The following is a 72,089-nucleotide window of genomic DNA, read 5'->3' as shown; positions in this document are numbered from 1 at the left end:
GCTTGGGCTCTGGAACCAGTCTCCTGGAGAGGGGCTGGACTCTGTCTCAGTCTGGAGTTGCCCCTGGTGAGAGGCGGCGGGCTGGGGTGGGTATCCTAATATCCCCTCGGCTTGCTGCCGGTACATTGGGGTTTTTCCCGGTGGACGAGAGGGTTTGTTCCCTGCGCCTTAGGGTCGGGGAACGGGTCCTGACTGTCATCTGCGCTTATGCGCCGAGTGGCAGTTCAGAGTACCCAGCCTTCTTAGAGTCCCTGGGGGGGGGGGGGGGGGGGGGGGGTGTTGGAGGGTGCTCCACCTGGAGACTCTGTTGTCCTGCTGGGAGACTTCAATGCTCACGTGGGTAACGACAGCGAGACCTGGAGGGGCGTGATTGGGAGGAACGGCCTCCCTGATCTGAACCCGAGCGGTGGTCTGTTATTGGACTTCTGTGCTAATCACAGTTTGGCCATAACGAACACCCTGTTCGAACATAAGAGTGTCCATAAGTGCACGTGGCACCAGGACGCTCTAGGCCGTAGGTCGATGATCGATTTTGTAATCGTATCAGCAGATCTGCGACCATATGTTCTGGACACTCGGGTAAAGAGAGGGGCTGACCTGTCAACTGATCACCACCTGGTGGTGAGTTGGATCAGGTGGCGGGGGAAGACGCTGGACAGACCTGGTGCACCTAAACGCGTAGTGAGGGTGTGCTGGGAACGTCTAGCAGAGGCCCCAGTCCGCGAGATCTTCAACGCACACCTCTGGCAGAGCTTCAACAGCATTCCGAGGGAGACTGGGGACATTGAGTCCGAATGGACCATGTTCAGCGTCTCCATTGCCGAAGCTGCTGCATTGAGCTGCGGCCGCAAGGTGGTTGGTGCCTGCCGTGGTGGTAATCCCCGAACCAAATGGTGGACACCAGAGGTGAAGGAAGCCACTAGGCTGAAGAAGGAGTCCTATCGGGCTTGGTTAGCCTGTGGGACTCCGGAGGCAGCCGACAGGTATCGACAGGCCAAGCGGAATGCGGCTCGGGCAGTGGCTGAAGCAAAAACTCGGGTGTGGGAGGAGTTCGGAGAGGCCATGGAAAAAGACTTTCGGACTGCCTCGAAGAGATTCTGGCAAACCGTCAGACGTCTCAGGAGGGGAAAGCGGTGCTCTACCTGCACTGTGTATAGTGCTGGCGGAGTGCTGCTGACGTCGACTGAGAAAATTGTCAGGCGGTGGAAGGAATACTTCGAGGACCTCCTTAATCCCACTGACACGTCTTCCGAGGAGGAAGCAGAGTCTGGGGATGAGGGGAATGACCCGCCAATTTCCGGGGGCGAGGTCACTGAGGCAGTTAAACAACTCCTTGGTGGCAGAGCCCCTGGTGTTGATGAGGTCCGCCCCGAGTTCCTGAAGGCTCTGGACGTTGTAGGGCTGTCCTGGTTGACACGCCTCTGCAATGTTGCGTGGAGATCAGGGGCAGTACCTGTGGACTGGCAGACCGGGGTGGTAGTCCCCATCTTTAAGAAAGGGGACCGGAGGGTGTGTTCCAACTACAGGGGGATCACACTCCTCAGCCTCCCTGGGAAAGTCTATGCCAGGGTGCTGGAAAGGAGAGTTCGTCCGTTAGTCGAACCTCGGATACAGGAGGAACAATGCGGTTTTCGTCCTGGTCGCGGAACACTGGACCAGCTCTTTATCCTCTCCAGGATACTTGAGGGTGCATGGGAGTTTGCCCAACCAGTCTACATGTGTTTTGTGGACTTGGAGAAGGCATTCGACCGTGTCCCTCGGGGTGTCCTGTGGGAGGTGTTGCGGGAATATGGGGTGTCTGGCCCATTGCTATGGGCCATTCGATCCCTATACAACTGTTGCAAGAGCTTGGTTCGCATTGCCGGCAATAAGTCGGACTCGTTCCCGGTGGGTGATGGGCTCCGCCAGGGCTGCCCTTTGTCTCCGGTTCTGTTCATAATTTTTATGGACAGGATTTCTAGGCGCAGCCAAGTGGCGGAGGGCTTTCGCTTTGGTGGCCTCAGAATCTCATCTCTGATTTTTGCAGATGATGTGGTTCTGTTGGCTTCATCGGGTGAGGGCCTCCAGCTCGCACTGGAACGGTTCGCAGCCGAGTGTGAAGCAGCGGGAATGAGGATCAGCACCTCCAAATCTGAGGCCATGGTTCTCAGCCGGAAAAGGGTGGAGTGCCCACTCCGGGTCGGGGATGAGTTCCTGCCCCAAGTGGAGGAGTTCAAGTATCTCGGGGTCCTGTTCGCGAGTGATGGGAGAAGGGAGCCGGAGATCGACAGACGGATTGGGGCTGCAGCTGCAGTAATGCGGACGCTGCACCGGTCCGTCGTGGTGAAGAGGGAGCTGAGTGTAAAAGCGAAGCTCTCAATTTACCGGTCGATCTACGTCCCTACCCTCACCTATGGCCACGAGCTGTGGGTAGTGACCGAAAGAACGAGATCGCGGATACAAGCGGCAGAAATGAGCTTCCTCCGAAGGGTGGCTGGCCTCTCCCTTAGAGATAGGGTGAGAAGTTCGGCCATCCGGGAGGGGCTCAGAGTAGAGCAGCTGCTGCTCCACATCGAAAGGAGCCAGCTGAGGTGGTTCGGGCATCTGACAAGGATGCCCCCTGGGCGCCTCCTGGGTGAGGTGTTCCAGGCATGTCCCACCGGGAGGAGGCCCCGGGGCAGACCCAGGACACGCTGGAGAGATTATATCTCTCGGCTGGCCTGGGAACGCCTTGGTATTCCCCCGGATAAGCTGGAGGAGGTGGCTGGGGAGAGGGAGGTCTGGGCCTCTTTGCTTAGGCTGCTGCCCCCGCGACCCGGCGGATGAAGATGGATGGATGGATGGATGGAAAAATAGGTGCTGTAAGGAAGAGGACTCCCTTACTGCATTTATTTATATTATATGTATAGCACTTTGGAGCACACCTTTCACTTTATTAAAAGCACCTTATCAAGCACTTTATGAGCATTGCACTTTAAGCATGGATTTGCACACAAGAAGTTTAAATATTTGTTGACTGTTTGTTGGGAATTTTAAAATCAGTTGGTGGCCTTGTTTCAGATCCTGCACAGCTGCTCCTCGTCAAGGAATGTGGTGGTTGTCTGTCAGGAGAGAAGAATGGTGATTGAGATTGTGATTAAGGTTTACCAGTAAGGAAAACTAATGCAAATGTGTGTGTGAAATCTAGGGATAAAAGTGGTGCAAATAAGTGCTTGTAAGTTAATGATTACTCACCTTTCTTGCCTGGTGTTTGGGCAAATGTTTCCCTGGGGGTCCAGACACCATTTAAAGGTTCCGGGAGAGTCCATTGGTAAAGAGAGTGTGGTGAATCTTGTTGTGCTTGGGTTTCTGGGTTTTTATAATATTGGGTTTGGTGTAACATTAAAGTGTGAAATATTTATTAATATGTAAATGTGAAATGTATTTATGTATTTATTTATTCTTATTGATATATTGTATACTGTGGTGGAAGGTTGGGATTTAAGAATTTACCTGAGAGTGGAATGATGGTTAAGTCTGTGACAGCTGAACATATTTAAGGCTGCCAGTTGTCATTAGAGGATGGATTTTTGTGCTGTGAAGAAGCTCGACAAGTTAATTGTTGTAAGGAGAGCTGTATAGCAAATAAATACGTTGTTCCACTACACTTGCCTTGGTCCATCTCACTGTGTTTCCAGCCGCTAAGGGCTGCCCTGTTACAGGTGCAAAAGTTGTATAAGTATGAATTTATTTTGGATTTTCTCTCAGAAGTGTAAACTGTCAAGTTTTACCAGAAAATAAGACTCAGATGCACGACTCTCAAGCAGTTTAACATAAAACTGACCTTGTGTTGAAGTCAATGAGATCCAAACAAATCCACAAAGAATCTAGTTATTCATCTAGAATCAAGTAAATCCAAAATATGAACTTGGGAACATGAGAATGAAGAGAATCCAAATTCAGGCAGGTAAAAGTCAAGAAGGGATAACGGGGAGCAGTGGCGTGTCCAGCGGGGTGGCCTGGGGGGGCACAGGCCACCCCCACAACCAGACTGGCCACCCCAGGTGCCACCCCAAAGGCAAAACAATAAAATTCAATGAAATGTCAAATGTTCGATTATGTTTTCACAGTGAAGCTCAGATATCCGAGTGCAAGTGAATGCAGCATCGGCTTCTGTGCTGTGTGCATCATGTTAGCAAAGGTAGGAGAGCCAAGCATGAAAGATGGCACCGCAGAAAACAGTTTTTCGGAGAAAGATTAACAGGTTAAGATAGCTGGACAGGCCATCGGTCATACCGGGCAAATGCCCGGTGTGCTGATGACTTATTTTATTTATTTTGTTTTGTAACGGCATGAACAATGAGAGGTGGTAGATTCGCAGAGGTGTGGACTCGAGTCACATGACTTGGACTCGAGTCAGACTCGAGTCATTAATTTTATGACTTTAGACTTGACTTGAAAAAATGTTCTAAGACTTGTGACTTGACTTGGACTTTTACACCAATGACTTGGGACTTGAATTGGACTTGAACCGGTTTACTTGAAAAGACTTGATATTTTACCCCAAATATAAAATTTAACATGCATATTATATAGAGATTGAAAATGTGACGTCATTCACGGGTAGAACCGCAAAGGATTCTGGGAACTCGTGGCAAGTGGTCAAGCGGTACTAGCGCACGCAGGCTTTCAATTAAAATCAGTTATACAGCGATAAAAAGAAACACAAAAATGTCAAGAAGCTGTTGTATTATTAACTGCAATAGCCGGTCGCATGACAGCCACGGGAAGCCGACGGGTAAAGAGATCGGTTGTTATCGGATTACGTCGTTGAAGAGAAATTGTTCGAGCCATGTTTCCGAAGTAACAAAGAGGCGACGGATGGCCTGGATTGCAGCCATTCAAAGACCAATTATAACGTCCCAGAACACTCCAGCTCACAGGTTAGTCTGCTCCAAGCATTTACACGAAGGTCAGTGTTTTTTAGTAGTAGTTAATACGTCATTTTCATAACATAATTGGTGATATAGGTTACAAGCAAGTCTGGCGCTGAACAGAAATTGTCGCGCTATGCTCCTTTATTTATTGTGCATAAATAGTGAATTGTCCTGACACAATATTGCGTTTCGCTTCTGTTATTATGGTACATTGACAAAAACATATACTTTTATTCACAGGATAAAACAGTTGTTTTGTATCACTAATTGCCCAGTACGATTACAGCATACAATATTGTTGTCACTGCTACATTTCTGTGATGCTACCAGAAATTATTTCCACTGCTAATTAATTACCATTGAGCTCAAAGGTCCTATTAATAAACGGTTAACGAATGTGTATTTATGACGACGATTTGTGAGACTGGTAAACTTATGATACTTACGATGGTCTTTACTTTCTACACGGTGCATTTCAAGGTCCTGCACCCATCCGGCGGTAAACTGTACCTGGGCTTGTTGCAGTGACCTGAAGTTACTAAACTTCATGAGTGTATGCACTCACTCCAAGAAGCGTATAATTATAAATATGCATATAAATATGCTACGATGAGATAGCTGACTTCATCTAACTAGCAAATGTTGTCCAGGCTACGTTGGTGATACAGTTTTTTTAATGTGAATGATATTTTTGTCATGCGATTTTAAAGCCGGTCCTACAACCGCATCCAAGAATAACATGCAGCTTATCTCAGAACTGTCGGTGAAAATTATTCTTGGAGCTAGGTTTAATTGAGCTGCATTTTAAAGAGGTGCAATTTCACAATTTGTGTATATTTTCTAAGTTCACTATTTTGTCATGTGTTGAGAAAAACACAGATTTAAAAATTACATGGTCTAATATTTACATTTAGCATATAACTGCAACATTATTTTTTCATTTTTTTTTTTTAAAGACTCGAAAGGACTTGAAATTCAAAGTTTCAGACTTGTGACTTGACTCGGACTTTTACACCAGTGACTTGAGACTCGACTCTGACTTGCCTGACATTACTTGAGACTTGACTTGAGACTTGAGGATAAAGACTTGAGACTTACTTGAGACTTGCAAAACAATGACTTGGTCCCACCTCTGTAGATTCGCCAGATGCAGGTCGATCTGTAGAAATAACTCCGTTGTTTGGTGGTGGCTATGGCGGGGCTTCCGCAGAGGCCAGCAGGTGGATGAGGGAAGGGGAGGCAGGAGGAGAGCCCCGAGGCAGCCACCAGTCCGAGTGTCAGGTGAACTGAACTTCAGGTAAGAAGTTATGACCTGCAGTCTATCTGGGTCAGATATAAACCAAGTTTAGGTGGAGTTTGTTTTCGTTGTGCTGACTTTTTACCGTCAGTTACAATACCTCATACTGCGTGAGCTAGCATGACGGAGTTTCTATACAGCTGGGTGGGTGCTATGATGTTACTGATAGTGAACTTTATTTTATTCATAAGGTTAGTAGAGTTGCCAACGGCTCCTTAAAAAATGGAATGGTCCCTCATTCAGAGAAAATATTACACGTTTCGTATTGAGCTGAGAAGAGACGCAGTTTGTCCCGAACTTTAGCTAGAATGGAAAAAGACACAAAGCTGGAGTTATTCTGTTGTTACGCTGCACAGCTGCCTCTTCTTCTCTCATTCTCTCCCCCTGCCTCTCCTGTTGCTACTTCAATCATGAAACTGATCAATGATCAGCTGATCGGCTCTCTTGTTTATTTATCGCCCACTTTGCGCCAGAAAGAGGAAACCAGTGAATGTCGCGCTAAACAACAGCAGCACGTTTAAGCTTGATCAGCTGTTGTTAGAATTTATTTAATATTAATGTCTAGTATCAGCTGATGTTTGCTGGAGCCACAGCTGTAAAACTGCTGGTCATGATGGTTTGTATATGTGGTGAGAGGGAAACATGAAGATGAAACCAGGAGATGTCCTTACTGAATCATCAGAGCTGAACAGGTGATGGAGAAACAGGTTTACCTTTTAGGTGACATGAATGAGTTGAAGTTATCAACTGTTTCTGAGAGATAAATAACACCAGGATCCTTTTTTATGTAGCTGACAGCTGGTAACTGTGCAGGGGCGGGTCTAGGAAAGTTTTGCCAGGGGGCCAGGTAGGGCATTAACAGGGAGAGGGGGGGCACAAAGAAATACTTTTCTTTCTTATTCTCATTTAAAATACCTAGCTTTTATTAAATAATTATCTAAATCTTACAACCAAAGTTTTTATCTGACGTAAAATGTATAGAAATCATACATATACCAACAAGACTGTACATCACTGTCACAACAGCGTTTGTTTTCATTCAAAGTCTTTATGGCTTTAATACCTGGTGGGTCGGTCTGTAGTGAAAATGCCTGATTTTCTGTCCCAGTCCAGCCCTGCAGGTTAATACTGGCAGTGTCACCATGCCAGCTGACTGTATTTCATCATCAGCCAGTGTTGTTCTTTATCAATATTACCAAAGTTTACATAAGGCAGCATAGAAAGTATTTACTTGCTTTCAGGTTTTATTCAAATGTTAGTCTTTTCAGTTGTTTCCCCACTTTTTTCCTGTTTCAAAATCAAACACCAGTTTGTGAGAAGATTATCTTCTTTTTTAACAGGCAGATAAAGTTTTGCATTGGCTAATTTGTCAATTGTATGTTAAAAATGTTCGTATTTTAATATTCAAAAATGTTTTTGCCCAAAACATATGTGCACTACATGTCAGTAAAAATACTGTGCAAATATTGCCGTCCTTGAATGCTGAGTAAGCACTGACAAAGCACTGATTGTATCTCTTGTACTTTATCAACGCAGTATCTAAAAACTTTGCACCGTAGTGGTTAAAATCTCATTATAATAAGAGTTAAAAGTGCATTCGGTTATTAGGTTTACAGGGTTATTGAATTATGGTTAACGGTTGGTAGATTTGTTTTTAACATTATCTGCCAATTACATCTGCCACCCAAATATCCAAATACAACAGGAAGTAACTAAAGAAAGAAACATCCAACACGGATGCGGGACTAGACCAAAATAAAAGTATAAAAGAAAACAATTCTAACAGAAGGCAACAAAAAAACTCAGCCAACAATAATCTTTTGTAAATAGTCAATCTATATCATACATATGTTTAAATCTATGTTACACATAGGTATATCTATAAGCTCTTACCCAATCTTTTCTTATAAAACACTATTATGTACAATTAAAAACTATTTCATCAAATACATTTACTGTTGCAGAATTATCAGTTGTTTTTTGATATTTTCTTCACAAATTTAAGGATTGTAGCTGACAGATCCTCTTTTTATAGTTTAACATGTTGCCTCTAGTGCTTTAACATATGTTCACTTAGAACCAAGTTTGATTTAATTGACTTCAGCTTGAACATCATGCAAGACTTGTGGGAAGATTTCAGTGGATCCTGAAGAGGACAGCCCTTTCATCCTTGAACTTCGATGAGCAGCGCTGGAAAGTGTAAGGGCAGAATGTTAAAAGCTTAAAAGGTTTGTTACAACACACCAGAGCTCTCATCTGTTACTTTGCAGTGGGAGTCAGGCTTCTATCTATGGGGAGGCTTGTAAAAAAGAACACAGAATTTAATTATTAAAAACAAGGCTGAGATTGTAGAGTGGGGACATGGTGGAGTTCAGAAACCAGAGGGCTGTCATGTGTGCCTCAATTCACCTTTGCAGACTCAGCAGAATCTTTCCAATGGTGGGAAATGAGACTGGAAGCCAATAGAGAATGAAAGTGTTGACATTTTGCTCTCTATTACACTTTAATGTTTTCTCTTTCTCTTTGATAGCAGAGTAAAGGCAAGGATCAGACAGTTTGCAGAAAGAAGCTATAAAAGCATTGAGCTATGGCTTTACTGTGGAGGTTTAACTTGAGGGTGTTAGGAATCTCTGAGGACTCACCTCAGCCTACTTATTGCTGTAAGTTTCTGTAATGCTGTTTTATTTTCTCAGTGGGTAGCCACAGCAGTAATGCTGCATGCATAATATACAGGATAATATACACTGATCAGCCACAAGATTAAAACCAGTGGCAAGTGAAGTGAACAATTACAGTGTTTCAGTAAGGGTTGTAATTATAATCGTTGGGTCTTAGTATTCATAACTAAATCAAAAATAAAATACATAAATATATAGGAGAACAAAATGAAATAAATATCAAGTTTTATCTTTTAAACAACAGCATTAGCGTCTGATTCCTCATCTCTTTATCTCTTTACTTTTTTATTTATTTTGATTTCAGTAGTCCATTACTCCTCGAATGCCTCCAATAGTAATGGCAATCCCTGATGGCTGTGGCCAGCAGAATAGTGTGCTTCATTAACATACAACAAAAACTGCAGGAAAGGGAAAAGGAACACTTACATTACTAATATAGAATCCATAAATAAACTGTGTCTGTGACTAGTAATAGATACTATAGAATTGAGAGATATTATAGATAATATATTTAAAGCCAAGAAGTCAGTGACAAGCAAAAAAAACCCCAAAACATATGAAGTACATTCTAGGGTCTGTAATCAAATTAGGCTAGGCTGCTAATATGTATTTACATGCAAATGTGCCAATAATGTCCTTCTCTTGATTATTTTCATGTTAGCTTGAAATAAAATACCTCTGTCTGTTGTTGAAGGGTGCAACTTCTGCATGTTTTTTTCCCTGTCATGCTTTAGAGAGGCAAAGCGTGAAATAGATACAGTGGACTGGCATGTCTAACACACGCTTCTGACATGATATCAGTTTGGCTCAATGTAGCAGTTTGTACATATCAACATATCTACATAACAACTCCAGTCAGGGGACAGAACAAGTCCAAAGATTTATTAATATAGTAATAGTTCTTTTTTAAACAATCCTTTGGCTGTAGGTAGCTCTGGACAAATAACCAATGTCACTGAATAATCAATGGCCTCTATGAGTTTTATGCTGTGTAGGTCTATCATAAATTTAACATTTCATTCTTAGCACCTAAATATAGCAAAGACATCCCTTACTGGAGGGCATTGGATTTCTTTTTGATATGACTCCTCTTTGCAACACTGTGATCATTGATTTGTAGCAAAGAAAAGTGAACAATGACTGGACATGGTTGTCAATACTGAGAGGCGCCTCCTCTTGAGATATGAGTTGAAGTCAAGCACAGGTTCCTGCTGAAAGATAGCTCGTTGAACAGACTGCTTAGATACTGACTTTGCAGCACTGAGACCTGTGATTAAAAGTGAGGACCTATACGATATGCTAAAGCCTTGTGATTAACTGAGGTGTTAAGGAATTTTCATGGAGCTTTTTTTCAGGTGCTTTATCATCTCAACCTTAGAATGCTAATATTTCTTGGAAAAAAGATGGCAGCTGAATGGTAGTCAACCACCGATTTTGATCGACCAATTTGAATTCAATGAAACTGATCAGCACTAGACTGGAGCTCTGAGGTGTTTGTTTTTCAGTGATAAATTTATTTTAGCTAAAACAACAAAAATTAGAGTTTAGCTTGAGCAAAAACCAAGAAACCAAATAAACTACACTCAGACAGACAATGACCTCATTGTTAACCCTGACTACCTTTAGAAAAAGGTGTCCCAAGGGCATACTCGATCATGGTGTTCATAAGAATGAAATGTGGGCCCTAGTGTGGCTTATGAATTTGACTGTCCCTTGTGGTACACACTTTTCAAGGACAAGGATGTCCAGGTGACATTCTTGAATGTCACCTGGACATCAAGGTCAGCACAACTTTCTTTTGTGAGATATTTTTCAACCAAGATTACCACCTGCTCTGGCCCCAGATGTCAGCCTAATGTGTACCTTAATCAAGCCATGTAATAACAACATGTGCCAGAACATAATAGTGCAAAAGTAACATGACAAAACTCTGTTCAGACAGTGAATGGACTGACTCTTATATAGCACCTTTCTACTCTCCCAGATTACTCAAAGTGCTCTATACAACATGCCACATTCAAACACTTTCTCTAAACTGAGTGCTTCCTAACTACATTCATACACATTCACACTCTTGATATGTAGACCGGAGGAGCCAGGGATCGAACCACTCACCTTCCAATCAGTAGGTGACCTGCGCTACCGCCAGAGCTACAGCCACCTAGTGAGAGTAATCACTCACTAGGTTTTGGATAAAGTACACTCACAAACCTGTCAAACCTGCATTTGAAACGTTGGCTACCCTAGCAGTATAGTATGGCAACATGGCATTTGGATCTTCTAACTAAAATATGAAAATAGCAACATAAATAGTGACATCATTGCCAGAGCTGTTTTTCCAGTCTAGTCTTTGCTGTTGCAGGTTATTTTGTATTCTTCACTGTATGCATGCTATTCGAATGTATAATTTCTTTTTCTGACATTATATTGAATATCTATCACAAATGTAGTTTTGCACAGGGCACCATGATAGTGCAGAGAGGATGGTTTAAATGTTGTCAAACAGTTTCTCCACTTGTCTTTGTCTCAGTGGCTTTTTAGTATTCTACTGGCAAAGATGTGATGCTAACAGAAGACATCTGCCCACCCTCCTGCCCCAGAAGGTCTAGAAAACAAAATGCGCCTCTGCCACATCTTCCATTCTTATATATATAATCAGTGTTGGGAAGGTTACTTTTAAAATGTATTCCATTACAGATTACAGAATACATGCCCCAAAATGTATTCTCGTTACTCAATGACAGTAACGTAATACTTTGTATTACTTAATATATTATCATGCTTTTTACAAATACGTGAATGTACTATTGCTGTGTGATTTATTACTATTACTGAAGGTTTGCGGCTCCGAACCGTAGTAAAGGGACCTCTGGCTAATACGTCGGGTTCGTGTCGGGCTTGTAGCCGAAAAATAGCTGTGCTTTGTTGTGTGGGTCAACTTTTCTTGCGAGAGACAGAGAGAGGCATTGAAAGGCTGCTCCAATGGAACTTATTGTTTTCGGAGGTAAACACGAACACAGTGTACAGTCGAGTCTTAATAGCGTACTTACAACTGGGCTCTTCCGGCACTCTTCTTGGCTGCAGTGGTTATTATTATATTTACATGCTTCCAGCTCCCGTTTTTCCTCGATGACAACTCGTACCTTTCCACTCCCCTTTTTCTCCCTCCTCTTGCTCACAGACACATAACGTGTATGGCAGTCCATTCTCCCTGCAGCACGGACTACACTGCCCATGAGGCTACATTCTTTAGAGCTATGCTTGTAGCATTCTGCCTGTTAGCTTAGCACAAAAACAATAACAACAAAAAGGCGCTCTCTCACCCAGGAAACACACAGTAGCAGAGAGAGAGAAAGAGCATCACCCTGTAACCATGGCAACCGTAACGCTGCCGCCTGGAGCAACAGAACCCAAACAGTCCTGACCCGCCACAATATGAAACAGGAAAGTACTGCAGTGTAATCCGTTTATTTCAACAAAGTAACTGTATTCTAAATACCACCTTTTTAAACGGTAACTGTAACTGAATACAATTACTCATATTTTGTATTTTAAATACGTAACGTAACATGTATTCCGTTACTCCCCAACACTGTATATAATATATATGGATTATGAAAAATCCCATATGACAACCTTAGAAAACATCCTCTATCCGTCCCAAGAACAACTGCATTGTCTCACCTGAATGGCAGGTGTGTTATTTGAAACACTGTCTCTTCTCTGTAATCAGATCCTGGAGAAATGCTTCATGTAGCGTTAATTTCCCCTGATGGCACAGGTCATTTGAGAGCTTCTACCTCCCTGTTTTGTTTAAAGGTTTGTTAGGTAATTGACAAGTATATCAAGATGCTGTCATATCACTATTAAAAGGGTATATCAGTGTTTCCATAAATGCTGGTGGTTAATACCACGGGAGAGAATGTGGAGGCTGAGAAGAGAGGTGTGCCATACTTAATATTTCAAGGCTTTTTCATACTGATCTCTGACATTACAAAATGTCAGTCCTGCACTCGCATTTTAAATGCATGGTGACTGATAGGTTCAAGCTACAAACCTATCCGCTGGAACGTTGAAGACAATATAATTACACAGCGAAGCAAGACACGAGTAGGCAAAGTTCTTCATGTTACTCGTGCACGGGAGAGACCGGACAAACGCCGTTCCTTCGCTTGACCCCAGTTGCTCTCGCCCGCTCTCCCGTACCACTGTTCTTTTATTGAGGTTACATGAATATGCATCGGTTCATTAACATATGACGTCTACATACACACAAAGAGTACCTTGCCTGTGTATGTGGGTGTATGTGTGTGTGTGTGTGTGTGTGTGTGTGTGTGTGTGTGTGTGTGTGTGTGTGTGTGTGTGTGTGTGTGTGTGTGTGAGATCCAGATGTGACCCTGTGAAGACTCCCCAAAGCTGGTGCCAGGAGTCTAGCGGTCCATCTGAACAAAAGGCTCTTATACTTAAACAGATATACGTGTGCTTGCTATACCATAAATCAATAAGAAAAGATACGACCTCTCCTAGGAGGTGTGATCTACGCCGGAACACTCTGTAGAGGGAGTGAACGCACTCCCCCTTCATGCTACACAGAGCTGTTACAGACCTCCTAGGATGAGACATTCTTTCAATCTACAAATGATTATACATCTCTAAGCATATATGGTTAAATATTTCTAAGCATAAATGACAATCAACAATACAAATCTAACATTTCCCCCCTTTTTGACCTTTATGCTTGAAAAGTTCCCAGTTATGAATACTTCATGTCTGACAGTTTCAATGCAAACATTTTTATACTCAGCATATGTCAAATCACCCTAAATTACTGAAAAAATACACAGTTTAACAAATGTATTAGCAGTTATCCCATTACTCATTGATCTCATCCAATGGCAAACTGCATCCTACAAGCAAACAAAGAAATTGTTAATTTAATAGTGAAACTAAGAAAGTAACATTTTCAAAAACAGCTCAGCTTGGTGATGCTTCCTCCGGGTGTGCAAATCACATGTCTCTCTGCAGAGTGGTTTGAGTTCTGCAGGGCGTCATGAATGTCTCTTCCAGTTGTTTCCATCACCGTCCATAGGACCAGAGTCCAAATGTATGTAGAATAAACATTGAGACATGGGTCTCAGCTATTTCCAAAGCTGCAGACCTCATAGGAAACTGCTGTTATCACCACCATAGCTTCTGGTTCCTGTGCTTTTCACAGAATCATGATGTCATCCTTAGACTCCCTCTGCGCTGTCGATGGAGCTTGGCACGCTCCCCTCATCCCTCGAGTTTTCATGTCCCAACGCTGCTGAAGATGATCTCTGATCCTCCTGAAGCCTCTCTCCAGGCCTCAGCTCCCATCTTGTGGACGATCCTCTCAGGCACTCCTTCTCGTCACGCATAGTCCTGATTTTGGGCCTGCTGGACCTGTCTCAACTCACTCAGCTTCTCTGCCTACCTCCTGGTTCAGCTGAGTCAGCCGTCACGCCTCGCACTTGGTTGCCCTAGAGTTGATCAGAGGCTGGAGGTTGAAGTGCGAGCTTACCCTACGGGGGCTCAATCAGCACTCCCCCCTCACCACTGAAACAACCAAGTGTGAGATTTCTCTATTGTGCCGTCTTGAGGGTGCCGGGGTTTCCTGGGACCTCGACCTCTTTGCAGTGGCTCTGATAAGTTTGCAGGCAGTTGAAATGGTCCTTGCTGTGGCTCCAAGGTCTGATCTCATGATGGGCCCCAACCAGCTTGACCTTTGACCTCAACCACTGCCTGGGCTCAGCTATGCCTGGAATGTTTCTTGCTTCTCACTGCTGCACCTGTATTTCAGAAAAACTTCTACTTGGAGAGCATGTCAACAATCATCAAACCACATTCTTTAGTTCAGTGAACTTCACTTATAGGCCATCAAAGCCTCATCTGAACATGGATGCACCACTTGCATAGGTTTAATACCTGTAAATAAACTGTTAATCACACAAATCACTGCAACAATAATAGAAAACATTGTTTAATGTTAATCCTGGACCCCTCCTCTTGACTCACGGACACTCCCATGAGTCAACTCAGCAAACCTGGATCCCTGTCTTAAAGAAAAAGGTCAGCTAGATCATGTCCCAGGCAACATCAGGGCACCTCCGCTGGAGTAGCTCCGTAACCCTGCAATAAAAGATGTTAGTGTGTCTTGCATATTAAGTTTGCTTAACACCTGGCTCTCCCAGGAGCCTGCACACACACCATCATGGCCTGGAAAGCAAAATCTGGAAGTAAAATCAAACTTCATACCTGTAAACAATTGTATGATAAGAACAATAAGCATTCAACATCAGCAAGACAAGTGTCATGTGCAGGTTTTCTCAAATCAGTAAACTACAATTATTTTCATAAGTCGCCTCAGACATGGATCATCCCATGTACTCAGGCAGCATTAATATAATCAGTGACTGCTCTTAAGCAAAGTCACTCCACTCATATATTACTATGAGCTCAATAGCCCATCGTCAACTATTCCATAAACAATCCCTTATATATTTTTCTCATGTCACTTGTCCACTTCAGCTGAATCTTCTACATGCAGTCATAGAAAAACAAACATTAGCAACACACATTGATTATCCTGGTGGGCAGGCGTCGGCCATCCACATTCCAGAGGTGCCATAAAAACACCATAAAGTTAGCCAACCCTAGCTGTAGAAAGAATGTCATTCACATATAAACCCAGAAATCCTGTAGTAGGAAAACATTAACTAATCCTCTTATAAATCACATGATCAAACACATGATTAACCATCTGCTGTAAAAAGAAATGTAAATGTTAGCGCTGCGCAGGTGTGTACACTTTCTCACAGTAATGTCTGTGAGCAACACTAGTTAGTGAATGACACACACATAGTAACTTCACAGACAGAGAAAATGGCATTTAAAAGATTAAATCGTCATGCAACCTCGAATGTTGCTGTCATCTTTCTGCTCCTGTAACAAAAAACACATAAATTCATCCACCCTTTTGTCCTGTCTAGGTGGAGGTTAACCTTGAGTCGTGGTCAAGTCCTGTCAGCTTTTACCAGTCAGTCAGTTTGTTTTTTATTTCCATTCAGTCATGCATTCATTCATTCTTTCTTTGCTGATAGTGGAACCTGTCGTCGCATTTAGTTTCCACTTCCAGCAAAATGACGTTATTTCAAAAAGAAAAAGAACTTTAGATCGGATTACATCGCTGCTGAATCCCTTTTAGGCCGGGACTTTCATTTAATATTGTCCCAAATAAGTAGCTTTCTCCTGAGCCCATTTCAATGTGGAGAAAACTCACTTGTAACAGCTTTCTCGACAGGTCGTATAGCACTTTTAATTTCTGACGTGCAGATCTGCTTAAAGAAAAGAAATAGACAAACAAAATCAGTGCCTGTTCAAAAATGAAAAACGAAAAATAACAGGGATTATCAAACCAAACTCTCAGTGCTCTGTGAAAGTATCAAAATAAAAAGGCCTTGTTAAGTCATGACACAAGCTCCTCATCAACTTCACAACAGGAGAAGAATCATCAGCTAGATTCACTCCAAACCAACCATCAGCTGCACAAAACAACATAACCCTAATGTCTTCTTTAACTTATGAGTTTAATCACCAGGTCTGTGCTCTTCACTCATTTAGGCCACAGATCTATTTTATTTAATTTTCCTTTTTTCCCTTCATCATAAAACATGTGACATGCTGTCATGCACTTCACAAAAGAAGTTTGTTCTGACGTATTCAGAGTTGTGTATCTAAATACAGGATTCACTCGCACATCAAAGCAGGAAACTCAGTGTTTTAGAGTCTCCACTCAACACACAACAACTCCAACACATCCCATTCACTCGTGCTAGAATTCAATCACCTTTCATTAATCTAAGAACGATCAACTAATTTGAATCAGCTATTAACCCACTAGGATGACAGGACAACAGAAATGCATGTTCAAAATGTTATCACTAAAAGAGAATTTCCCTCATACAGTAAATTTAGTAGTAAACTTGTGCTGCATCAATCAAGCAGGAAGCTTCTCCCAGTTTACTATATTAACAACTAAATTTATTATCTGATCACTGGTTGGTCAAACCAGAATCTTTTTTCCCACAAAAGTTTAAATTGTTGTCCTGCAACCTAGAGAGTCAATTTTTTGCATTGGATAAATTCAGTATTTGATAACAAGTGTCTGCTAAATTGACACTATTTTAACACTGATGAAAGATAACAAGCTAATTTTCATTGCATGTGTGTTTGTGTTATTAGGCAGGTTTAATGCATGTCTGTGGAGCTGCATATCCAACAGAGCATGTTCTCTGCCTTTCCTACACATTTCTCTGCTATTATTTGATCACTTCTTAACTAATGTGCTATGAGTCCACTGGTTTTTGCATCACACGAGGTGACTTGGATAAGATGATAAACAGACTCACACGCTTAAGATGTTGTCTAATCTTCATAAGCTCTCTTGTGTTTGGAAGTGTTAGTAGGGTTAATGCATGTTGTGCTTGTGTGTGTGATTTTGTATATGTTTCTATTTTTACAGTGTTTCAGACCCCTTCACAATTTTCCAACTTAAGCAGTCAGTTTTCTTTTCCCCAGGTTTGCTAACCCAAATTTTGATTTCCCACATTAAATAATTCCTATGTGTTCTCACCTAGTCTTCTCACTCTGTTGTCCTCTCACTCTTTTGTCCTCTCCCACTTCAACAGTCCCGGCAGTTCTCCTTCAGCTTTGTCCTGTGTTCCACTGTCTCTTCTTGCCATTTTACTCCACAGGTGGCAAATGTCAAACTCCAACTGTTCAGTTCTCCTCAAACGTTTTCTTCACATGCACAGTGAAGTTTCAGCTTGTTGTAGACACAGTGCCATTCATCCGATCAGTCAGGATGATGGGTTTGCTATTCTTCTCTGATGCTGTTTGTCCACATTGCTGCTGCTTTGCTGGGACTCTTTGCTCAGGACTTGCTGCTGTCTCTTTATCTGCCATGTTATTGCTCTTTGGAGCTGCATTCTTCAGGGAGGAGTGAGCACTTGCTTGTGAGGTTGAGAGACACATACACATTGCGCTGTAAATAAATTAGCCAGAAACTTGGCCTGCATGTTTCCAATGATGTTAAACTATAACTTTCTTCCGACTGCTGCATGTGGAAAATTGCAGTGACAAACTAAGACATTTTCATTATTATCATCGCTGCTTAATCAACACACATCTCTCTCTCTCTCTCTCTCTCTCTCTCGCTCTCTCTCTCTGTGTGTGTTTTTGTGAACAATCCTTTCTTAAAAGCAGAAAATGAAATTGTGGTTGTTTTTGGCTGATCAACACAAAACCTTTTCCCTATGATTATTTTTCATCTACAATATAAATTCTTTCTCATTTTCATCTGCATAAATAAATCACATGGCTGATGATACCATGGTGATCCATAAATATGATCACCAGTTTATTTAATTATTTTTAACCCAACAAAACAAATAAACAAAAACATGATGCTGATGCTACACACACACACGAGTCAAGGTGCAGGAAAACTGCTCACGGAAACGCTGCACACTCTCTGTTTCCCCCTCTTTGAGTAGTTCTCAGACAGCTCTTGATCTGATAATGTGTAGCTTGCTCATCAGCTCAGAAGAAAAAAACCGCAACGCAACATCACACAGTAGTTGCATGCTCTGCCCACAGTGGCAAAGTCTTACACTTTCATATTCAATTCAGCTTCTCCATCATGTACTTTTAGATGTTTCATTCAGGGTTCAGCATATTAGTTGTTTTCACAGGTGTGCTCTATATCTCAACAATAGCTCATAATAAGACGACAGTCTTTCACACAGGTCAAGTGCCTCTATGCACTTCATTAGTTTAAATATTTATCTATATCACTTCACCTCATATGTCATTTTACAAAATTTGAGCAACCACAAGCTTAATGTAGATTACTTTTAACAACTATCCACCTCAATTAAATCTATGGTCTGGCACACAGGCTGCTGTCGATCAGGGAAAGCTAAAGAATAAACATTTTGTGTCAGCAAGGGGGTGGGGGAAAGCCATTCACCAGAGCACATCTTAAGTGCTGCTGATGTGGGCTGGCCTTCTCCACACGCTCTTCAAGGCTGGTGTGTTTTCTGAAAACTTCTCTCTCATCTTTATTTAAATACTTTGTGCTGCCAGGAGCAAAGTCCAGCACAAACGTCTGTCACGTGTTCTGCTCCGCACACACTCACACAACAACAACAACAAAAACGACGATGACAACAATGACAACAACACAAAATAGGCCTATTGTCCAGCACAATCTGGACCCCGCGAAACTTCTCAACACCCCACTGAGCGGTGGAGAACTCACTACAGTACCCCACACAGCGGTCTGTATTTCTCCCCACTAAGACGGCGAACAAAAAAAAGTTCGAACTGCGCAACTCTGCGACTTAATGCTTCTGTACAAAAAACCCCACTGAGCGGCTTTGTACATCGCCCCACTTAGACGGCGAATTTTAGCCCCACTGAGTGGCCACGGACAACGCCCCACTGAGCGGCGAAGACGTACAGTTATAGAGTTGGACTCTAAACTTACTCGGCGTTGCTTAGCGTGTAATACAGCCTCGAATCCTCGATCGTCATTCATCGAGGAGAAAAGATAGACAGTTAATCCACAGGAACTTCCTGGCTGACGTCAGTCTTTCAGCGTGCCCCTTCTCCCCTCGGTGAATGCCGACTCCAGGGATCCGACATCGAAGGACCAATTAATGATAGGTTTGTAGCGTGAACCTATCCGCTGGATGGTTGGGGACAATATAATTACACAGCGAAGCAAGACACGAGTAGGCAAAGTTCTTCATGTTACTCGTGCACGGGAGAGACCGGACAAACGCCGTTCCTTCGCTTGACCCCAGTTGCTCTCGCCCGCTCTCCCGTACCACTGTTCTTTTATTGAGGTTACATGAATATGCATCGGTTCATTAACATATGACGTCTACATACACACAAAGAGTACCTTGCCTGTGTGTGTGTGTGTGTGTGTGTGTGTGTGTGTGTGTGTGTGTGTGTGTGTGTGTGTGTGTGTGTGTGTGTGTGAGATCCAGATGTGACCCTGTGAAGACTCCCCAAAGCTGGTGCCAGGAGTCTAGCGGTCCATCTGAACAAAAGGCTCTTATACTTAAACAGATATACGTGTGCTTGCTATACCATAAATCAATAAGAAAAGATACGACCTCTCCTAGGAGGTGTGATCTACGCCGGAACACTCTGTAGAGGGAGTGAACGCACTCCCCCTTCATGCTACACAGAGCTGTTACAGACCTCCTAGGATGAGACATTCTTTCAATCTACAAATGATTATACACCTCTAAGCATATATGGTTAAATATTTCTAAGCATAAATGACAATCAACAATACAAATCTAACAGTGACACAGGTATTGACTGGAACCAAGAAGCAAACTTTTATTAAATATTATAGGATATATATATATATATATATCAAGTTTTCCTTCAAGAAGTACCATGAAAAATGAATACTATATTGTTAAAACCTAAAGTGGTTAAAAAAACAACAAAAAAACCCCAGTAAAACAGTTTGCTAAACCCGTCTTCTGAAAAGACATTTTACAATCGTAACCTAGCAACTGTTTCTAGGCAATGCACACTCTGGATTTCTTAACACATTAAAGTGGTGTACACTGGGCCTCAGCCCGCATTGTACTCAACATATTTTAATATTTTAAGGCTTTTAAGGTGTATGGAGGCTCTTTTTTCCATTAGCATTTCTAAAATCTTCTACAATTTGAAAATCCAAAGGTACTAGTGTAAAGAAAAGGGGAAAACTGTTTGACTGCTCTAAAACTTCAAAATCCACAATCAATATCATTTTTGTTGATTTACAGATACAGATAAAGATAAGAGAATCCAAGTAAAGGTAGTGGCACAGAACCAAGTCCTTAACGCTTCCGTAGTACTGATTGAGCAACTGCTTTACTGTTTACAACTGAGCATCTTCAATTCAATTCAATTCAATTCAATTTTATTTATATAGCGCCAAATCACAACAAAAGTCGCCTCAAGGCGCTTCATCCACCTTATTATTATTATTGTAGGGTCTTTACCTTAAAATATAAAGCACTTTGAGGCAACTGTTGTTGTAATTTGGTGCTATATAAATAAAACTGAATCGAACTGAATTGAAAAGTTTACCAGGATAACAAACCTTTAATTAGAGTCTAGCATTCAAGGTTAAGTTATAAATGGTAAATAGCGCTTTTCTACTCTCCCGGAGTACTCAAAGCGCTGTACACAACATGCCACATTCACCCAATCACACCCATTCTCACAAGCCCTGACTCTAAACTTTTCTAACAACATTCACACTCCACTGGATGCATCAGAGAGCAACTTGGGGTTAGTATCTTGCCCAAGGACCACCAACCCGCCGATCAGTAGGTAACCTGCTCTACCTCCTGAGCTACAGCCACCACATATGGGGGTATTTTGATGTCTATAACAACATCAACATGACAGTTTAGACTAAAAGCTGATTGCTTACACATGCAATGGGGTTAGGGACCCTGCACCTGTCAGACAGGTCCATATCTTTGATTTTGGCTCATTTCTACAATAGACGTCCATCCTAACACAGCGCTGTTTGCATATGAAACACTTTATCCCTGTTGTATCTCCACCTAGAATCAAAGCAGGGACCTTTTGCTTGCTAGGCAGACACATAAAGCACTACACCATGGTGAATCTGCACTTGGCAGCCAAAACAATAAAACCACATTCCTAATATTGCTGCTCTGATTTGTCAAGGCATAAACACCAGCCTTTCACGTGTTTTGTGTTGTGCTATTTTTAGAATGGATGGAACTGGTATAATTCCATTGGAATTGCAGTAGAGATTTCAAGAGTTATTGCTTTTATTTTTGCTGTATCATGGTGTCCTCTCACGAACAAAAAATGGCTACTTGCATTAAATGAGAAGGCTTCCTTTGTCTTCATTTGTTTTAAACAAAAAAGAAAAGAAGAAAAAATACTTATCTGGGTAATTTTAGTTATAAGAAAGTGTCAGTGTAAGAAATACAGTCTCTCTTTTGAAGTCATCAGGTTGTTCACTGAGCGGTTTTGTAAAATGTCAACTGAGATAATGTTGGTTATATAACGAGATATGACATTAAGATTAACACAGTGCTGTTTGAATATGAAACACTTTATCCCTGTTCAATATAAATGATTGGTTGTGTTGCCTTGAGTTTAATTAACACATGACTGCACCAGTGATCTTCATTATTCAGAGCCATTGTCAGTGTGCCATATCGATCAACCAGAGTCATCTTTCCTTGCTGAGACAGCTACAAAAATACAGACCTTTCCTCAGCATTTTGGTTTGTTCTCAAGAGTTTTTAAATATCACTGAAGCACGGTTTGATAAATCCTAACCTTTAAGTGCAAAGAGAAAAAAGCATTAAGTTATTAGCTGAATTTTATAGATCATTAGCTGTTTTAAAGCTTCATTCAGCTGCTGCATTCTCTGAGTTTTAGGACTAGACCCTCGGTTATCTATTACCACCTAGAAGACTTCACATGTATTTTTTCTTCCAACAATGTATATGCTAATGCTCTAAATATTTATTACAGTACAGTATCTTTGTGTCTCAGTTTTACAGAACTGTGCAAAGTCTTGAGCCACGCTTCATTTCTCTGTATTTTGTTTTAATGTCCCAGAACTTCTAGTACTTGACAGTTTTCCAACCTTTTTAAAGTTCCTTAAATGTTTTAAGTTGGACATTGGTTGCTTTTTCACTTATATCGAGTCCAGTTCTTGCACCTGACCATTTTCAAATGTTTTTTTTTTTAACAATCACGTAATCATATGAATTATTCAAACCCAAAAAAGATACTAAACTTACAGGAGGAACCAGTGTTGTATTTAGCTTAGCAAAGAACCAGTTTTAAATTGTAAGTTTAGGCACTTTATTACCAGCCTGTCATCGAAACACAATTTGTTCCCATTTCTTTGATTCAATCTATAAAAAATGCCTAAGACAGGGGCGTATCTTCCAGGGGGGTTAGGGGGGCTATAACCCCCCCCCCCATGATCACACCCAACCAATATAACCCCCCTCAATAAAATTATGAATTATCTTGTATAAATAGGCTGTTGGATTTCTTTACTCATTTCAGTTATTACTAGCAAAATAGTTGCATGTTTAATCCAATCCCCCCCACCCCAAAAAAAAAAAAAAAAAAAAAAAAAAATCAGCACAATGTTGCCCCGATGGCCTAAGATAACACAGTTTACCAGACATAAAAATTGTACTATTTCACCAAAGGCTTTATTCCTTAAGTGCTACTAGGGGAAGATTTGGCATATCTCAACATTGGTGTGCAGTGTGTCTTTAAAAAAAAATTGATGTTGTTGGAAAAGTAAAAAACAAACTGGTAGGTGTTGCGAAATCAGTTTTACCCCGGTTCTTTTATTCGTCGAGCATCCAGAGATGGCACCGGACTCAGTAGTCATTTTCACAAAACTTTTATTCATCTTTATTCATCTTCATTTAAGCATGCACTTCTAGAAGGGAAGACGAGGCCAGTGTCCCTCAGCAAATCTTCATCCCTTTGTTAGTTACAGCCAGCTTTATAGAAGTGACCCCATCATAAAACCCCCTACGGTGTGCTGCAAACTCTGTCTGTGTCTATGTGCACGAGCACATGAATGCCTACATGTGCGCGTTCCCTCGTGTCTATGTGAGTGCTCGTGTGTGACTGTGTGCGCATACCTGTGTGTATGTGTGTGCACATGAGTGAGTGTGCGTGTGGATGTGTGTGCGTGACAGTTAAAACACTGTGGGTGTAGGTAACTCCCTAGAGGTCATAAAACCCCTCTCCCTTTCAGACCACAGTTATAAATGTTGAGACCCCCACCCTAAAACATCCTCTGGGGAATTTCCACTCAGTGGGGGAGAGGTCTCCTACAATCTACTCCTAAGTTCACGACACAGTGAGGCCTTTATTACTTTAAGGGCAGTATCAATGTCTCTACAATAGTTCTACATTCTATGATAACACATTTCTAAACTCTAAAATAAGCTAAACATTCTACATACACTCAAAAAAGTCAACTAAGGCAGTTGTTTGATTAATTCAATAGACATTTGTCTATTTAACATGAACATATTGAGTTTAGGTTTTTAAATCATTATCAGTTGTTGGTTTAACATAAAATAACAAAAAGTTTAATGAACTAGATTTGCATTCTTCAGTTCAATTAAATGTAATTATTTTAAATCAACAACTCTAAAACCGATGCCTAGTGCGCATGCTCAAACTTCCCAGACGTGAAGAGGCGGGAACGCGGACAAAGTTATATCTGTTCAGTGAACTGCCGTTTCTCTCTGCGGAATCTTCCACAATACAGGTAAGTGATAAATAACTGAAAATATCTTAGTCAAACGAAGTTGTTCCGTCCGTTAATTGTTTAACAATGTTTTTAATTCCAAATGTGTAAGTTGTCATTAGACAGCGGGAGTGGAGCAAATACTGTGAAAATCGGGTATTAGACGGTGCCAATCGGTACTGTCTAATACCTGATTTCTAATCCGCTCCGGCTATATTTATATTATTATTAGCATTTCCACTTAATTGCTTTTTTTTTGTTACCCGTTTTTGCAGTTTTATAGTGTTTTTAGCGGTTATTGATATGTTTAGTTCAATATTTAACACGTTTGTAATTCACTTTCAAAGTAAACGAAGTTAGCTAAAGCTAGGTAAAAGTTCAACGGTTGTCTCATTGAACTTTTACCTAGCTCTGTTAGCATTCACTTTGGTTTTAAATGACGGTTTAGAAGACATGGTCTTTCTTCACTTTTTTTTATTATTTGCATTTCTTCTTTCTTTCTCTCTCCTTTTTTTAAGCATTCGGCCTCTCGCGGTAATGCAAGTTAAACTAGCGCGGGAGTTGCTAAATATTAGCTGTGTCCAAATTCAGGGGCTGCATCCTTCGAATTGACTTGAATACTAGTGCATGGGAAAAAGAGCATGAACACGAGGTCAAAGGAAAAGGCAATGGCGGATAGTTATGAAAATTGCCTGTCGAACCTTTACCGCAACTACCAGCATCTTTATTGCATAGTGTGAAACACTGCTATTACATTTGGCAACAGATTGGATATTTATCTGTGAATTTTATATTGCAAGAGGTATTTATATGTATTTGTATTTTTTTTATACATTTCCAACAAAGTTAAAAAAAAAATCCACTGTGGAATTTTTATAAAATAATTGTATGTTTTCTTTACCATAGTAACACCACAAAGAAAGCTGCCCCCTTTTTCTGATTGTTTGTGCCTCCTCTTTAATACATGGTAAGTTTTTACCATCATACATTTTTTATGATACTTTTATGATTTAGTCAAAGTAAATGTAAATGGCCTGTACACAATGACCGAGACTGTCCGAGCCGGGGCTCGAACCGGCAACCTTCCGGTTACAAGGCGAACTCCCAACTCTTGAGCCACAATCGCCCCACAGCCACAATCGCCCCAGTGAAAAAAAAGGTGACAATAAAACCATCCTTAAAACTGCTTCTCTTTTTTTCTTTCAGTGACTTGTATGTGGCAGTGCAAGCGTTGTTCCATCAGGGAGAGTAGTAGGTACAAATTATTGAAACACTGTAGATTACATCACCATTATGGACCCAGCCAGCGTTATCTTTGTATATATGTAAATTGTCCATGCACATTTAAGACTTGGTGTGGACTAAAAACACATGTTTACAGATGTCATTCTTCTCATTTTAAACAGACAGCTGTTAGTTCAGTCACTTTTAGGTGTGAGTTATGTGACTGCGGTGACCTTACCACAGAGAGAGATTATTTTAGACATATTGGATCACATTTACGAAATAGTGAGACAGTAACTTGTGTATTTTCAGGCTGCTCTTTCAAGACAAATATCTTTGGTACATTTTATTCACACAAAAAGAGGAAGCATCATTCAGATTCACTTAAAGATTTCAAGGTAGGTTTAGTGGTGTGTTTTGACCCAGCACAACATTCTGATGACCCTGAAGGTGTAGGTGCTAGTTGCTCTGATTTTTTAGATCCTGAAGTTGGAACTGAGTTTGTGTCAGGAAGTAATCATTCCACTGAAAATTTGACAGATCTTGTTGAACAGAAAATAGCTGGGATATTGTTAAAATTGGAACATATATTTCAAATTCCAGCTACAGCAGTAGATGGCTTGGTGGAGGAGTTGAGTTTTTTGTTAAGTTCTGCTTGTACTTCAATCACAAAACGAACTGTTGAAGAGGTATTCAAGAGCCATAACCTTCATATTGGTCAGGCTGTTGTTGAGGAGCTTGCCAATACAGTGTGCATTTCTAACCCTGTATCAAAAATTTTAGCTAAGTGTGGTCCTCTTGGAACTTCATTTAAAAGAAAACAATACTATAAGCATAACTTTAGGGTCGTAGAGCCTGTTGAGTACATTTTATCTGTTGATCAACGAAAGTCATTTCAGTACATTCCTTTATTAAAGTTATTGCAAGAATTATTGAGTCATAATCACATACTTGATAGAGTGATTGAGCAACATATAGGACAAGAAAAAAGTGAGGATTTGGCTAATGGTCTGAGTGTTTACAGGTCTTTCCGAGATGGCAAGCACTTTAGAACCAATAGTTTTTTAGCTGTTGACGTGTTGAGAATCTCCATTACACTTTACATTGATGATTTTGAGGTTTGCAATCCTCTTGGAACCTCACGCAAAAAACACAAGCTTTGTGGTATTTATTGGGTCTTGGATAATTTGCCTCCAGGCTCTCATTCAGCACTCTCCTCCATTTACCTAGCTGTTCTTTGTAAAAGTGACGATTTAAAGACATTTGGGTTTGAAAAGGTGTTGGAACCCCTGTTAAAAGATCTTGTGATCTTGGAACAACACGGTGTGTTTATTGCTCAGTTAAATGAGTTCGTTAAAGGCACTGTAAATTGTGTAATAGCTGATAACCTAGCTGCTCACGGGCTTGCAGGTTTTGTTGAAAGTTTTTCTGGGGAACACATATGTAGATTCTGTGTCGCAAAGAAAACTGAAATTCAGTTTTTGACTGCAGACGTTTTTGAGTGTAGAACACGTGAACTCCATTTGGCTCACTTAAAATCTGCATTGGAAACCTCAAGCTTGTGTTGTGGGGTTAAACGTGACTGTGTTTTGACTAAAAGTCTCTCTCATTTTGATGTTATTTCAGGCTTTCCCCCGGATATAGTACATGATTTTTTTGAGGGCATTATACCTGTAGAACTAGCGGAATGCTTGGCTGTTTTGATCTCCAAAAAGTATTTCACCTTAGAAAAACTTAACAGTTCAATCCAAAGTTTTGACTACAAATGGGGTGATAAGACAAATCGTCCTCACGTCATACCACATACCTACTCAAGGAAAAAACATATAGGGGGGAATGCACACGAAAATTGGGCTCTGCTTCGCTTGTTGCCTTTTATTATTGGTCCCCTTGTTCCTGAAGATGAACAGGCCTGGCATGTTCTTTTGGATCTCAAGGATATAGTGGAACTTGTTGTTGCCCCTATCCACTGTGATGAGTCAATATCATATCTTGAGTTCAAAATCAGAGAGCATCGGCAGAGATACAAAGAACTTTTTCCAAACAGCCGTATTCTTCCTAAACACCATTTTGTAGAGCACTATCCTGTCATGATACGTCTCTTTGGACCTCTCGTTCATAAGTGGACAATGAGGTTTGAGGCCAAGCATAGTTTTTTTAAACAGGTTGCTCGCCACACCAACTGTTTTAAAAACATACCTCTCACACTTGCCAGGAAACACCAGCTTGTCATTGCTCACCATTTGCATATGTCTGATGAGAAAAAACAGTTGGTGGTAACTAATGTTTCATCAGTGCCTATTGATGTGCTCCAAAGTGACATTGCAGCTGCTTTTAACCAAAGGCTTCCAGATGAAACTGATGTTCACATTGCGAAGAATGTGTCATACAATGGTATGAACTACAGCAAAGGAATGATTGTTATCCATGGAGAGTCATTTGGTCTGCCTGAGTTTGCTGAAATTTTGCAGCTCTGTGTTTTGGAAGGGAAGTTGCATTTTTTGGTGAGAAAGATATCTGCTTGGTATAGGGAGCACTTTAGAGCTTTTGAACTGAGCACGTCACATGTGAGGGAGGTGGCTGTCATTGCACATGAGGAACTGGTTGATGACTATCCCTTAGCTGCCTACTCTGTTGGAGGACTGCATCTGGTTACTCTAAAGAGATCTGTGAGTTTTCTTGGAAAACAAAATTAATACTTGTAAGTATTTTTTATTATTTTTCTTACCCTATAGCATTTGTGAAATTGTCATGCTTTTGATTTGGTCTGTTAGCTGTTGAAAATAAAACTATTTTAAAATGAATTGTTTATGTATGCATTAGAAAACTAAGATTTTTATTTCAAAACACAACAAATCAAAACTAAAGATTTGTTGAAAATTACATTTTCTGAGTGAAACCTGTTATGATTTGGTTGATTAAAGTGTTACAGAATTTCTAATTCCACCATATTGTTTTCACTGTGAACTGATTTTCATAAACACAAGATGGTCTCCAGCAAATAATTCCTTCCCTACAACTTAGTTTGAGCCACCCAAATTTTACCAAATGGTTTGTGCCCTTACCTCACCTTGTCACCAGACTTAAGACAGGTCCATATAATTATGAAAGTATATAATGTTTACACATAGCATGCATCGTCTCTCATTTGTACTTTACTGCAGGATGATGATATTAAGGATAGCCAGAATATATAATGGATGGACGGATGATGATGATATTCCTGTTGTTTCCAAAAATCTGCTTTTAAAGTACAGTGAATTTTTCAATATATTAAGTAATTACCTGCCAGCGTCTGTCATCCTCTACAGTATTGCAGCAGCATCATCATAACTTCTTTTGCTGTGGTTTTTTTTTTGTTTTTAGTTAGAATTAAAGTATTCATTCTACTGCTTATGTCTCTGGGCTGACGTAGCCTCAGAAAGCTCTTTTTACATTCTAGTCTAAACAGATAAGAGAAATTGTGTTTTAACCTTTAATGTATTTCTTCTTTGTTTTCACAACAAAAAATTGTATTTTTAAAGTTGCACAGAAGTGCACAAGGGTCCCTAATTGTTGCTTGTTGATATGCCAAACGGTGACTTTTTCTAAAAGAATTGCTGATATTTTTCAGATCTTCAAAATGACGTCACCCCTAAGACTGCGGATAATCCTGGGTGAAGATGATGCCAGGAAGTTGATTCTTCCTGCAGGGACACCGGTCTCAATTGAAGATTTGTGCCACACAGTAAAGACAAGTTTTGGATTACAGCAAGATATTCGACTTCAATATCAAGATGAGGACTTTGGAAATGAGTTCATGAATATGTCAGATGTCTCAGAAGTAAAGGACAAAGGCACCCTTAAGGTGATATTTTTGCAAAGCCCACAGGAGGAAGATGCAAGAACTTCTCAAAGCCAAGCAACAGAGTCTGTATCCATCTCCTCTGCTGACACAGATGATACAGAGCCTATTTCATCTTCAGGTTCTTCACCATCCTCAAGGCACTGGGTTTGGCCAAGTGTCTTCACTGTACCTCAATTTAGCTATGAGGCAGAATTTGAACTCGAGAAGGCCAATACTGCCTGCGCCAATGGGGGAACTCTATTGAACCCTTCACCTAAACTGAAATCCCAAATTCTGGAACGACTGGCTGAAGAAATATACAAATTCAAAGCCTACCCAACAGACAATGATCTGACTGACGTTGCAGAAGCTCTTGTGAAAAAGCATCCTTGCCTTAGAGAGCAGGGGTCTTTCAATGGCTGTTATGGGTGGAAGATTAGCCTAAAATATAAAATGGCTAACCTCCGCAACAAACTGAGAGGCCTTGGATGTACAGAGGTGACCATAAACTCCATCAAAAACAAGTCTGGTGACAACCGTCAGGCAGCCTTCAATGTGAAGAAACCCAAAAGAGCTGAAGTTAACTATTGTCCACAGCATCCAAAAGGAGAGACATCAGAAAGTCTGGAACAGGAGAGAGTTGCAATTCTTTCTGAGTTGACTAAAAGAAATAATGACTCTGTTGTGAGTGTGAAAATGGAGAAGACTTTCTCATACAGAAGGCAAGAAGTTCTTCAGGGTCAGCCGATGGTTGCAGACTTCAAAAGCAGATGGCCAGCTCTGTTCACTGCGAGAGAGGCAAGTGTGGTTAAAATGCATTTGGATGTTGCATGTAATTTATGTTTTGTAGTCCAAAACTAAAAGTACTACCTGTTGTTGGTTCCTGTATCACTGAAAATAGTAATGTGAAAAAGTAAGTACCGTTTAATTTAGTAGGTTTTATGTATCAGGACATAAGAATGATCCGGATCCTTCCTCGTCATAAAATGTTGTAAATACAGCCTCAGATGGCATTCTGTTAACACTTAAACCAAAACCTCTACTGTTATACAGGTACTCTGGTCTGCTTTTTCACAGGTCTACATTGAAGAGACATTTGTGCATTTGTTTTTTAAGCCTCTTTTAGAAGACGCAATGTAGCGGCATATCAGAGTAATATTCCCGCAATGGTGTGTCTTCTAAATGTGCCACTATGCCTTGGCAAAACAAGATATTGCTGCATTCTGTGCCTGCAAGCTTCATTCTGATATACCGCAATTTTTCTTCAATGCTGAACTTCTGAATGAAGTCTTTGCGCTACAGAGGGAGGTCTTCTGATGACATATGGAATGTGTGCTGGCCTCGGCTGACCAGGACATTCTCAGCTTTACCCACAAACGTTTATCAACCAGTGATTATTTTATTTTATTTGTTTTTTTACCCAGAAGGGATCAGTCTAATTGAGTGCTATGACTTTTCCTGGGTTCAGTGAATGCAACAGAGGCATGACTGTATGACCAATCAGACAGGCGTTGTGCTAAAACGGAGAATCCTCCACACTTTATTGTCAGACAGCTGGAGTTTAATCTAAGCTACCATTATTTAGAGTGGTCCCGAAAGAAAAGAGGGACTATTCTCCGTCATGTTTTAAAGCAGGTGCTGCGTCCGTCTGCCTCTTGCCTTCCTTACTGCAGCTCCTCGCCACAGACAGCTCATTGCACATTTTCTCCAGCTCGTAAGTAACGGGTTAATTTGAGCAGCAGCATAAATTTCGAAAACACGCTCGATGGTTAAACATATGCGCAGCAGTATCGCAAACATGTGGATCGCATTCCTCTGAGGGTTTCTTAATATCTGTATTTATTGAAGTTTTTAAACCTAAAGTGATTTTAATTTAGTGCGTCATATTAGAAATGATTATAGGTTATTGCTTGAATGTTTATAGACCTGTTTACCGGTCTCTTCCGTCTGACGCTGTATACGCAACCCTGCACGTCACAGCCCGGGCGCCGCCCCTAGACCCCTCTTTATCCCGTCATGGCTTAATCTTTTGTGAAAAGCATCTGATGGCAGCATATTGCAGCCACAGCTAAGATCTTATAATTGACCAAAAGCTTCTCAGAAGCCGTCATCAATGACAGTACTGATGTCTGCATGGTCTTCTAAAGGCAGCTTTAGTCAGCTTGGATGTGAAGTGAGTGAAATATACAGTTGAGTTTTTAATCAATGTATTTGTTCTCTATTGCAGATTGACAAGGAGTTTCTGCGAATCACCACAAAGCCTCTGCTATCTACTTTCTTTGCCGAGCTTGACCAATATGCACCACGCTTAATGGAAATCTTTCTGAGCAAAGGAGGGACACCTGGAAAGAAAATAAGAGGTCTCATGCTTGCCATCTCCAAGGTTTGTATTAGGATTGAGTAGACTTTGTCATAGGCAGCAAAAATAACTTTTATTTGGAGGTGAAGTTTGTCAATTTTGTTTCGGCTTAACAAATGATACATGCCCGGTTCTAACCTAAAGAATAATTATGCAAGTTAACTGATTACCCTAGCTTTAAGAAAAACAGCCTGGTTTTGGCTCATATTATCTCCTCCTCTCCAGCATGACAACATCCATACCAGACGAGCATGCATCTTGAAGTCCTTGTGCATCTACCTAAACGAAGACTATGAGAAGTTACTAAAGGAGTACTTGGTGAGTCATTGTGACAGCATGTTGACTGTAACATTCTCATACAAATTGTGACGTTGCCTCAAATGCAAATCGTTAAAATTAAAATTTTGAGATTAGCAACAAGACACCTGGTATTGGGGAAAGGATGTCTTGAATACCAAACAGTATTAAGCTCTGCATTAAAGAATTTCTGAAATTTGGTATTGGAAGGAAAGAAATTTATGCATACCGTAGTTAAACTTGATACACAAACATACAATGTATTTTAACATGCATCAAGACAACATTGCTTTTGAATCTGTACTTGGATTAAAATAAGTCCTGTTGTTTTTTCATTGCTATGGTCATCAGTATTTGTAAATAGAAATGTCTATGAACTTTGAGCTGTTTAGTACTAACACTTCTATACCTGTTTTATTTTAGCAGCTGAATTAGCCTTTTCTCAAGTCCTGTCCCCCTAAGTTACTCTTGCTACGTCCGACAAACAAATGGTTTCCTCTGTGCACCAACGGGTACCCAAATGTGCAAGCAGACATGCTTCATAATGTTCGGTACATTTACCTGGGAGTGGGGCCATCCACACTGTTTAATCCATTCACGTTGTTTTTGACTTTGTGAATGGAAAGAACACAACTCCTCCAGACACAATCTCTCGGACTATCGGTGGGCACACCGCTTCTCCATCTTGCTTGAGGTTAATGTTTGTCAGACACAGTAACGGTTGCTATAATGTGTAATTGGACAATGGCCCTTTCGGGGGAGGGGCTGGTAAGAGGTAAATTATGCCACCTCTTTTGACATGAGAGGTGTATTTTATCATTTATGTATTGGAGTAATTATTAACAACTGCTTTAGTGGTGTGTAATTTTCTGTTTATTACTTTGACTACTTGGATTTTATGAACAGCATAGAAACAGTTGTTTAAACAATCTCTTAAATTTTACTTTGTTGTCTTATATTTTTGTCACGTAGGATACGGACAGTGAGGCAAAAAGCTGCATGGAGCAAACTGTGATGGGGGTGTACGTCATCCAGAAGGAGGGTGCTGAACCTGAAGATGACCCAGAGGACATTGGTGTCCTGATTGAGGGTGTGGAGGATCTCACTGATTTGGGTAACATTGCACAAGCATGTGCTCTGTTGTTTGGACTCATATACTGTTTGAACCTGAGCTACCCACCAGAACTTAAATGCACCTTTGAAGTCCTCCAGAAGATACTTTTAAATCTTGATGGACAAAAGCTCTCTTCAAAGGCACAGTTTCTGAAAAACAAGCTTATGGAGTGAGAGCACTTGAAAATGACTGATGGGTCTTGAATGGTTCATTGGTGCAATGGTGATTTCCAATATATAATGTTAATATTTGAGTTGTTTATATTTCTTTCTTTCATTTAAATTTTTTGGATTCTCTCTGTTGGGCAATTCACCTTTTATACAGCACTGCAGATGATTTTTGTTTGTCCTTATATAGATGGCTCAAAATGGATCAGAAGTACTGTTCTGTTAATTATTTTTCATTTAATTCTGAGTTTGTAGTATAGGTACTAATTCACACATACCATAATGCTGTCATGTGTTGAATGAAGATATCATTGGAGTGCTTTAGTGCCCCCCTCTGTTTTTGTTTTTTTTCTCTCTCCTCTGTAGAACACAGTCAACATTTTACAGAAACTGCATTGAGGGGTTTTCCCAAAGAAATGTTCATTGTTTTTAGCTGCACTGTTACTATGTTGTGTTTATGTGTCAAGGGCCTGTAAAGTTTAAGACCACTGCCACCTGTTAAGTTCACTGTATTATTGTGTCCATTTTGCTTGCTAGCATGTTTTAAGACACAGCAAAACTATATTGCTAGCTGTGGAGGACTGCAACCAAAATTAAAAAATAAATACAGAAATATAAAAATTGGTCAAACTAATAATTATTACAATGAGATAAACCAAACAAATATAGATTTTCATTTCAAGTAATTAATTACATTTGAAAAAAAAAATTGTCATCTGTCATTTAATTTGATGTTAAGCCTTCTGTTTCTATTTTAGTTTTACTTCCTAAATTTTTTTTTAATCCTTATTTTTTTTTTTTTTGCCTATGGATTCTTTTGTTGTTGTATTGCTCCCAAATTATTTCTATTTTTTTTTTCCAAATTCACACAATAGTAATTCTATTTTGTTACATGTTTTAACTTGCCAAGTGGGAGATGTATTTTTATCTTTTAGTTTAATTTTTTAAAATACAGTTTATATATTGAGCAAATTTTGCATCTGTTTTTAGTTGTGGAAGCTTTGGTTCCAACATATTATCTATGTAAATAAGTATCCTAATGTTTTACCTTTTGAAGTGTCATAATGCTTGCAGGTGTACAAAAATGGTAAGCTTTTATATTGTCCACTAAATCCAGTTAATAAAGTTAATGTTATCATAATCTGATTGTGACTTTTTTTGTAAAGTAGTGGGTTTCTAAATGTGTAACAAATGTAAACAAATCTAATTGAAATAATTCGATTGAAATGAGTGAAATCATCAACCCCATATTGGTTTATTAAGCAAGACTTGCAGTAATTGCCTTGATTAACAAAGTAGTTGTTGAAACAACAAGATTTAATTGTGTTTTCCTAAACTTTTTAACTTGTGTAGAATGAATTAAAACAAATTTCACTCTACATACTTAAATAAATCACTTCAAATCAATATAAGTATACTATGTTGATCCAACGTAATCTGATTACATTAAACTACCAAATGCTAAATGTGTTGGTTTGACATGATCGAAAATGGTTTATTGTACTTGGTTAAATTGTGTGCAAAAAGGGTGCCATGATTAAATTGTGTTCATCCAACAACAGATTTTTTTGAGTGCAGGCTTAAAACTATTTAGATGGACAGTGTCTGAAAGTTATGTCCTTGAGAAATCCAGCAAACACCTGACACAGGACCTGATCCGTCTTGCCCTTCAGTTGATCCACCAACTGCTCACTGAAGTCTCATAAGAAATAGTCTCAGTGAAAAGTTAGCTGCTAAGAAACCACTCTTTAGGGAAAAAAAAAAAGTACAACACTACATAAAACTACAGAAATTACGAGACACATTGCTTTAAAGACTTGAGGCTTTAAACTGGAGTTCTTATGGTTTTCCTGTTAACAATGGCTTTCTTCTTGCCACTCTTCCATAAAGGCCAACTTTGTGCAGTGCACGACTAATAGTTGTCCTATGGACAGATTCCCCCACCTGAGCTGTAGATCTGCAGCTCGTCCAGAGTCACCATGGGCCTCTTGGCTGCATTTCTGATCAGTGCTCTCCTTGTTCGGCCTGTGAGTTTAGGTGGACGGCCTTGTCTTGGTAGGTTTACGGTTGTGCCATACTCCTTCCATTTCTGAATGATCACTTGAACAGTGCTCCGTGGGATGTTCGAGGCTTGGGAAATGTTTTTGTAGCCCAAACCTGCTCTAAATTTCTCAATAACTTCATCCCTGACATGTCTGGTGTGTTCTTTGGACTTCATGGTGTTGTTGTTCCCAATATTCTCTTAGACAACCTCTGAGGCTGTCACAGAGCAGCTGTTTTTGTACTGACATTAGATTACACACAGGTGCACTCTATTTAGTCATTAGCACTCATCAAGCAATGTCTATGGGCTACTGACTGCACTCAGACCAAAGGGGCTGAATAATTACGCACACCCCACTTTGCAGTTATCTATTTGTAAAAAATGTTTGGAATCATGTATGACTTTCATTCCACTTTCACGTGTACACCACTTTGTGTTGGTCTTTCACATGGAATTCCAATAAAAATGATTCCTGCTTGTGTCTGCAATGTGACAAAATGTGGAAAAGTTCAAGGGGGGTGAATACTTTTGCAAGCTACTGTATTCCTCTTCAGAATATCTTCTGCAATTTTTTGGATTGCCGTATGTGTGAAAATGGCTCACACTTCTATTCTGCACACAATCTTCTGTGTATTTTAGTGAAATGGATTACCTTCTTGCCAAATCACGGACAAGGAGAAGGAGAATTAAAGTTAGAGTTCAGCAGCATTTACAGAGCCTTGCTTTAGATGCTGTGGAACTTGCAGAGAAGGCCGTGGACCAGGCTTTGCAATACACTGAAGATGTGGCGAACAAACATTCGATTGTGGATGAAGCAGTGGAAAATATTGAAGATATAGAAAATAAAGATGAGACTATCAACAAGGCAGAGGACAATGTAGAGGAATATTCGAGTAACAGCTTGGATGAAGATTTATCTCTGGATTTTAATAGTAATGACTTTTACATGGATAGTGAAGCGGATGAAGAACAAAACTGTGACTTTCCTGATGTGGAGTCAAACTCTGATGCTAAGAGGAAACTTGCTGAATGGGCAGCAAACCGAAATGTGTCTCATTCTGTGTTGTCAGAGCTCTTAACCATGCTTTTGGAGCTTGGTCTAGATTTGCCAAAGGATCCCAGAACTTTGCTCAGTACATTAAAAGACTGTGAAGTGAAACAGATTGGCAGGGGAAGTTACTACCATTTTGGTCTTGAAAGTGCAGTATTGTCAGAACTGAAAATGATAAATCAACATGAACTGAAAACTGATACATTAACCATTCGTGTGAATGTTGATGGTTTGCCTTTCTTTAAGAGCTCTAATATGCAACTGTGGCCTATTTTAGGTAAGATAGTTGAACTGCCACAAGCAAATGTTTTCATGATGGGTATATATGATGGTCCCTGCAAACCTGAGTCGGTGAACGACTACATGCATGATTTTATAGAAGATGTAAAAAAGGTCACAAAAACTGGTATTGTTTTCAATGGAAAACACTTCAATGTACCCCTTCCAGATGCTTTTATCTGTGACACCCCAGCTAGAGCTTATTTAAAATGCATCAAAGGTCATGGTGGCTACAGTTCTTGTGAGCGCTGTACACAGTATGGTGTTTATGTTGATGGGAAAGTTATTTTTCCAGATATGGATTCAAGTCTCAGATCAGATTCTCAGTTTGAAGAAATGTTAGATGAAGATCACCACAACTCCAAATCACCTCTTCAAGAGCTAGGCATTGGCATGGTTTCAGCCTTTCCCTTAGACTATATGCATTTAATTTGCTTGGGTTGTACGTAAATTACTTGCCCTGTGGATTAAGGGACCATTGCAGTGTCGGGTTCCTACTTCTACTCTGTCTGCCATTTCAGATCACTTAAAACAGTGTAGGCAAAGTCTGCCACGCACGTTTTCCAGAAAGCCACGGTCCCTAATGGAGTACAGACAATGGAAAGCTACAGAATTAAGACAATTTTTGTTGTATACTGGACCAGTTGTGCTTTTCCAGAAACTGTGCAATCCACAGTACAAGAACTTCCTGGTTTTGTCATCTGCTATGAGGATACTTTTGTCTCCTTTGTGTAAAGAGTACTGTTATTATGCAAAAAATTTATTGAGATGCTTTGTTGCCAACTTTGCTAAGATTTATGGGACTAAATTCTTAGTTAAGAATACACACAGTCTTTTGCACCTAGCAGATGATGCTACAAAGTATGGCCCTCTGGATTTGGTTTCATGTTTTCCATTTGAGAATTATTTGGGACAGTTAAAAAAGATGGTGAGAAGACCACAGGATCCTGTACAGCAAATTGTCAGACGAGTTTGTGAAAAGCAATTGTATCCTCACAGGTCTTGCAAAATGCCAGAGGGTGTACTCACACAGCCACATACATCTGGACCTATGATGACTGAATTTTTTGTCCATCATTCTTTTCAGTACAAGATGTACAGACATGGAAATCAAATAATCTCCACCTCCAATGGAACAAATTGTTTTGATCTTGAAGGCAAAGTTGCAGTTGTGCAGAACATTGTGCTGTTCATCGGAGAAATACATGTTTTGTTTGAACTGTTTGAGACTGGAACAGCGTTTTTTTAACTACCCTATTGATTCAACATCTCTGGGTGTACATTTGTTGTCAAAACTGTCAGGTCATCTTGCTAGTGCTCCTGTAACTAAATTTACAAAACCAATTATTTTGTTACCTTTCGTAATGCATTTGTAACTTTGCCTCAGCTAGACAGCATGTAACTTAATGGCGTTTATTCTGCCCTCACTGCTACACTGGATACAGTTATGCAGATAGATAAACTCCTCGACAACTGACAGGTGTATCGTCCCTTTTATTGACGCTGCCTTCAATTATCAACAGAGTGAAACTACAAACAGAAGAAATAAGCAATATTCAGCCTATATATTCACACGATAATGCAAATCAGTTGACTAAACTAGCTAACACTGGAAAGACAGTAAATCTGAATACAGTACACCTTTAACCATAAAAGTGCATAAATAATAGCAAATATAGTTGCATTAACTCTTGTTCAACTTAAATACTCACAAGCGATGCTTTCTGTAAAACAACAAAGAGGATGGATGCAGATGTTTATCTGAACAACATGCTGAGTCAGTCTTTTCTCAAAGTGTGCTGCATTACTAACTCTACAGCTAATAACAAACAAATCTTGGCATGAAAGAACTGTAGCGACTCTTGCTGGTGGGAAGAAGAACTACACCAGCACAGCGTTTACAGGACGTCTTCATTCAGTGTGGTCGAGTTTGTGGATGAAGTTGACTCTGATGGCTGCAAGAAGGTAGACATCATTCCATCAGAGTGGTTCCATGACGCAGAGAGAAAATTATGCTGGTGGCCTCCTGCCTCATTGGTGAATGTGACAAAGGCTGTAAAGGAAGGAACACCACCAACCAGCAACTGGATACTCTACGGTTACCTTTACTTTGGCTTACCCATTTTTCTTCTTCATTTGCAGAGGCACTGAAGAAGAATTCTTTGACTGCAGAAGTCAACCTGCAAGAAGCAGAGAAAGCTCTCTCCAAATGGTTCACTGGAGCTAGAGACAGAGGAGGACTGAGGGCTGCTAGGGGACAAAATAGACTAACGGCTCTGTAAAAAAATATAACAGACACCCCTGCTGATTCAAGACAAGGTTCTGAGTTTCCCTTCTTATTTTTTCCCATGTTGCTACAGTTCCAACTCTAAGCAATTTGAATGCAGTTTGATATTTCTAGTTTTTTAAGTTCACACTCCTTGGAATACAGTTACTTAAACCCACAGTTGTGTGACAAAATAAATGTGAACAAAATGTGTTTTGTGTCCCCTCTTGATGTTTCTATTTGCAGTCAGCTTTAATATATTTAGTGTCTTTGTGTCACAGAAGCCGTATTGGCCGTCTGTTAAATTGATTTTGTGGCTGTTTTTCTACATGGGACCCGCCCAGTGCCAGAAATTAGCCAATTCAAACAAGAAGTAAGATGCAACTACAGAACCCACCGATAATGCCATTCCAACTTTTTAGCTAATGATTTCCTCATGTTGTACACACTAAGAACTTGAAAAATGGGGCCCGGGTGGGTTTCTTAATTTCGTTGTTCTCATGACAATGACAATAAAGTTTCTGATTCTGATTCTGAGTACTTTGCCCAGTTGGGGTCCATTTAGTTCCCAGATTTTACCAATATAAAACCAAGATGGGCTTATAAAATGGGGCCATTATGGAACCCGCGGACAATCCCACTTAAAACCCACTTTTTAGCCTATGTGGTGCCCACATGGTACCCACAAAAAACTTGAAAGATGGGGCCCGGGTGGGTTTCTGTGTATGTTGCCCAGTTGGGGCCCATTTAGTTCCTAGATTTTACCAATATAACACCAAGATGGGCTTATAAAATGGGGCCATTATGGAACCCGCGGACAATCCCACTTAAAACCCACTTTTTAGCCTATGTGGTGCCCACATGGTACCCACAAAAAACTTGAAAGATGGGGCCTGGGTGGGTTTCTGTGTATGTTGCCCAGTTGGGGCCCATTTAGTTCCTAGATTTTACCAATATAACACCAAGATGGGCTTATAAAATGGGGCCATTATGGAACCCGCGGACAATCCCACTTAAAACCCACTTTTTAGCCTATGTGGTGCCCACATGGTACCCACAAAAAACTTGAAAGATGGGGCCCGGGTGGGTTTCTGTGTATGTTACCCAGTTGGGGCCCATTTAGTTCCTAGATTTTACCAATATAACACCTATATGGGCATTTAACATGGGGCCATTACGGAACCCGCGGACAATCCTATATGGGGCCCATTTTTCAGCCCATTTCCAAACCATATGGGCCCCACATATAAATGTTGGCTGGGTATGAAGGAGTATGATGTTTCAAATTGGGATTATATTGATGCTGATGAACATTATATGGAAGAACAAATTTAATCAAGCAGCATTAGCTTTCTCCCACAAGTACGTGAAAAAATGTGACCTTCGCGTGACCTCTAGAAGGTGTCTTGGCACTAGCAGAAACATTAAGTGCTGTAAATTATCAGATCCAACTTGACACATCCCCCAACGCCCTGTCAGATGGCCCTCACCAGTGCTGAGCGCAAGCTTTGCCGTTTTGGATATGCTCTGACTTAGCTCTCTGGTTATAACAATTTGGCACTTGTCAGAATTATTCAAACTTTAACACCTTTCCCATTTCTCCCACATTTAACATATGTTTATTACTATTCAGTTAGAAATACTTATCACAGACATTGTACTGGTTAATCACAGTTTTTCGTGTAATCTGAGATTGGTTATATTTTTCCTCATTTGTGGCTTTCTATCCCTGTTTATTATTGTATTTAATAGAAATGTAATCAATTTCCTCCATATATCTGATAAACTTGCAGGTTTTTAAATTGACTGGTGTGTTTCTTTAGATCACATATAAACTAGAGCATATATTTGACAATTTGCGATAACGATATAACTGATGATATAATTGATGTGAGACAAAATACAACTCCACAACTTTACTAGCGCAAAAAACCCATCCATTTATTTTCACTTAAAGAAGCAGCTGTTTTTATGTGCATTAAAGCTATATAAAAATGTAACAGTGCAAATGTAAATTCCTTGCTGAAAGTTTCCAGTAGAAATGGGCTGGCATATCCTGAGCATAACCATGTATAATATCCACTAAAGTTAAAAAGAGGTGCTTTGCAACATTAAACTACAGTGTGCCAAATAAAAAAATTCAAATACATGTTTTTCGGACCATAAGGTGCACGGGATTATAAGGCACATTAAGCAACACAAAGCAGTCAGATAAATCAAACTTTATTCAACTCATTCTTCTTGCTTCCTCCACTTCCGTACCATTGATTCATTAATGCTGTATTCTATCACAGCTGCTCTATTCACATGTTGTTGCAGTATATTAATGACTAACTTTGTATTGTGGATGGATTGTCTCAGTTGTTCTCCTGACTGAAGTTTGGTCTGTTTACAGCATCCTGCCATGCAATTGCATTTGTCCCTAACCCTCAGCTTAAGTTTTATCGAGTGGAAAAACTTAGCGTGCATCCTCCAGCTTCACTGTTTATGTTATGCTAACATAGCTGTGTCGCTAGCGATCCCGTAGCACAACATTATATACCAGCTAGCCAAACTTCAGTAACCCTACAAACGTCACTGCTGTTTAGTTTTCTGTCTTCATTTATGTTGGAAATGATAGCAGAGCTGTACATTTGAATTTTTTCAGAAATCTATCATTAAAACATGCTATATCATGCTTAGCGCGCTAGTTTCGCTAGTTACCTAACTTCCTGCTAACTTCTTAAATATAATAAATTTTGTTTTCATGGATGCCTGGATGTTAAACTTAATTGTTACACCTGGTAAAGCAGCAATGTGAAACATTTTATTAAAGATGAAAGAATTTAGACAGTTTTTAACTCTCAGTGTGCCACAGTGTTCGTTTGACTTTGGGACCTGAAGAGAACGGAGTTTTGGACCCAGATTACTCCCAAATTTATGAGCATCTTAGTCCGACAAATATGGTAATAACGACGCCCGCTTGCATGTTCTACAAAAACATCCGTTTATCCGTTCCACTTAATGATCTGCTTTCCCCCTTCTCATTCTCCTCTGCCGCCATGCTTTTCGGCCATGTGCGTATGAAAACAAAGGCACTGCGCATGCACATTTTACCCATATTCTATCGCAAAATTTTATTTTCTTATCGTTGCCTAACATTGTACCGGTATTACCGTGAACGGTATAATATGGCCCAGCCCTAATATAAACTTAATGATTTTGAGCATCATACGTTCTCTGACATTTTTAACAGGTCACAGACTTGAACTGTATTTTTTTCACGTTCCTCTGACTCCTCTTTGTGTTGTGTTCAGTGTTGCCAACTCCTCAGTAAGGAAAATCGCTATTGGCCGTCCTAAAAGTCACTAGAAGTCGCTAAATAATGCCATCGCCTAATTTGCATAATTGGTCATGCTAATGTAATTGTAACCTACGTTGTTGGAGAGAGAAATAACATCGTGGAAGAGACAAAAAGTGAATAAGAAATGTCCTAAATGCATTTAGAATTTATTTAGAACTACAAATTAAATTTCTTTTAGGAATTATTGTTTTGGGTTTTTTTAATGTCACAATTCCAGTCCTGGGGTCCGTTCTTCGTACCTCGCTTACTACATCAAATGACACATCCAAGATCAAATCATCGCGCCAACTTTGAGCTCGCTATTCCGGTTCTCCGAACACACCTGTTGTTGACGATTAGTATAGCTGGATGAAGTAATGTGAGATCACTGGGTGGCTTAACAGGGGCTACGCATCGATAGTAGAAACATTGGTCGGCAACCCATTGATTGGTTGGCGAAAATGTCGAAGGAGCGCGCTCAGTATTTTTCGGCAGCAGAGCAAGAACTCTTGATTGAGGGATTTCAGGAGTTTCAGAGTTTAATTAAAACGCAAGGGAACACTGCAAAGGCTGCAAAAGCAAGGAGAGAGGGCTAGCAGAAAGTTGCTGACAAATTAAACTCGTAAGTAATTTAATAATAATAATAATAATAGATTGAATTTATGGGTGCTTTTCAAGGCACCCAAAGCGCTTTACAATGCCACTATTCATTCACTCTCACATTCACACACTGGTGGAGGCAGCTACGGTTGTAGCCACAGCTGCCCTGCGGCAGACTGACAGAAGCGAGGCTGCCATATCGCGCCATCGGCCCCTCTGGCCAACACCAGTAGGCGGTAGGGTAAATTTATTATATTATATCCTCTTTCACATTAGAGCCACAACAGGACCCACTAGAACATGGGAACAAGAAAAAGTGAAATATAAGAATATTCTACAGAATGGTAATATTTATCACTTATATTGCTATTAGTCTCTTGAAAAGAGACCCTGAAATAATCTGTTTGTTTGTTTATAACAGCAACCAAGAAAAGGGCAGAGCACAAAAAGACAGGTGGTGGTCTTGCACCCCCTCGTCAACAAGTTGGTTAACAAAATAATACCCTCACGGGAAAATCGATATCTCTCTATGAGCACACTGTCGCGCTGAGCTAAAGGATCCTGTCCATCCCGCAATATACGCTGAATTCTTTAAACTCTCCCTATCAATCTTGCACCTTCCGCAATGGGCTGCTCGCGTACAGACGGACAGGACATGGCTGCGACAGACTTCCCAAATCCACCTTCGCTTTTATAGCCGTGGTCTCTCATCTTGATTACACGAAGTAATTTACAATTACTACTCTAACATATGAATTACATCTGAAATAATCAAATACATGAAATAGAATGATTAATAGTACATTTCCCTTTTTTTAGGAAATGACCTGTATGTATCTGTATGGAATCAATAAAAGAATCAAATACATTATCTTTAGTTACATTGATAATATTTATTTATGGAAAAACAGTGGTAAAATATCGCTGTTGCTTTCGTATAAATGAAGCGGACATACCTGAGTGGCCGCGATCTAATCTTGTTCACATAAAGTAAGCCTGCTCCCGAGCAGGTTTACGCTTACGGATCTGTTGCTATGACAGCAAGTTCCGGATGAGCTTCGGAGAACCGAACGATCCAAGGTCACGCGAAATCGTCAACAATCAAATCCAGCTAACTTACTTAGCGAGGTACGAAGAATGGACCCCTGCACCTTTATCTGGGCTTGGACTGGCAAAAGTGACCCGAAATAGGCACTCTGGTGGAGTTACTTTCTGTGTGTGTGTGTGTTTATGAGTAGTTTTAAACCTTGTGATCCACAAAACAGCATAACAGTGAAAGAAGAACTGACTGCGTTACAATCAGTGCGGGAGCAGTGGCTTCGCTCATGCGCGATTCATTTGCAGTTTGGACGCATAGGGGTGAACATCTCCTACCCTGATAGCAGCTGCGTGAGGACTATCCTCTGCCTGTGAGCGCTTTGGCATGGGCGAGGTGCCAACAGCAGCAACCGCTGCTCGTTGAGAGTAGGAACAATATACGCTTTCACGTCAAAAAGCCGTCATAAATAAGTCTCCAATAACACCAGAAAAAGTCGCCAGATTTGTCGCTAGTCGCTTTTCAGAAAAAAAGTTGCTAAGGGGGTCTGAAAATTCGCTAAATATAGTGACAAAGTCACTAAGTTGGCAACACTGTTGTGTTTGAGGATGCATATTATCCCTGGCAGGATAGCTGTGAATACCTTAGAGGTGTGGATTGAATGTTTCTTATCTTAACTGTCGCAGTACTGAGAATATTTAATCAGATTAAGTTTCTTCAATTCTAGCTAATATTCTGCTTTCAGAAAGTTTGTTTTATTATGTGTCGTATTCTTTGATCATCATCCAATCTTTTGTCAGGCTAAAAAAACATGCATTCCTGTAATTAAAATGGTATTTATTTTCATTACTTGTGCTTAAATTCACATCGGTTTCGCGGCTGTTTTCTCATCAGATCAGCGTGACTTAAAGCTCATGCAGTATAAACAAAATTATCACCGCTGCAACACTAACATCAAATTAATCACATAGTTATTAATTTGCCACAACAACCAAACCATTCATCATAAACATGTTCATCAAATTACAACTAAGGTATCTTTATATCAGTGTTGAACGACAGAAGATCCATCCCAAGGTGCCAAAGTATTAGACTGATATAAGTAATTCAGAAGATGATGTATTGGGGCTGATACAGTCAAGGTCAGGGATGGTACTGCCCTGGGAGGAAAAAAAGCTCTATCCAATATAATTTATAAATTAATGTGTCCCGATCGAAGGTCTCAGCCTCACCATGACACCAGGTTTATGATGTGTTTTTTTTCCCTTTTGACTGAGGTGTCTGCTTGTAATTGGGACCAAAGGTTCAGTTAATGTTCATGAAGCCATGTTTCACAGAATGGTCTCTTTGGGCATAATAACAGTTTTCAGGGTACTCATGTGTATTGGTGACAGGGATACTGATCACTGCAGTATTGTCTGCTGAGACATAACACTCATGAAACCTATGAAGTCTGCATTACAGAGCTGAAGGCATTTAAGTTGCCTCCGACCAAGTCCCTGTTGCAGCCTTTGTCTTTTGTAGTTTGTTTAGGTTTATTTTCTTGCTGGTTTGTTTATTTTTTACCTGCTTCTTACTTTTCCTTTGACTCTGCAGATAGATTTAGACAATGAGAACATTTCAGTTATCTTTAGGCAACAAAACTAGCTAGGTCTGCGCAACAAGTACTACCTGGTTAGGATTAGGCAAGAAGAATTCTTTTGCTAGGTTTATCCAACAACAACTATCTGGTTAGATCGAAGCAACAAGGACTTCTTAGTTAGGTTTAGGCAACAAGACGTTCATGGTTAGGTTGAGGCCACAAGAATGTTTTGGTTAGGTCTAAGCAATTCTTAGTTAGGTTTAAGGAACACTAACTACCTGGTTGATTTGTGCACTGACATTACTTAGATTTAGAAAAAAGGTCATCCTTTAGGCTAAAATATTCCCTGATGATTAGGATTGACATGACAATCTCATTGAAGCTATCCATCAGGGCACAGATATCCAGTGACACCTTGAGCCATGCCAACATCTTTGGCAAAACAGTATGAATTAACACTGTGGTAATAAGGCTTGAAAAAGCTGTGAAAGGAGGGCCCGCCATTTTCAAGCCTTTAACGTCTTTCAGTTCCAAGAGCCTTCTCTAAAGTGGTCATTCACAATTCTGAGGAATATAACAGGCTAAACACTAAGCACATAGGAGATTTATCATCAAGTGCAACAGAATAAGAACAGACTGATATTTGTTGATAATCATAAATGTCACTGTACTAGATGGTATGATGCAAAATGCAAAAATCCTATGCCCACATAGCAGATGTGCCCAGCTGTTTTCAAAGTCTGTCGCAAACCCAGCAGAGAAGTAGAATTATTCAAAGTGTCATTCAGTCGACTGCTAATGTGGTATTTCCCTGATTTTTAATTTAGTGTCAGTTAGGCCCATGAAGGAATTCCCTTCATCATTAGCAGAACAATCAGAGACTGCACTCCACCAAAAAAGTAGAAAATATACAAATGAATCAAAAGAAAATTATTACAATATTGTGAAAAAAGTTCTTTTTTTAATTCAATTTAGTGTAAAGGTAAACTTTCATAGATTTTATATGTATTACACATAACGGGGGAATTTTACAAGCCACTTGTCTTTTCATTTTCATTATTATGGCTGATATTTATTTTGAGCCCAAGTAAATCACTAAAGAGTATATATACTGTATCTCTTAGTCTAGTTTCAGTGCACACAAATGCAATCATGGGAAAGGCTGCTTACCTGACTATTGTGCAAATAGCATTGATGGCACCCTCCACAAGGAGAGTAAGCCACAAAAAAGGTCATTGCTGAAAAGGGTGGCTGTTTGCAGAGTGCCGTATCAAAGCATATTAATGCAAGGTTGAGTAGAAGGGAAAAGTGTAGCAGGAAAATGTGTAAAAGCAACAGGGATGACCAGTGTATCACCAGTGGTGTCAGTGAACATGTACAGATGCCTTCAGGAAAGGAACTCGCATTACTGATATCAAACCACTGCTGAAGCAGAAATGTCAGAAGCATCTTACCCGGCCTAAGGAGTAAGAGAACTTCCAAAGTCTTTTCAGATAAAAGTAGATTTTGTAATTCATTTAAAAACACTTCTTCTTGAGTCTGGAGAAAGCTTGCTGAAGCACAGAATGCAATGCTAGTGTGAAGTTTTCCTCAGTCTGTGATGATTTGGGGTGCCATGTCATCTGCTGGGATTAGTGGTGGTTGGTCCACTTTATCAAGTCCAAAGTTGCTGTGGCATCTCCAGGTAGATACCAGGAGATTTTGGAGTACTTCATGCTTCCAACTGCTGACAAGCTATATGGAGAGGCTGACTTCCTTTTCCAGCAGGACTTTGCAGCTGTGCAGAGTGCCAAAACTAAAATAAGAAACACACAACCCAAAAATAAAGACGAGACAAAGGCCACTATTAAAATAGCAAGTTGATCACCTTCATGCGACATCACATTAATATAAAGAATATATAATATATGAAAGTGTACCTTCCTTAATTAAACTATGAAAAAATACCTTTTTTTAGCAAGCTATATTTTTGTTTTTGTGGGGGGAGGTGAGGGGCCCCATGCAACACAGATCTCCCCCAGTTCCAGTGGTTGTTATGTGTCTATAGTTTAGTTATTCATCTAACTGAATCTGACTGAAGCTGGTTGAATTCTTGGATTTTCATGGGATGAATACTTCGTTTTAAAGTTTTTATTTTATTAGTTTGTTAAAAAAGGAAATCAGACATATAATCCACTGAAACAGCATGCCGCAAAACAATTGTTAATGTAAAGATTTTTTTTCAGAGGATTAACGTGCAGTAGCAGCTACCAGCACTATTAATAAGCCATACTGGATGAGGTGGGGTATCATCTCATAGTGCAGTCTGATACAAGGACAGCAAATGAGTGAAAATGGACCTTGACACTAATCATTTGGCACAGGCGAGGCCACATCAATGCAGTACGTGCTGCTCTGTTAATTTTCCATAGACAGTATCAAGTGTACAGAATATGACATCCTGCATCTCCTCTCCCCGAATGTGTGTCGTCTCTTTGTAAAGTAGACCATTAAAAATTGATGCCATCCACTGTTGCTGCATTGAGCTTTGTCTGCATGAGTTCTCAGTCATTTGGTGAGGCCCAGGGGCAAAAAAATACTGCTCCAACATGCAGTTCCTCTCTGTCTTTCTATTTCCCTATGTTTCCACCTCAAGCCCATTAAACTACTGAGAGCAAAGACAAGAGGGGAAGCATGCAGCCTGCAGGCACCTACAGCAGCTCAAGATCTCCTCCCATACTTTAAGTCGCATACTGCTGCAAACTACAAGGACATTAAGCTAATTGGTATGCATGATGTGGTGCAATTTGACCATGTGCATGCGTGCATGTAACATCTTATTCTTATTTATCACACAATAGCATCAGGGAGGTGTCTGATCATTATTAGCTTCATTCTGCACCATTACCCTGAGTACAAAAACATACAGAGGGATGAAGAACTTATATATAGCATTCCCTCTATGCCTATATGTTGTCAGTATAATCAATGGCAGTAAGAGACATGATTATTGACATGATTCATATGATTATTATAACTTTGACCTTTAGATCAGGCTATTGACCTTGAAGGGGAGGTTAGAGGTCAAACATGACATAATAGATAAAGGATCGATGTCTTGTTTCTATCCTCTATGTTCAGTATGTAGCCTATTAAATTGTGTTATATTAATAACTTTTTTGGAAATGAAAAAATATACCTGAAAGTTCACACCTGAAAATGTGTGAATTTTTGTTGTGACTATTAGTATTTAAAACCTATAGCACATTGTTGGGTACATCTTCGGACAAAGTAGTGCATAAAATTTCACAGTAATGCCGACTTTTAATTATTCCAATTCCAATTGTTTTAATTGTGGTCCAACAGATCCACTGTTGATCTGTCTCTGCATTAGGAGAGGCATGTGTCTATCACATAGTGAACGTGTGCAAGTGTTACACAGAAAATAAGTGCTTGTTTGAATGTACGTGTGAATGAGTGAATGAAACATGTATATGCAAAAGCGTTACATAAGATAATTCAATTATCCATTGGTTTTTTGTTTGTGGATGTGTAATCACTAATAATCTAGTTCAAAAAACAAATTTATTTTGTGAACCCCTGCGAATGTATTTCAGGAATGAAGCCTTATAAGCACTTATTTCTGAAAATCAACTTTGTAGACAGTGTTAAATCTAACTCAGTTTTTGAGAGGCTCCATAGTGTAAACTAGCCTTTATACATGTCCACTTTAAGCCCCGGTGTGGATGGCATATTTGGGTGACTGCATGTGTAAGCCACCTTCTACTATGCACAACTTGATCTTCCTCGTGTGCTTAGGGGGTTTCTTATAGGACTGATGTGCATTGTAATACCACAGCTGGTGTTTTAAGGTGAATACATAACAGGCTGACCTGGCTCTGCAGTTGTTAGTACACATTTACACTTCCTGTGACTGAGTGACTACATCCTGCTCAGTTTATAGATGATAGCAGTACCTGGCAGGAGGTCAAAGAGGGAAATATCCATCAAGTGAATCCAAATGAGAATGTGTGTTAGCGCCGCTTAAAGCACCTCTTCACGTCTGTCTGTGTTTTGACATCCTTTCCTTTTGATTTGTTTCAGTGTTACATGCTGAAGCTTAAAGGAAGTGATAGCACAGTACCTTGTCATGGACCTCGGCTGATGCACAAGAACAAATATACTGTCACGTACACGATTACAATGACATGATCACTTGAAATCAGTCTGTCTAGAACCAGCTGAAAAAAAGGTGAAAAGTGACATTTCTTTGTATATTTTGGTAAAAGGTAATTTTTGCTACCTTTTATTCCTCATATGAATTTCCTCATTTCCTTATAAAGCTTAAATCAGCTTGGGATTTTGCAGCTGTGACTCATCCTTTAGGGTACAGGAGATCATGTCTTTTTAGCCACAAGTAAGCATTATCCAGAATTACCTCCCCTGCTGCTGTCCGAATGTCACTCTCATCATTAACTTTTCACCCTCTCTGCTGGCATACAGGCAGGATTTCACCATGGAGAAGACCAGAAACTGTCCACATGACTCCCTGAGATCTTGCAAGAATTCTCAGTGTATTTACATCTTACATCACACAGCAAAACGTGCCATTTTAAATAAGACCCAGTGATGGTTCCCACAACTAAATGTAAATAGAATCTCTTAAGACGTTAACAGCCAGGCATCAATCAAGTCTAATTTAAAAACCAAACTATTATCCAAATTGCTGTGAAACTGTTGACTCTTCAGCACTTTTTAGTTTCACGTTGTTGAAATAAAACAGGCTGAGAGGTGCTCGAATCATCACATATTTTAAAGGCTGCACTAAAAGTGTATTGGCAACTTTTTAATGAGATGTAATTCAGTGCCACCCATTTGGAAGTTAGGTGGTTTAATTAAATGTGTATAAGAAACAAAGCGAGAGCTCAGAGGCCATCAGCCAAGGGGATTAGACTCTGCTGGTAACATGCACCTGCAAGGCAACAGGAAGCATGAAAACAATGAGATTGTTTCTCTCGGTGCCTCACAGAGCTTTGACTTCAAACCCCCTTTGAGTTCTAGAGTCTGAGTTCTAGATCAGTGTAATTTCCTGCCACATAACCACTGATGGATCAGGAGAAATCATTTTATGTTTCTGGGTTTTCTTTGCATTGGCTGGCTATGATTTATTGAAATGACCTGTTCATGGTTTTCTGAATAAAGAAATTTGCAGTGTGCTGCCAGCCTTCTAACAGAACTTAAGTTCCTTGAAGTTAAAGTACAATTTTGCACTCAGGCTCAGTTTGGTTGGCAACTAATTGGCCCAATGCCACCTGGTATCCAAAAAAGCTTATTTTATTTCTTATTTATTAGTTTAAGTTGTTGCTTTTCTCTTTAAAGCCTTATTCAGATTCATTTTTGTGACACTCAATCACGTGAAAGCATCCTTACAATATCCTTACAATTGGAATTACCTTCCAAATCTTTTTTGATTGATTGATCATACTTTATTCATCCCGAGGGAAATTGGGTTAAGGCTGCCAGCCGTGCCAGTGCCATTTTCTTCGTTTTTATTTATTTTATTGATCTATTTAATTTGGTGGCTTTGAAACAAAAACAGTAACTCACTCCAAAAAAAAAAAGATTGTGTCTTTGGATGCTGTCTGCTTCATGGACTCCTGTCTGTGCATTTCAGTCCAGCTTTTGGGTGACCTGTTATTCTTTGGACATTGTCATTACATTCAGCTTTTAAAACTTCTCTCACCTGTGGTTCAGCACATTCCTGCTGTGGTAGTTTCACCTCAGCATGAGAAGAAAGTTGGTACAAAACTTTCACTTTAAAAACTTTTAAAAATCCAGACTTCACTGTGCAGATCCAAAAATGTACTGCTGACTTTCACACCAGCACAATTTCACCTCCACCTCGGTGGGTCACACCTGCTGCTCTGTCTCACCCTGCGTAAGAGAAACACACCAGTCAGAATACATAAAGTGATTTTGATATTTTATTAGAGTTTTAAACCCATTTGATCCTTTATTTAAGCATTAAATATAATTTTCAATCTACTGGTTATTTTGATGGTTAAGATCGCTGATAATGTGACTTTACAACACACCTGCCCTTTTCTGCACTGTGGACATTTAACAGAAAGGGTGCAGTTGATGAGCCATTAAATAATGCATTAAATCATGTTTTCTCCAAGCTTTGATGACCACGTGCCAGTTTAGGAAGATACTTGCTATTTCTTTACTCCTCCGACAGCTTAGAATTTAATCAGACTAATAGGATCACATAACATGGAATCACTTAATGGGTTTTCACCCAATCAGAGCTCAATGTTTAGCAGGGAATAACCTGCTAGTTGTGATGGATCATGAGTCCAACGAGCTTCTACATCATTGATGTTCTGGTTTTCTGGTAATTGTAATTTTCGACTACACCGTAAAAAATAAAATCCTAAAAAAACAGTAATATTCTGGCAGCTGGGGCGCCAAAATAATACCAGAAAATAACAGAAAATAACTTTCACATGAAAATATGGTTATTTTCAGTAATGACAATACAGTTTGTTGCCCTAATTTTACATGGGATTTTGCCTTTTTCAAGTGCTTTCAAACATTAAATTAGGAACATTTTAATGTGATTAAACAATGAAATTACCTATAAACAAGGTCAATGAATGCGGAAATATGAATAATAATACTTAAATGTACAGAAATATACAGTTAACAGTTGTTTTAAATAATAATGGATTGCATTCATATTGCGCTTTATGAGACCCTCAAAGCGCTTTACAATTCTACTTTATAATTCCCCTCTGGCCATCACCAGTAGGTGGTAGGTGAAGTGTCTTACCCAAGGACACAACGACCGAGAGTGTCCGAGCCGGGGCTCGAACCAGCAACCTTCTGATTACAAGGAGAACTGCTAACTCTTGAGCCACGATCACCATAAATAACAATAATAATTATTAATATTTGATGCAAAAAAAAGTTTATACGAATCATTTTATATACTTTTCCATAGCATTACATTTGAATTTAACAGTTCAATCTTTCAAATAACGGACAAATATTTGTGAAATTATGATACATTTGTGAATGTATTTTAACAATCTAAATATGCATACAGACAAATACATTTAAAACACAAGAATATTATGTTTTATTACATTTACAGTGATTTTACGTTAATTTACATTTGAAATGTAAAATCACAGTCTATTTACGTAACTTTAATGGTATTCTAGAAGAACAGTACAAAAATACACAGTAAAATACTTTTATATTACAATTTTTTTTTTTACAGTGTAGTTTATATACTGGGGCCTTTTTTTTCTTATTTCATGTTTCCTTGTTTTCATCCTTTGGCGGTCACAAGACATTAACAGGGGCCACTGTAGTGAGCTTTAGTGCTCAAAGAGTCACTAATACATTGTGGTGGGGTGTGGTTTATGGCTCAACTGCAGAGGAGGGCTGTTGTCCATGAACTAATCATGCTTCCCCGTGTGAGTAGGATAAAAAAAGAATGAAATTTTTTTGAAATAAAGAGAAAAAATACTGTAAATTATATATTTAAGTGGTTGCAATGCTGTGTGCCAACTTGAATTTACTTTTAGTTGAGTAATGTCTCAAATGTGTAATAGTTCATCTACTAAAGCAATGTAAAGATACTTCACCATGTTTTTTACCGTTGTACTGGTAGAATCTGCTGTAGAAGTGTGCATGAGAAATCAAGGATCTCAGTCTGCCTCGCATGAACCTGACATTTTGGACTTTACTAAAGTTTTAAAAGGAATAAAGAAGCAAGAAGTTCTCTTCTTGGAACTTGATTACAAACAGAAAAATGGATCCTTTGACTCAAGCTGTTCCTCTCTCTACGTGCAAACTGTGCAAATGTGTTATGGTTGACGTTGACGTAACATGCTGATAAGCCGTCTGTTTGGGCTTCACCCCTTCTTCCGATGATTACACTGCACTGTATGACAAAGAGACGCTGCTGGCATCTAAACCGCAATTAAAGTGAAAATGACCGTGACAATTCCACTGACCGTATTTGCGTTTGTCGAGATAATTGTGACCACCGTAGAGGCCCATGCTGGGCTCAGGCTGCGCAAACACAGAGGAGGAAAAAGAAAAAACACAAAGGAGGGAGGGGGAGGAAATTGGACCACTGTAGCATTAGATTACCACCAGCAACAATCTGTCAGGTTAGCCTCCATTGTTGGTTCCGCAGGGCCCTGAGCGTTCACCAGGGTAAACAATGCATCACCTTTTTACCCTTGATTCCTTAAATGCTGCTGAATGGGTTTGAAACATATTGCCACAGAGTGGCTCTGGGGCCTGATGCTGTGGAGTAAAAGAGGCTGTGTGCTTTCTGTTTGTGCTTTTGGCAGCAGGAAGAACAGCTGGTCCTTTGCCGGGGCCTCGAATGCTTTGACCAGGCTCCAGGGTTTAGTGTAACCACGGTGACCTAATCACTTTCTAAAAGGCTGATTCTCAGCTTAAACTCTCAGCTCAGGTCAGAGGGATGTGAAGTTTGAACCATATGGCACTGACTGGTTTCTTTTTAGTGTCTCAAAGTGCTAACTTATCAATTCATCTTCTTGATGGCACTAAGTTAAAAACATTTTTGTCACATTTTAATGGCTACCAAGCAACTGCACTGTTTAACCGACAGAGCAAAACATTTGTCTCCCCCTACTGACGGTTAGAGTAATTACACAAACACTCGACTTGATTACAATGAGGGTCAGAATTTCATGTTTGTGCTCGACAATAAAAAACCCAATAAAAAGTGCAGTGAAGAAACACCTTCTTGAGGCATATTTTAAAAAGTACAGTAAAGTACAGCATTAAAACACACACACAAAGAGAGAGCATATTTCTCTCATATTGGCCTCTCTGTAATGGATTTTTGATAAAGCTGATAGTTGAGGCTGGATCAGGTGACCTTGAATTCTTCCTTAGGTACACTACTGTTACGGCCCTGGGCCTTGGAGAGAGTGAGACTACCCTTTTGTGCTTATGCAAATCTAAGTGTGCCAGGACTCGTGGATGACTGGCTGCTGGGAGTCTTGTGCCAGCCTTCTTTTATGCAGATCACAGTGTGCCAGACCTCGTGGACGATTGGCTGCCTGGAGATCCAATGACCACTCCAAGACCAATTGACGGGCTGATTGTCTGCACCTGGGAGTATAAAAAGGCTGAAGAGCCTTCCCACTATGGGGAGTTGCTGCTCTGAAGTGAACATGCAGTGGCCTCCTCGTTTGCGTTGCATGTGAAGCTTGTCGATTAAACCTGTTTGCTGTGTTGCTCTTTGTTTAAACCTGATATACAGCTGAACTTAGTTTCATTAGAGTTTTGTGAAGCTTGCTTGACTTAGTTACCCTTAGCTTTTATTTTGTGTGCCGCCAGCCTGCTTTAGTTAACCCTTAGCTTTTACGCCTGGCTGTTTTTTTTTTTTTCTTTATGTAATAAGTAAATGCCCAGTGGTCTGTTGAATAGCCCTGTCGGTTTTCTGTTTAAAGTTTGAAATTAAAACCTTTTTACTTTACTCAGTTTGTGTGGGGGGGCTTGTTTATGTTACTCCTCCCCTGACGCCTAGCAGGGGGGTCGTAACAACTGCCAATAGGACTAGGCTCCTGGGTACTTCGCCTTCACTCACCTTTTTTTTTCTCTCACTATGTGTTTAAACTCCACTCTACAATTAATCATTAGTTATTATTATTATTAATATCTGGCTCTCTTTTGTCCTGTGTCCCTCCCATCACCCACAAATGGTTGTTGCAGATGCTCCTCCACGAACCTAGTTCTGACAGAAATTTCTTCCTCTTAAAAGGGAGTTTTTCCTTCCCACTGTTGCCAAATGCTCGCTCATAGGGGGTCATTTGATTGTAGGGGTTTCTCTGTATTATTTTAGGCTCTTTACACAATATAAAGCACCTTGAAGTGATTGCTGTGGTGATTTGGTGCTATTTAAATAAAACTAAATTGCATTAAACATGCATGAACATTATGTGCTTGTTTTTAAAAGCTGTCACTGATTGTGGAGAAACAATAGTTTTGTAAAGCAGAATAATTTGTTTGCCAGACTACTTGTTTCAGATGTTTTGCTATTTACTAATAATTAGAGAGGTTACTTTTTTAATTGTAAAGCACAAAATAATGATACAATCATTTCAGGTACTCTGCATGGTAGCTCAGTGGTTAGCACAACATTTAAAACCTGTCAGGCCCTTCTGTCTGCAGCTAGCATTTTCTCTTCTTGTTCCTTTGGGTTTGTCACCAACTTCTCCTGCCATCAGCCCAGGACAGTGTTGCAAAGAGACTCTTATTCTCAAGAGTTTCACTTTTTGTTTAAATAAACTCTAAAAATACAGAAATAAGCAAATAGTCCGAAACAACTATGTTGCAATTCAATACGATGATGTGACTCTGTGTGTGAGAACTCAGCTGTTTTTGTTATCATGGTAATAATTTGTGAAATAATTGAAATAATTTATACTTTGTAATTTGTGAATAGTTAACAAAGTTACCGGCATGTGTGCAAATGTACACAACTCCCCTGTTTTAGAAACGCCCATAGAGATCTCCCTGTAGCTCTATGCTTATTCATTTGTCTGCAGCAGTTATAGCAGATGTTCACATAACAGAGGTTGATATGCAATCAATGACTGAAACTGAACAAGAGAAATGAGTTTTAAAAAATGTGGTAACTTCAGTAAATTACCTAAGGGAGAAGAAAAACATGCACTGCTTTTCTGGGGAATTTTAATGGTCAACATGCGCTTTAAAATGATGTGGTTTGCAGTATGTATTAAGAAATGCCACCGTGCCAGGTTGTCACTTCAGCAAAATTCACTCTCACAAGCACCGATAAGAGTGTTTATTCTCTTGCACTCAACTGTCTTTGTGGATTTGTTTGCACACTGTTGGTAAGCACACTCCTTTAAAGACCTGCTGAACATCCCAGTGTGCGACTGGGCGTCATAGAAAATGAGGTGTAGTGTAATTCCTCCTTTGAGTAGATCAAAGCATTGTTTGTCCCTTTTCCCCAGCAATCATCAGATGCAGTGACTCATAAGCCTCATGTTTGTTCTGGGCTTTCCTCCACCCTATGTCTATCTGTTTGCCCATGACAAACTGTGGATTAAAGAGTAAAAACAATGACCACTGGAATGTGAACAAAGCACAATGTAAAGAATCTGCATGCCAAATGGACAGAAAACAGCTCAGCCAGCTGGATGCAAACACTACCTGGACCTCCTTTGTTTGTTGTTTCACCCAGAAGACAGAGCACGCTTAAATCATAGTCCTGTTGGTTAGCATCATTTTGAAGCAGAGCAATAAATTAGACTGTTTAGTCAATACAAATGTCCAACCAGGGCTTTAGTATGCCTGTACCAATATTTCAAAGCAAAGTTGAAGCATACATTCTGGCCAATAGATGGAGCAATAATCCAAGTTATGATGGTTAACATCAGCATGCCTTTGACTCAGTCAAGGTTATTACTTGATGACCCTGGGGAAAAAAAACATTTTTGATTTACACCGAGTTTTATTTTATATTTATTTTTTCAGGAAATTTGTAATGTTTTTTTAATTTGTTTTTCCTTATAATCTTGCCAGATAACCAGATAAATAAACAAAGCATCTATCTGATACCTCCACCTCAGCTCTCACCTTTGACAGCAGAATTCATGAACACCATCCACTAAAATGAAAATCACTGTGCATTCACTCTGCTAATCAGCCTTTCCCTTTATCCTATAGAGATTGGCCCATTTACATTAAACATGCAAGTAAAGTATTTTTTGTTTTTTCACTAAAGCCTCCAAGGACTGTAACAGTAAAGACTGAAAAACACATTTAAAAGCAGACAGATCGATTATCCAAAGAAGAAAAATCAAAAACATGGTGGTACAGCTGCAATGGAATAAAGTTGAAGTATGCCAAATTACATGAGAAGTGGACTAAAAATCAGTGGCAACAGGTCTTTAAATGTTTGGTTCAAATATTCATCAGAATGTATGGAGGAGGCCAGGAGAGATGTGACAGTGAGTATCGACATTACAGTCATTATGAAACACGGTGGAAGCTCATGGTTTGGGACTGAGTTTCAGCCAGTGGTGTTGAAGATCTTATTAACATTGATGGCATTATGAACACAGAAAGCAGATTTTGATCCACCATAAAAGCAACTGACTGCCAGCAGGTTCCTTTAGGAATATAACAGTGATCCTAAACACACTGCCCATGCAGTAAAATCATATCTGGATATAAAAACACTGTCAGTCATGGATCGAACTCAGCTTTGAACTCAACATGTTTGATGCAGTCTGAGATCATCTTGACAGAAAACAGAACAAAATGCAGCCAACATCCAAAGAGGAGCTTTGACTGTCCTTCACAAACCCTGAATAACCATTCCTGAAGACTAAAGAAAAGACAAGAAGGCTTGACAAGAGAATTCAGTCTGTGTTGACAAATAGAGCTAGTCATATAACTACTGAATTTCATGCACATACAAATTGCAGAAACTGTGTTTTTGCCTCTATTTCATGTCATTTGCACACATTTCCCATTTTCTGCACAAAATATAAAGAAATGAGGAGTAGCTCAAGACTTGTTCCTTTGTGGGAAGGCTAGAAGGTCTCTCTGAAGCTGCCAGATACTTCTTTATTCTGATAAAATCCTGAGTATGTTTGAGTGAGTCAGTGATGGACATTCAGAAATTTGGTTTTGTTCAGTTAGACCTTTTTCTTTTTCTCGGTTAACATTTTCACAATAGTGAAAAAACTTTATTTCAGTGAAGAGTTGAAACAGGCTTCGGTATTTGATCTTTTTTTTTTTTTTTTGTATATTCATCTTTGCATTAGTAGAGTATTTGTGTTCAGCTTGTGTGTTCTTTCTACACTCTATTGTCAGGTCGATCAGTAACACCAGATGGCGCTCTTGACTCTAGATTTTTCTCTGTCACTAAATCCAAGCAGCTCACTCAAAGTACCTTAAGGATGTCACTGACATAAATGCTCGCAGGAGGGAAAAATAACAGAAAGACTGTTCTAGAACACAGACCCTCCTACCAAAACTGATATAATATTGAGATGTGCACGCTTGTGATAATACTTAGGATTAGCATTGTTATTCACTCTAAATGAGGTCGGGAAGACTCTGACTTGAAACACAGCAGGATGTTGTCACCCCTAAGCAATAGCTGAGCCCCATTCCTGCCATCTGGACCTGCATCACTTACACTGAGAACAAAGACTACAAGAATAAACTGATGCATGTAAACAGAGCAAAAGAAAACCCCAGTGTTGAGAAAGCTGGTTAGAACTAGTTTCGCTGGCTCCACGTGGATGCTTGCAGTAATCTCATCTGTCTCGTCTCAGCCTTCACCTGTTCCAGGTGGAACGCGGGCAGCAGCCACACAAAGAAGCTGCACTCCACAATCACCTCTCATGTGTCAGTCACTGGCAGACTCTCTGTCCACATACTGTTAACACATTCAGGTAATCATTACACTTGTAAATGCTTAAATGCTTCCGAAGGCTTAGGTGAAAGGGATGAAAGGTTGCAAACTAGAGAATAAGCTGGTCCAGGAAAAAAAACACTACAGCTGGGTTAATGCATGACTCATAACTGTGGACAGAAATAAGCTTAGTGTTTTTCAACCTTCTAGCAATACCTGTTTATTCTCTGGCTTTTGAATCAGATTAAAAGTGCACAGTTCCCTCATCGCCTGCAGGTACAAATCATGCCTAGCTGTTGAAACAGAACGCTTTGCAAATGCTTCTGGCTCGGTCTGGCACTAAGTAAATGGATCATCTAAAGGGAACGTTTCCAGTGAGAGAATCACTGAATTGTGCCACTAAAACACAAAAACCGAGCTTGCATGCACAGTTACGGCTTTGTGTATGATGCCTCGTGTTTGTTGTGATCAGCTGATAGCTGATCTGTCTATAGGCTTTACTACACGGAGCAGGCTGCCTGGATAAAGCAGTGGTATGGCATGTCCAGCTTGGCTCTCCCCAGCTCTCCCTCTGAGTTGACCTACAGGGTTAATCTGAACAAGTTTGGAACCAGTTTTGGAGCAGCCAGTCTGCTCCAAGCACACGCAGCCAGATACTCTGTAGATTTTACTCACTGCTGTTGCTGATTATGCTGATCCAGCATTAAAGTGCACTCTTTGCAGCCTAAAAGGCTCTCATGACCTCAGCTTGCTTTTTGACTGGCAGGCTTTTAGTGTAAGATTTAAATTCACTTGTGAAAGCTGTTATTGTGCACATCATTGCATAGAATTACAGCAGTTTCCAACAAATATAGGATAGCACCATATTTTTCTTTAGGAAAAACAAGATCAGAAAAGTAGCAAAACATCTGAAAAAAGTAGTCTGACATTGAAAACATGTGATAGGCACCAATATGAGTCAGCAGCAAGGCTGTTTGCACAGTGAGGCTATACTTAGCCTAATCGGGACTTTCAGATAAATGTTATGATTGGTTGCTAACATCATAGACTGCATAGACATTTTAACTCCACATTCTGAAGGCTCAATGTTTATGTTAGAATGTGTTTTTACTTTTTTGGGGGGGTTTTTGTAATTATTTTTTTTTAATATGGAAGTCTAGGGGACTGACTCACTTTTGAAAGCAGCCTCAAGTGGTCATTAAGGGAAGTGCAGATTTTGGCACCTTGACGTTAGCTTTTTTTTTCAGTTGTGGATGTTGTTGCGTGGTTGGACCTTACTTGTCAGTAGCACAGGAATCGCCATTGTGACAAATGGGAATTCTTCAATCTATCTGCTGTAAAATGGGAACTGCACAGGTTCACAAAACCAATCCACCTCTTCATCTTACAACTTCTTAAAAAATGTAAATGTTGTTACAAATCTGTGAGATTGTGGCATCAAAGGAAGATGTACAATTCAGTACTATAGTCTCATAGTCTGGTGAGTTTAAGCTTTTTTTCTAAGGTCTATAGAAACCATACAGTATGTGAAATTAAAAAGAACTTAAACATCAAAGGAGCCTGAGATCATAAAGAGTTGTACCCAAAAAAGAGATCAGTCAAGACACTTATATAAAGATACAAAAGTATGGTAGCTCTTGAGGAGAAATAACTGGATCTGATCTCCTTATGCTCTTGGTGGCTCAGAACATGTAGGGCTGATTCTGCCTGGGCTCTTGACCACAGCATGGGGTTCCAGCTGCAGCTGGTCTCTGAGTGCTGCACAGTGGCTGCACACTGCTCATAACATTTAGGATTTGATAAATGCAGAGCATTACCTTCAACACAGGGTATCTTAAATGACTTAAGCCAGTATGATGGGGTTTGTGACAGTTCACTGAGTAATTGTACTGACAGCAGTGTTCAGTTAGGGCCAAAATGGTAATTTAAATAATGACATCACCATGGACAGAATTCATCCAGCATCCATGTGTTCGGGGTATAATATCAATCTGTTTTTACAGCTCCCCTGTCAGAAGGGGTCATCACAGCGGGTAGCTCCTCATGGCTGATTAAATTTCACTCCAGATGTCCTTTCTGACACAACTCCAAAAGAGCTACAGCATGTTTTCTTCTCAGATTTTCTTTCTCAGATCACGTCAAAGCAGAAAACGGCAGCAGCCTCACTAAACAAGCACGTGTATTAAGCATTTTGTGTGTATCGGTGTATTTATTCTCGCTTGGTCTCTTTTTTTCTCCTCTAGCCGGCAGTCAGCATTATAATAATCATAGTGAATGCCCCCATTAAAGACCCTCTCACCACATTCTCCTGTCTGTACAGGTCCTACTTTCATCATGTGGCTCACTGCTTTGCCAAAGCCTTCATCTTCACTGCTGTACTGAGCCGTGACAAGAGCCAGATTAAGAGACCCTCATTGCTCATCACCGCAGCCTGACATCTACCAACTGCCTCCTTCTCACGCTGATTATCAAAGTGATGTTGATTATAGGCCATGATAAACACAGCCTCTCAGAGCCTAGCAGGAGCTGAAGAACAGAACAACGGAGGGGGGGTTGTTAAATATATATTTGAGCAGAGCTTATATTGGTTGAACAACGTTGCACGCTGGTTAGGTTATTCTTCTGTGCTTAGCTGCAAACGATGAGGAGAAACTGTTTTCATTCCTGCTGCTACCACACACCCACCAAATTATGTTTAAGACTGACAACAGATAAGGTCATAGCATTTTGGGTCTTAGGAGTGTGATCCACAGTAAAGGATCTTGACTGCTACAGCCTGGATTTTGACTTGACTTGCTGACGAGTAGCAGACTTTTTATTTTTTCTATAATGATTAGATTTTAGTGTCAAAACTGATAGGGACACCTTATTTTAAGATGTACCTATATTTGTTTCCCATATGTGATAATACAGGAACAATATGCATACAAAATGTTTATTTTTCAGGGTTTTTTTTAATGTATGATGGCTCAAAAGCCAAAAAAAATGTTAACTTGATTCTCTATAATTGGAATTTAATCTGAGTTAAATTTCAGAGAATCAATGAATTTTTATCTAATTTTTTAAAGTTGTTAATCACATATTCTGTGTTATTTTCTATTTTTTTCTACTTTTAACATTTTACTTAAAAGAATTTGGTTCATGAAAATCTCTTGGTTTGAATTGCAGTAAGGCTCTTCACATTAACCCTTATCTCTTTTACAAGCGCATACATGTCATCAGTTGGGAGTGAGACACCCATCTTGCTATTGCTAAGATACACTTTGAACCACAACCACATGAGACGCTATCAGCTTTGACAAAAGCCGGTACTGTGCGATTCTCCTGAGAATGATAAACTGAACTCTATCTACTCATTACTTAAAGGAATGGAATGCAGGTTGCACACATTCAGCATCACTAATGATGCTGAATGTGTGTAGCTGGTGACACTACACATGTGTGGTGCCAATAACTAGGACCAAACAAAAAGCTTTTCTCTGACGTCGGTAAAAGTTTAAGCGACTGGAAATGAAGTAAAAAGAATGAGTGAGGTTTAGATTCCCAGGAATTTCTCCAGCAATGACAATATTAGTGAGCATAAGAAGGTGGACAGATGTTTCCGCAGAACTCCAAGTGTTCAGGTTTAGGCCACTAGGGTGTTGTTAAAATGGGAGATTCCAGAGTAGATATAAAATGATTTATTGTAAGAACAGAGGGAGTAAATGATGCACGATGTAATACAAGTGAACAAAGACTATTGTCCACATCAAACTGCTATGATGCATGCTCTAATTAAGTGACCCCAGCAGCTGTTCAGCACATTAGCTGCTAATGCAGCCGTAAAGCCTGGATCAAAGTAGCACACCCACTACAAATCCTCTCTCCGCGTGGCGTAATGTCTGACGTTGGCCTGCGGAGATAGGGATCAGCTACAGAGCAATTGAGCCTTATCAGTTTTCCTTTTCTTCATGAAGTTCCTGTTTTAGCTGATGGATGTTGAGTAAATTTGTGTGTTTGCCAGCAGCTGTTTGACTTTGCAATTGTGAAAATGAGCATTTGTCAAAGGAGCTGAGGATGTAAACAAACAGCTTTCTCTTTGTTGGTGGTCAGTCTGTATGGTATTGGTAGCATGGTCCCCACTATGACTTATGTGGAATTTTCATGGACATTTTACTTTTTTGCACTGACAGGTAGACTTGTTGAAAGTAGACTGTAGCTCCTGGGAAACAATATTTTCATGTATCTTACGTAAAATGTATCTTATTTTAAGTTGAATTTCTCATTTTGTTTCTTTATCAAAAAACGTTGATCGGACAAGAATAGGCTGGGTGTATGGAGTCGAGGAGGCCTGCAGGAGAGGAGTCTCTCCCATGTTTCCATTTTCCTTTTACACACTATCCCTTTGGTTATATTTTATATTTACTTCATATATACTGTATGAAACAGAAAATCTTTTTGAAATTTCTTAATTAAAGAGGAAACAGTGAACACATTGTCCCCTGAGATTGTTAAAAAGACTTTTCTCAAGAAGGAAAAGATGCAAATCAATGCGAATTTGGTTAAAAGGTGAAACAACACTCACCAAACATCCTCCTCCTTTTTCTCTGCAAAGTCCAAACAACTTCATTCATATCCATCTCCTTCCTTATAGACCTATAACCACTGTGGATCACGCAATGAGACATAACACCACTGGAAACATAACTTACTGACTATATAAATCCCATCTAATAATACTAGTCAGTCTGGAGGGAATATTAAGTGAACCTACCTAATGAAACAGCTGTTAAAAAAAAACTATGACACATATAATTTAAAACAACAGTTAGAGGGCTTTTACATTTTCACTTTGAACTTTAATGAACCAGGTTTTAGCTGTAAAGAATATGGTTTTCATTTACATAACAGCTGTGGATGGAAATGCAATATCACTTGCAATGTCTTCTCAAACCACATGCCAGGTTATCCTTGCCTATCTTTGCTCAGAACACTCTAGTATGAGAGTTCTCAGTCTTAATCATTTTAAATACTGGCTACACGAAAGTTTGGAGAAAAAAACATAGATTTTTCTAAAAATATGGTCAGAAATGATAAATTATGAAAGCAGCCAACAGTTGACCCTGAATCCTTCCTTAGTTATGCAGCAATAGGCCTAGACTGGTGGGGGCTTCCTATGATGCACCGAGTGTTTCTTCTGCATGCACCTTTGTCCTCTCACTGTGTGTTTCTACATCAACACTGCATTAAATCATTGGTTGTTATTATTAATCTCTGGCTCTCTTGAGTCTTTTGTTATGCCTTCCCTATCCCCACCCCCAACTGGTCATGCAGGTGTCTGCGCCTTAGTTTTAGAAAACCTTCAGGATAACTGCGGCATGCACTCACTGACCTCATATGTTTGTGGCAGCCAGTCAGCCGAGCACTTTGATCTGCATCATACTGTTGGTGTTCCACTGCGGTATCTCGTAAGCACTCTTGGGACCCTCATGGGGATGCTATCAGTGGCAGATTGCACTTGACCAGCAGCGATAATGCCCATTAATTACATGGTGCTGTGAATTTATTGTACTTCCTGTAAATATGCGAGGAGCCTAGTTGTGGTATTCCCCTGCATGCAGTTACATACACAATATAATTCCTCTGCATCTATGATAAGAAATTAAATAATATGGATGACTGGAAACACATTATAAAATCAGTCCATGTTCCCTGTCTGCGCTTGATGATAAAGATGATGAACCAGCACAAGTGCCATATAAAATGGACTTTACAACCAGGTCAAAGGGGGAATCCCATTATTCTGCTGGCTATCAACAATTTCAAGTTGGGCATGTTTGTGTGCTGACACAGTGGATATTACAGCCTAGCATGGTTATAGAAATGTACAAGCTGATGTCAACACCCCAAAATATGTTGTCAAATTCACAGATTAAACAAAGAATTACTATATAAATAGGAGTAGAAGTCGGCTATTGTTTCCAGGCCTGAGCTTCCTCCTCCTCTGGGCCACAGATCAGCTGCACCTGCAGGGTAAGAGACAGGAGGAGAGGGGTGGAGGTGTTAGATGACAGGCGATGGGTGTTGCCAAACTGAAAAGGACAAAGGGAGTGGGGAGCAGAACAATAGTGAGGCCTTGTGATTGAACTGGATCGAGACAGCATGTCTGCGGTGCCGCCGGCCATCCAGCCCAAGAAGGAGCCTCCAGCGCCACACAGGAAAGAGCTTTCTCTAGAGCCGCCTGAGACACACAGACACACACAAAGACTTACACAACATGCAACCACACACTGATACAAACATGAACAATAGAGGCCCCCCATCCTGACCCAGACCTGGACTTGACTTTGCTGTAACTCCAGGGAATCATCTCATGTAAACTCAAAGAACAGATTGTCGTATTGAGGGGGGGTGGCGGAGTTACAAAGGCAGAGGTTACTGAAGGGTGGAACATTTATTTCGTGGAAGATTCAGCTTTTTATTTTACTCACTGTGTGCTTACACAGCACTAACTCTCCAAGCTGGACTGATTGTTTCCAGAAAAAGCCGGTTTCCGTCATGTATCTCATGTTCAAGTAAAGCAACATTTGCAACAAGATACTGCACTGTTTGCACAGTGACCTCCACTTGGTATTCATTATAAACACGCTGTCAGCTAACAAATGTGTTTTGTTACAGATTTGTGCCACACAGTGATTTGTATCATAGCAAATGAAGAGAACAAGACTGAAAGGCTTATTTTCTGGCAAATCACTCCTAATTCCAATTACTCTGTTTTCTTGACATCAGTATGTTCAAAGCAAAAAATGAAATTGGACAGTTTATTGTATTCAAAATGTTCTCGGTTCTCTCAGTGTTTCCATTCTACTAAAGAAATTTTGAAGAGCTTTCCATTTTGATTTCAAAGCTGGCCATTAAACAGACATTTGACAACCCTTTGAAGAAGATGCCAAAAACTGTTTGATTGTACTACGTGTATACTACCAGACTCAGGCTTTGTCACTCGGTGGGTGGAAGCCCAGGGTTTCATCTGTACAGACTGGGGAATCAACAGTGTTGAAATTCTGAAGGTTGTTACAAACATAACAGTTTATTTAACCTCAGCAACATCAAGCACAATCAAGGAGTGAAAGAATAAATTCTTTCCCCTGGAAACTCATCGTGTTCTCTCAAGCACGCCACATGGAAACTCAACAACAGCACTTCTGCCATATATGGTCATATTTTTCTGTTCACCACATTGGGGCCATCATCGGCATCCATTTAATGTTTGTCAAATTGACCAGAAGCCACAGTGACAGGAAGGATCTCTGCTGCAAAGCGCTATGTGATTGGGAATCAACATTATGGTCTGAATGTTTTGTTTCGGGTGGAAATGCACCATCACGGTGTCTGCGTGGTCCCGCTGTGCGTGCCATCCCATTGGCAGGATTCACTTTCCACGCAGATCGCTGACGCAAAGCATGTTTCAGTGTTGATGTGAGGCTGTGGCACGATGTGCACCATGCACAATGTACAATGCAACAACTCGTCCAAAAACAACAAAGAGGTCTCACAAACTGCGCAGCTCTACTCCCGAGTGGATGACATCTACGCAGAGACAATCACAGACCACAAATGTGCCAAATTCCAGAAATCTTTGCTTGATGGTGAGGAATGTGTTTCATTTTCAGTATGTCTCTCTTGTGTTCCCATTATGAGCTAATCCGGATGATGCCAGCATACACAGGGCCCCCGTAGGAAATGCTTTGAGTCAGGCAACCCAGCTCATCAAGGAAAACTGTCGGACAGTCGGTTCCTATTCTTTTCCTTCATTCTTCTTCTTTTCACACATCTGAGCCTCTTCCTGGATGTATCTTACATCACTGTGACCTGCTGACCTGTGCTTTGTCCTTAATGGCCAATCAACAGCCGCTTTTGATGAGTGAGGCAGAAAATAGGGCAGTGCATCAACAACAAAGAGTCCTCTGTGTTGGTCAATGTTAATAGAAGAATTAGGGATACCAAATCCATAGCAGGCTGTTTTTATTTCAAAATGATGACTGGAACCATGGATATGTTGGAATGTAGAATTGATGTATAAGTGGAATAAAAGTTAAAAAGAGCAAAAATTCTTTAGGAAACTCATTGAGGCCTTGGAATCCATGTGAAGTCAGCTAATTTTGACATATATTCCTATATAAGTGGACTTTTTGTTGAAACCAGGCAACTGGTCACTGGAAGGATGGAACTTGTCATAGTCAAGGTGTTAAAAAAATCACTTGCCTTTTTATTGTTTTATTTTAAACAATAAAAGATGAATCAAATGGACCATTACGGCAAGGCTGGGATGGTCAACTTGGTAAAGTAAATCCGTTGGGCATCTTTCCTCGCCTTTAGACAATAATTCTGATGGCAAAAAAACCAAACTGGACAGGCAAAAAAAAATAAAAAATCACTTGCCTAAGTAAACAAATGTATTTATTTTCATCCTCTGAATGAGTGCCTAACTGATATAGACACTGCCAACAAAAATCATCACAGGTCAGGTCAAAATGTAACATTTCACAAAAGCCTTTTTTTCACATAAAAGATTTCTCGGCCTCTGCTAAGCTAAATATTGAGATGATCATGCTCAACAATGAGGCTAAAAATTAAAAGAATAGCCATTGGGCTAAAGCACTGCTTGTCAGTGCAGACATTCATCTGCAGCCATTCAAATGTTGAATGTCTGTATGAATTTTTCTATCAACAGTCAAATTGTTGTGGGTATTCCTGCCTAAAACACCGAGGCATACTAATGGCCCAGCAGTGCATTTTCAAATTTAAACCAAACCCATTTTAAGCAGAAACTGATTCTTAACTCTAACTTCCTTCTAATTGTAACATTGGGCCTAACTGCCATTTATATCTCATGATGAAATTCCCTGAAAGTGATGAGACACTAGGAAGTATCCGTGTGTGATGATGAATTACAGACACATTACATTAATAAATAAATTTCCTAAGAACTTGCGGCAGGTGCTTGCACATGTCTTGCAGTAATCCTCACTATTGTTTCTAAACATCTTCTTAAAATAACATTATAACCAGATATATAATCATTTTAAATGCTGTCTTCTGTTGCATTTCTTTGAAAAGCTCCAGCCTCTTGGTTGATGTTAAAAGAAAAAACAATCTAAATTTAGAATCAGCAGATGCCTTTTGTTAATGTGAGACGGGCCAAGTATCACAGCCCTCCGCAGTTCATCAAACAAAACGTCGACTTAGATCGAGGGCCACTGATTTTATGGCTTCATCTTCCAGCTAAACGCTGAGTAATCCTAAGCCTGTGCACAGCTCATGCTTAGTTCCTCATCACAGACTTTGGTTGGAACCGGTCTGCGCTGGAATCAAGTTGACTGCCACTCCCTGCACTATAATCACTAATCTTGCACTGCTCTGTTTCGCTTCCCTCTTTCTCAGTCTTTATCTAAAACCCAAAGGCTGTGTTTACAGCATACTTACATTCAGCACTGAAGAGTGGGCCAAATCTTGTTGTGGCTGCCCAAACAAGGAGAACTGGTGCAGTAAGTCTTTCTTTTTGTTAGGCAAAATGATTTAGTTGACCTCATGTGGTCATGCAGCTTTACATTAATACAGATTCCCAAAGGCCAGAAACCATAACTGCTCTAAAGCTGAATCACCATCATATATATATGTGTGTGTGTGTGTGTGTGTGTGTGTGTGTGTGTGTGTGTGTGTGTGTGTGTGTGTGTGTGTGTGTGTGTGTGTTTGATTCATTCAGGCACCTTTCACAACTATTGTTATATTATGATTTATATTGCTATGTTTTATTATTGTGTCCCTGACCCTTCGCCACTCACACCTCCACCCTGTATCTTCCTCCCTCTCTCCCTCATTGTGGTTACTGTCCTCTAGGCTCAAATGCTGTCTGCCACAGTGTCTGTTGACATCAAAGCACTGGCCATTTCTAAAGCCTATGAAAGGCAGGAAGAGGGTGGGAGACAACAGGCCTGTGTTCAATCCCGCACACCTCTGCCAACACAGCAAAGACAGCCAAGACAACTGCCTTGAATATTTAGCTTTCTTTTCCTTAACAATTGAACAGCCATAAAAGGAAAAAAGGGGTGGCAAAGAGCTGCCTGCAGTGAGATACATGATATAAACAAAAGGAACAGCTGTGAGATAAAAGAGTAAAAAATAAATGGCATGATTTGCAACCTGTAATAAAGTCATAAATTCACCTGAACAATAAACAAACAAACATACCACTTAAGAATATTTATTTTGAAATATTTATTGCCTATTGAGAAATATATATATTCACAGTCACATGAAAAGACAGGAGCTACTGGACGTTCAACCTTAAACTACTGAAGTTAGCCTAGCATAGCATATAGGCACTTTAACAAAGGAGCCTGATTCCATTCAAAATCATTAAAATACACTGAAAGTGAGCTCTAAAGTATAACTGACTCTTTATATTTTCTTTATTTAAGCCATTAGAAATGTCATGTTGTACTTTAGCAGATTAGCAAGCCTATGGCGCTAATAAGTCTTCTAAGCTAAACTAACTTGCTAGCTGGAGACTTAGCAAACAGATATTAAACAGGATACATTACAGTTTCTTTTTTTTAAAAAAAACTAATAGTTGTATATTCAAAAATGATTATTTAGCTTATGAGCTTTTATAAAGTTAGATAAACCTTGAATACTAAACTTTTTTTAGCCACTTTAGGCTTGGAGGACAAGTTAAACTGTGAGCACTGATATCTCCCATTATGTTAATATATAAGTGTGTTAATATATGAATAGTTGTGGTTCTTGATAAACACTAATTATTTTCCATCTCATCTGATGCTCCTCTGTACTCACCGGCAAGCTGCTAAGTGTTTCTCTCTGCTCTCTGGTCCTTGGCAGATATTGCAAACTGGGTTTTTCCAGCGTTTTTGTTGAAAACAGTTGCCTGCTGCGTCCAAAACTGACACTATGAGAACGGAGAGTGAACCAAAATATTATGTTGGGGCTCGACCAGCTGAACAATGAGCTGTAAACCTCCATAAAGCTGCAGTTTAAGCAATAATTCTCAGCAGGTTTCTCACTACAAGCGGTTAGTTATGTAATGTTACTTTGCTTCATGATGATACAATATCATTATTAAAAACATTAGCTGTGGAAACTTTAAATTAAGTTCACTGCCAAATAAATTAATGTCTACAACATTTTCACTCAATCAAGGTTATTTTAGTAAATTAAAAGTAAACTAAAAGTTAAAACTACATGTTTTTTAAAAATCAGTTAAATAAAATAAAACAGAAACAAAAACTAGACTAAAACACATGTGAGATGACTGAGTAAACTTGGAAAACTAACTAAAATAAAATTTAAAATATCTAAAGGAAATATCCTCAGTTTTAGTATATTTTAGTTTGGTTTAGTTATAGATTTATTTAGAGCTTGCCCTTTGAGTCAGCTGCTTATAAAATTATGTTTATTTTGTTTATTATAGTACAGGTACTGATTTTGCTAAGACTTGTCTTTGACATATGCTCTTTGTACAATAATAATTAATAAAACTAAAAACTAACACTGAAAATGATCAAAACTAAACCAAAATAAACATTTTCCAACAAGAAAAACTAATCTGAAAGAAGAGAATCCTCTCTTTAAACCAAATAAAAACAAAGAGTCAAAATGAATGAATGGATTGAACAAGGGATTAGAAAATACAAAACTATAATAACTCTGATCAGTATCATTAGTTTTATTGACTTAAGCAGTCAAATTAAAAAACTTTATGTACTTCAATTTCATGTTTTTATTGTACAGATTAATATGATTACATTTTTTCAACATTTCTGTATTAAGATAAGATAAGATAACCTTTATTAGTCCCACACGTGGGAAATTTGTTTATCATTACAAGCTGCAAAGGAGTCATTTTAAAGCACTCCTTTTTCCACCATCACAGGTGATTTCTCACCTGAGAGCTCCACACCTTACAGTGACTGATACTGACATTTCCCTTAACTGTAAGCACATGCAAGAAGCGCCTGCAGCTAAGATGTCGTCATGAAAAACAACCCAGAGAACTGGTTTGAGCCGGTAGAGTGACTATCAGAGCAGGGAGATTAGCAGGCAGAGTGATCTGTGTGTCTGCAGCTAAGCCTACATACACGGCCTACCATAGACCACAGACATAAAAACCATCAAAAATGATTTGAAATTTGGATGTTAATGGAGTGGGTGATTGTCTTAATAAAGGGCCCATTTATGGTTAACTTGAAGATAAAGAATCAGAGGGTGAGGAGTCAAACCCTCAACTCATCTAAACCCTCTAATGCTACTTAGACAAGCTCTTATCTAGAAGCCCTGCATGATTAAATAGAGTCCAGTGTAAAATACACTGTGTGGAGAAAGCTGCTCACCTCCCTACCCTCCCATCCTAGCCTGAGCCAAACTGGTTTACACCGGTCTGGTAAAGAGCTGTGAGGGAAACCCAGTGAAGGTTAACCACATCCTCTCGTGAGTAACTCTATCCTCTTTGAATGCCCTCTGCTGTGTCACAGTGAAGAACATTAGAGGTAGAAATGTGCTGATAGTGTCTTTTTTGGTTGTTTTGTTTGCTCACTAAGAAATAAACCCTATCCTAGATTACATGACTCAACTCTACACACAAGCTGTTACACTACTCTGTGATCTATCCACCTGCACTTAACGTCAAAGACAAAGGTCATTTACATCATTATTTACCCATTTCTATGGTAACTTGAATTGTGTCTGACATGAGGGTTTTCCCTGTGTGTGACTAACACTGAGCACATAGGTCAAGCTCTGAGTGTGATGTCATTTTTTTAAAAAGCTAAAAGTATTTCATGTAGACTCGAGACTATTTTGTAACACTTAAAATGCCCCGTGTATACTCTAATGCAGTATAACAGTGTTAAGCCCACAAATCTAATGTGCCACAAATGTTGACCTGATGTGCCCTGATTGGTGGTTACCAAAGACCATGTGTGACACGTGTAAGAAAGATGAACAAGGATTCAGTTATAGTATACAACAAAATAATTTATTTTATAAAATTACAAACAAAAGGAACTTTTCATAAATGCAGTTCATTGTGCTGAGACATGTTGGTGACAATAACACATTGGCCACTAATAACTTGTAGTCGTACAACAAAGTAAAGCTGAGGGACAAGGCATGTGTTCAGGATAGGCATTCATACAGGCAGGTTCCAGGGCACCATGAAGTCTCACATTGCAGCTGTG

General features: G+C 39.8%; 2 protein-coding genes and 1 pseudogene across 3 annotated transcripts in view; 2 read left to right on the top strand and 1 right to left on the bottom strand.

Moving 5' to 3' along the window:
• Nucleotides 1–29,755: 29,755 nt before the first annotated feature.
• Nucleotides 29,756–33,602, top strand: LOC146696497 (uncharacterized). Of its 2 annotated transcripts, none has more exons than XM_085474612.1 (4): nucleotides 29,756–30,100; nucleotides 31,530–31,685; nucleotides 31,887–31,979; nucleotides 32,931–33,602. In XM_085474612.1, the coding sequence occupies exons 1-4, from the start codon at nucleotides 29,756–29,758 to the stop codon at nucleotides 33,243–33,245; spliced, it is 909 nt and encodes a 302-aa protein (XP_085330738.1). In that variant the 3' UTR covers nucleotides 33,246–33,602. The 2 variants fall into 2 exon arrangements, with proteins under 2 accessions (XP_085330738.1, XP_085330740.1); XM_085474614.1 differs by lacking the exon at nucleotides 29,756–30,100 and adding an exon at nucleotides 30,963–31,016.
• A 2,324-nt stretch (nucleotides 33,603–35,926) lies between these two features.
• LOC146696496 (uncharacterized) lies at nucleotides 35,927–61,289 on the top strand (annotated as a pseudogene).
• Nucleotides 61,290–71,865: 10,576 nt separating this feature from the next.
• Nucleotides 71,866–72,089, bottom strand: part of tcima (transcriptional and immune response regulator a) — a 1,024-nt gene continuing 800 nt past the window's right edge. Inside the window, exon 1 of the mRNA XM_085474127.1 lies at nucleotides 71,866–72,089. This exon is cut by the window's right edge and continues 800 nt beyond it. The gene's annotated coding sequence lies outside the window, so the exon portion shown is untranslated.

The sequence above is a fragment of the Copadichromis virginalis genome, linkage group LG12 (assembly GCF_057382275.1).
Source record: "Copadichromis virginalis isolate Kocher_CV1m ecotype Utaka linkage group LG12, C_Virginalis_male_GT1.1, whole genome shotgun sequence".
Classification (NCBI taxonomy): Eukaryota; Metazoa; Chordata; class Actinopteri; order Cichliformes; family Cichlidae; genus Copadichromis; species Copadichromis virginalis.
This window is presented reverse-complemented; position numbering and strand designations above follow the sequence as displayed.

Bases quoted from the DNA above. Each gene is read 5' to 3' on its own strand.
- LOC146696497 (XM_085474612.1), top strand. From the start codon at position 29,756: ATGGCTAACCTCCGCAACAAACTGAGAGGCCTTGGATGTACAGAGGTG. The intron at 31,686-31,886 runs GTTTGTATTAGG...CCTCCTCTCCAG, and splicing joins TCATGCTTGCCATCTCCAAG to CATGACAACATCCATACCAG. The intron at 31,980-32,930 runs GTGAGTCATTGT...TTTGTCACGTAG, and splicing joins AGTTACTAAAGGAGTACTTG to GATACGGACAGTGAGGCAAA.